Source organism: Parasteatoda tepidariorum, chromosome 4 (assembly GCF_043381705.1).
Source record: "Parasteatoda tepidariorum isolate YZ-2023 chromosome 4, CAS_Ptep_4.0, whole genome shotgun sequence".
Taxonomy (NCBI): domain Eukaryota; kingdom Metazoa; phylum Arthropoda; class Arachnida; order Araneae; family Theridiidae; genus Parasteatoda; species Parasteatoda tepidariorum.
Window position 1 is genome coordinate 59,653,435 of NC_092207.1, and position 72,089 is coordinate 59,725,523.

The window sequence follows — 72,089 nt, forward strand, 5'->3', positions numbered from 1 at the left end:
GTCTGAAGTAATACTATCCTTAAACATTTTAGAACTTATTTGAACAAAGGCAAATAAAAAATAAATAAAAATAATTACAAAAACGGACAACAGCTTTTAAAAAATTTGAGAACCATTTATTATATACGAAAAGTTGAACTTCCTTTTTAAAACTGGTAACATAGAAAAAGTTTATCGAGTAAATGACATTAATCAATTAATTTTAAAGAAACAATATTTAGCTTGACACTTCAAAATAAATAAAAAGAACGAATGGAATGTGATTAATCTTTTAAGCATAGATTTACAAAGCGTTAAAAACAACATAAATTTATTATTTATTCATACAATGTAAAGTATAGAAAATTCTGTTTGAAAAAATAACATATTTTGCAGCGAATCCAAAGTAAAGGAATATTGATAAAAAAGAATATTTTTTTCAGAATTTTTGAAGAAAACGCGAGCTCATTTTTCTGATTTAAAGAGTGCTCATCGGAGCATCATTTGTGCCTCTAATCTCTCTAATCAATTGAGAAAAAATTTATGACTTCATTTTAATAAACTAATCTTTGCTTCGTTAACATTAGATGTTTGAATTTTTTCAAGAATAAATGTTTAAAATATTTATTTTAAAACTCCATTAATAACTTTAAAAAGAAAAATGCGTCATGGTCATTTTTCTTAAGAACTGGAGAAAAAAAATTAAGAGATACTTTAAGAAGCTTAATAGTTCATAGTTTTCTGTGTTTTTGAAAACTAATTTTTCATCATGAATATAATAAAATATTTGAAAAATATCTTTAAACGGAAATTATAAAGTGTTTGTAATTAGAGTGTCTAAGTGTATCAAATACTATCGACATACATTTTAATTCATTCAGCATATAATAGAAAAATGATTATAATAAAGCGCAAAATAAGTAAAAAATATAATCGAATGAATCTAAATCCAAAACCTGTGTTATCATAATATAAGATAAGTAAACAAAAAGTTTAAACTGCAGTCTAGTTAAAGAGCAATACATTACTTTAAAATTTGTTCCTCGCTTAATTCTTTCTGACAATTCACTACTTCATGCAAATTTATTTTTTACACTCCTTTGTTTGAAGCTTTGTTCAGCTGAAGACTCATACCTAAATTTACAAGAACAAAGCAACGTACAAAAACCACCGATTTGTTAGCATCAGCAAAATTAAATTACAGTATCTCCGCTACAAAAGCGACACTTAATCAAACTGAATCCAAGGGGACCCGAGATTTGAGAATTCAACTTACGTATTTCCAATTTAATTTAACTACCTTTAAAAAACTAAAACTTTAATAAAACTGTTTAAGTGAAATATAACAAATATTTCCATTCTTTAACCAAATATTTCTATTCTTAAATATTTCTATAATTTCATTAAAACAACTACTTTTATATACTCACATTTAGTACAAAGACATTTCAGTCATAGATTTATCTTCGCAAAGAGCAATTGACAGAATAATTGACAGATTAATTATTTGCATTAAGCAGTAAGAAAAGTTCTGAAATTACTCAATACTCAATTTTATTTTGCGAATTGAAGTTTTATTTTTCAGTTTCTCAAATATATTTAAGATCAAAATTTATAAATTTTAAATTTATACACTGTAAAAAAATTATCCCGTAACCTTTCTGAATATATAGGGCTGCTACTGTACATGTAGTTTTCAAAAACGTTTCTTAATATTTCAGAAATCTTTTGCAGGGCTAGGCTACTATGCCTACCGTCATCTATCAAACGGTACATCATCTAGAATCGAATTATCATGTCACATATACTAATGAATAAGAATTTATCAGTTGCAGTGGTAGCTAATAGCTACATAACTCCGCCACAAGAATTTTACCTAGATAGAAATCAATAAATGGATACCTCTAGTTGATTCACTGCTGTTTTGCGAGATGCCCCCAAGAGCTGTCGTTAGAGCTCTTTTAAGGCCACAGTTTTGGGTGTGGTCACTTTTGTGTTGCAATTATCAATCGAATGTGTATAGATCCCCGTTGTGTGTGATCGAGACTGAGTAGCAAAAGCGTGAGCAATGTCTCAGTCACAAATGTTAAGTTAACTGTTTACTGTGAACCATCCATTGAACTATATGTGTTCAAATCGAAGTGTGTGTTTCAGTTGAGGTAGGGGTGTTGGTCGAGGCAGGCGTGTTCAAATCACGTCCGCGAGTCAACCATGCAGAGCTAGGCCATCAACAATGTTAACCACCATCTATCAAAAGGTACCTCATGATAGAATCGAAATAACGCGTCTTATATACTAGTGGATCGGGATTGAATAGTTATAACGGTAGTTAAACTACATTACCCCCTCCCCACCTCCAATAGAGAAGAGTTAACATGTCTTACATACTAGTAAATTGGAAATTAATAGCAGTGGTAGCTAGGCTATACTTTGTAACAGAATCAGTGTCGATGCAGTGTCCATTTCTATTTTTTAAAATGAAATAAATATTTCTCAATTGATCGGAAATATGTTATTAAATGAAATTCTCTGAGAGTTTTGGAAACATTTTTGTCGAGTCAAAATTAGTTTTAGAAAATTTTCACAGTGCAATAAATAAGTGAAGAAATATTTCAATCGTAATGAGAAATATTTTCAAATGTTCTATTGACCCCTTCACAAAAACAAATATCAAATAAACTAAAAAATAATAACAAATTTTCAAAGTAAAACTTAACTAAAACTTGAGATCGCAACAGTACCTTCTCTGCTTTTAAACATTGTGTTCGATAGAATATATAGTTCTAGCTTTTTAGTTTCAAGCTAAAAATTGAAACTTTTTATACGTTCCTAATATTTATTATTACTATTTTTCTAGTTCGAAAAAGATAAGAATCGAGAAATATGTATGCTGGTAAGAAACGTTTTCAAAAACACGAAATACAATACAATCTTGTTATTTGAATGGAAAGTTTTCTTTTTCAGACCTTAAATAAGAAATAGAATTATTTTTTTACCTTTCAGCCTAATAGCAAGGAATTTAGAAATGTACGTATAGCATCTTAAATAAAATTTTCCAAAAAAGGGATTTATCGAAATCCGTTCTGGGAGATTTATTAGGAGTTTCACAAAATAACCCGCTTTGAGAAATCGATATCCTCTCAAGCGTCAAATATAACTCAGCATAAATTTTAAATTTACGACAGCTGGAAGATAATACAAAAAAATTTTGCCTCTTAAAATTTATGCTGCTCAAAATTATATGCTATCAAATAAAAAATTTATTATTACTATATTATTCAATTTTGCTATAGGATTCAATATGCTGCACCCAGTGTAACACCTTTTATATTTTGAGCAAAAGTTATTTTTACAGAGGCTATATTTATGGATTTGGTGAGAGGTAAAAAAAAATTTACTAGAACATGGTAAAGCTTTAATGTTAGTACATACTTTAATTGTCTCCTTAAGGAGAAGTACACCTAATGGTAACGAAACATGCTAAACTTTTATGATGAATTTTTATTACCTTTCTATGTGAAATGCCAAATTTAAAGCAAAGAAATTACTACACTGAATTCGGATGATTCGTAAAATAGTAATAACAAAAAAAATCCAATTACTATACAATTATGACTATAAATGGGAGAATAGTTTTTATTACTATTCTCATGCTCCTTACGAATGTAATAATTAAATTTTTTAAACGAATTTTAGGAAATGAAAGGGAAATTTTTCTCATCAGACGCAGTTCAAATTTCCGGATGCTGGTACAAGTGAGTTCTTGAGTTATAAAATAGACTCACTAACAAGAAATTCCATTATTTTCGAATTCAAAAATTATAGATCATTAAACGATATTATCATTAAGCGATATCATCAAGAAATAATTTCTGATTTGATTGAAGGAGTTGATGTACTGGCCATAAGTTGAAGACTGCGTTGATTTTGAGTTGTCCATATATTATTCCTGTGTGACGCAGATTTAAATGTAATGCAGATTTTAAACAATAGGAACTGTTTTAATGAAGAATGAAATTGGGAAGCAACAAAAATATTTTATATTTAAGTATTAAATAACAATTATTTCGTTTATAAATGTTAGAAAATATGTTGTGCATATTTCAGTATGATAGACATAAATATCACTAAAAAATACATTATAAAAACTACATATCGAATAAAGATGATTTTCTTATTCTATGATTTTCTTGACAGTTCTCAAAACAAAATCTCGTCTTTCTTTTTAAACAAATTGGTTGAAATAGTAGACAAGGGCAGTTAAATATTCCTTTATTCAAAACTATGCATCGCTGTACCGGAAGTCAAATTATGCATGTCGGATATATACATACAGCTCCAGACTGTTTTTTCGTTTTAATGTTGTATCTTGTAATAGTCAGCCTACAGTCTGATAAATCTAGCCCGTAAGAAAATAAAACGTAAGACATACAAAAGAAGAAAAGGCATTAGAGTGCTGTTCGAATAAAATCTTATTTGAGCGACTTCATAAATATTTTTTGTATAAACACAAATCCACTCTCCGAAGTGAAAATAGCACTCTACCCGATAAGATTTATATTGCGATAAAAGTGTTTACTCGGAAGCGTCGTCTGACTTAAACGAGAACTTTAAAGTTCTATTTTTCGAAACTCTAAAGATGAAATTGGATAGTCTTTGAATTTTTCCAAAAGATTAGTGTTCACTGATTCGGAGGTTAAAAATATTGCTTACTTTCTTTTAAAAAGAATAAGCAGAAGTTAAATCTCTTGTTGCTTTTCTTTCAGAATTCTTTGTTGAATCAACAAAGAGGGTAAAGTAAAGCATTCGGAAAGTGCATTATCGAAATATGAATAATTTTAGCGTATTTAAAATTAAAAAAATAATAGGGAGAATATAAAATTTACTTCTTAAAGTTACGGATTAAAATTGTTCAGAAGAAAACAGACTAAATAAGAATTACTGAAATTTGCCTGAAAATTTAATGAATGAAAAATATATTTAAAATCTTAGTTGTAACATTCTGAGACACTTTTGAGTTTTAAATATTTCATAAAAACGGTAATTCTAGAAAACCATACGTACCATGCGCAAAGTAGAAAAAAGTGTACCTTTTGATAATGTTTACTATAATGTTATGTTTTGATAACGTTATGTTAACTATAGAAGTTTTTTGATCAAAAAACTTAAGTACTGTGAAGTAAACTTCCCAAGTAGCACAATTCACAAAACCGATATCGTAAAAATTAGCTTTGAGCATTGTACAATATCGTAGCGAAACATTGTACTGTATAAAAATGGTCCTCTTTTATAACGTATATTCAATATCGCTAAACAATATTGTTCGATATTGTAAAAACGTTGGGGAACGTCGATCGATATCTCTCAGCATTTCGAATATCTCTAAATTTATATTTTAAATTTATTTTTTGGAATTATAACAATTTGACGTGATTTTTTGTCTTTTAAATAATTAATTTTGATTTAAGAACACAATAAAGATTGAAATGAAAAGTTTTACAAACAGACTTTTAATGTGAAATCGACGGCAATCGTACAATGTCGTACACACAATGCCGATTTTCGCCAATATTGACAATGTCGGTCGCTATAGACTAAAGCTGTTATAATATCCCTGTACTACTTGGGTTCGATGGTTCAACCTAAATAGCCTATTAAAAGTTTGAAGTTGCTATTTTGGCTATTTGTTCTATTAGTGAAATCAGACACAAATAATGTACTTTCGATAAATAAGCATATATTTTATTCGCAGAATCTTAACCCTCCACGCATGGGAGGCAGTCTTCATCTGGGAAATAAAATCTAAACTGTTTAGTCAGGCCAGCGTTCAAACTTTTGTTTTCTTAATCTTAATTTATGTTTCTGCACATCTATCTCAGAAACTAGTTAAGCAAATCAAATTAATATTGAAAAAAATTATGAAATTCCTTTTTCCAAGCGTAATTTTAATTGATTATTTAATTTTTTTAATAGAATTGTATAGGTAGAGGTTTAAAAAAAACTAAATATCCCCTTTTTTCAAGTTTTAATTTTTTTGAAAGATTTAATAGCCAATTAAAATTCTTGATTTTTCATCACTGGTAAACATGGCGAAATATTCGTGTTTACGATAAATTAAAATATTGTCTATAATAATAAAATGAAGAGTTTCTGCGTGCATGCGTGTGTTTTTTGTAACTCCAGAGAAAAAAATTTCTATCATCCTGAAATAGGGACTGCGGCTACAAGAAGCAAATTACCCCCATTCGGTAAGTCTGTATGAAAAATGGAATTTTTTCGTTGGCATAAAACTCGCCGTTAATAAAAATGAGACTGCAGATGATTTACTTTCCTTCAACTATTTTAAATATTATTTGAGTTATATTAGCTTGCTTATAGCTCTTATTAAAAAGTATTTTCCCGTTTTTTAATTGTATTTTTTTCGTTATGTCTGATAAACTGATATTTTTTGCGTGAACGTGATGACATCATCAAATGGTCATACTATTATTGACATCAATGTTGCTTAATTAATTTTGATACGAAGTACAACTGGTATTGTGGTAAATGGTGCTGTTTTAATAGGTACCAATTGGACAAATATACGTACAATGTGTAATATTAATATGTTTCATACCTATTAAAACTGCATAAATACTGGGAAACTTTAATTAGACGCAGTGAAATGAGTATTTTTATGGTTCTTCTGAAAGTATAAGTACCGGAAAAATCACTTGATTTTAGTAGATTTTAACTATCTTGAGTTTGCTTTAAGCGAAAGCATCATGTCAAATGATTCTGTATACATTTGTACATCCAAATAATTGAATACAGCTATTTTGATGGTATGCACTATTAAAAACGTGTTCTTATCTAATAGTGCGAACTCATTGGAATGTAAAATATCTAAATTTTAAAATAGAATGCTTACTTTTTTACAGTCCGTACGAAGAACGGATATTCAGCTAGCTTATTATAATACGAATTAAAAACATGAGGCTGTAAATACTGTGATAAAAAGAGTAAGAACTAGAGTGGTATATCGAAATAGGTGAATTAAATTAGATAACGGGACCAAATCGTGAAGGGGACGAAACGGTACTGTAGCCATGGGACCGAAATGTCATGAACTGACTCTGTATATATATAAATATATAATAATAATAATAATTATAACAGTACTACATTTAGGTACATCTAAAAAAAACTACTACAGAAGTACCTTATTCAGAAGAGGGTAAAATGAATCTGCCCTATAGTAATCTACCATCAAAAAATAAATAAGTAAAAATAAATTCTTTTAAAAGTCAAAAGACATTATACGATGGTTACATTTTCATTCAATACGTGGAGCAATAAGGGTATCAAAAACAAAAAAAAGAGGGTTTTGCTTTTTTAAAGGAGAAATGGAAGTCACAAGAACACTCTTCTGAGTAAAAGAAAATTGTTTACGATGCATAACAAACATCAAAAGAATAAAACAGCGAGGTTTTGGTTTCTTGGGTTTTCTGTGTGCTTCTTAATGAATCTGAAAGTCTAAAATATTACAAAACAAATGAAAAAAGAAAAGAATACAATATGAAGCATACTTCTACACCGAAAAAAGAAGGTACATTCGAAATTTTTATTTCCTGAATCAAAGAAAGTAAGTATTCTTCATATTTTAAGAATGGTAGGAAATATTTCAATGCTTTTACCTTTAATTTTTTGTTGATTTGATGAATATAAGCCTGTTTTGAAAACTGCAATCTGAATTCAAAAAAAATTTTTTTTTAGTAGTATTGTTATAGTTTTGTCTGTGTCATGGCATGGGGAAAATTAGTGAAACGATACGTACATACATATTAGTGAACGTATTAGTATACGTATTAGTGAAAAGATACGGTATTAATATTAATGTAATTTAAGGAAAATGTCAACCTTGCGTGTCAATTAAAGATTTTTCGGTCTATTTTAATATAAAGCATTTTAAGATTCAAATTTTTTTATTTCAAGAAATTATTTTTTTTTTCTTAAAATATATGTTTATTCAGAAATTCTGCTTGATAGCTTAGTACACAATAATTGATCATTTTTTTCAACAATATATTTTATTTTTAAAAGGAATGGTTGGTGTATTTTGTTATATGCATTACAAGTTCTATACAGGAAGATTACATAACGTAATTTCTGTGAACAAATTTTAATGTTTCGGTGAAGGATACAACATAATGTCAGCCAGCCACTGAGCCTGTTACTAAATTACAAATTTGTTGAAATTACTTCCACTTCCTATTCTTGAAGTATTTTGGATTTAAAGATTGATTGGTGCTATGGACGCAAGATCCAGTTTTAGCACTATCACACCTTCAACTAGGTAAATGCTATTAAACTAGGTTAACGATTTTTTTTTAGGTTCAAAAACTAGATTGATGTATAAGAACTAATGCCTTTAAGGTGTTAAAAAATGTTACATAGAGGATTATCTCCAATTGAAAAAATTAAAGATGGATTGGAACTTCCAAAATGTCAACCTAATTGTAACCTGTCTTGAATTATAGCACTGTCTTTTGGAAGATACTATTAATGACATACACTATTAATTGTAAAGCGAAATCCAATGTAACTTTAATTTAAATTTATGTTAATTTCAAACGAGTCGCTTATTGAATCAGTTTTACTTTTTCTGCAACTTTCATTGAAATTACAAACATTTTAAATATGTTACAACAGATGCTATCAAATTTTTTATGTATTTCTTTTTCTTTATTTGTCTAAGTTTTCTAGAAATTTAATTTGTATTTTAATTGAACATATATATCATTGAACATACATATCAAATGACATTACTACCTTCAAAAATTAGATATCCATTTATTTACTTAAGTGCAAACAGGGAAAATAAATTGTTTTTCATACTTTATCTGCAAAAATATATGAAATAAAAGATCATCCAATTTACAAAAAAATGCTAATTTGACGATCTAATTATATAGGGTGTTTAAGTCAAACTGGCTTTAAAAATTTTAGTCTATAACATGACAATTTTGAAGTCTCTATTATATTAAATTATGCTAAATTATGTTACTTCGATTTGCATAAGTCTAACTTCTGTAGGTCTCAATTTATTTTCATTATAAAATTTTATGAAACCAAAATTCAGTCATACCTTAAATTTTGCAGTGATATTTATTCTACAATTAATAAACCACTAAAATTAAATTAATAGTACTGTAAAATTTACGATATAAAATATTACGGTAAAAATAGATTTTTCTGTAAAGTGGATTTAATGGATACTGCACCCAGTTTGGTAGCATTTTTTACCGTAGTTCAATATGTAATTGTTCGCAGTGCATTGTTTAAAGTAGGTATTAGGTAAGTTTCTGATGTAAGTAGGTTTCCGATGTGCGTTTTTCCCATTATTCTATGAAAATAAGTCTCAGGTCGATTGAACTAATAAGTTTGAAATTATTAAGCTTTGAGTTATAAAAAACAAGTTTTATACTTATATAAATTTATGCATCTGATTTATCTGTTTTGAAAATATTTTTCCCCATGTATTTTTTGCACTGAATTAAGCAAAATTAAACACGAATCATCAAAATTAATAGTTTAGAATTATAAAGGATTTAATATAAGAAAAGTACGTAGCTTTAAATGATTTTCTAATCTATGTTAAATGTTTAATGTTAGAAAAACTTAATACGTAGTTTTCAGACTACATCACAGTCTGAAAACTTTTACTAAACAATCTCGCATGCTTCCATTCCTGAATTTCGATGAATTTATTACGAAAGTATGTTCACATCATAATCACTAAATGTTTGACATGAATGTTATAGATTTTTTTAAATGTTATAGATTTTTTCGGTTTGAAAACTTTTGCTGAACAATCTCGCAAGCTTCCAAATTCCTGAATTTCAATGAATTTATTACGAAAGTATGTTCACATCATAATCACTAAATGTTTGATATGAATGTTATAGAATTTTTCTAAGCAAGACGATAGTGACAAGCAAATTCATTTATTATCACTCAAAGTGTTGCAACAATCAGAAAAAAAGGATTGTTTTTATAATTTAGAAAATTTCTTTTCTAGGAAAAAATCTGCTCAAGCATTTGTTTTAAATTCATTTTTAAAGATATCTACAATTAAACATTAGCTTTTAGTTTTAGAATTCACTCAATACCATAATTGACTTCAAATGAAAAGATTGTGTTATTATGTATTTATTGGACAGAAAACTAACACAGTGAATAAGAAAATTTTTCTTCAAAGGTTAAAACTCCGCTCACCATGCATCACTATTAAATAAGCTTCAATGGACTCGCTGAACATTCTCAGTGCTAGGCTCGCTTGCACTGAGATCAGAACCGCAGCCTCGAGATTGTGAGGGAGCTGCACTCATGCCATACGAAACACTATAAGAGAAACAATAATTATTATAAGGATACAGTTCTGGAGACGTTGACATATTTCACCGTGTCTCAGAGACAACAGATTTCTATTCTATCAAAATTTCAAGACAAAATTATTTTAATTAATTTTCCACTACATTCGTAAACTCAAAGATGGCGAATCTATGGTACCTGACAAGCATTTCGGTTGTGAGCAAAAAGAACCCATTAATTTACTTTTGGTCACTATAATATTCTTTTAAAACATTAAAAGAAACACACATCCATAATGCAAGTGGCCATGAGAGGAGGATTCAGGAAAAAAATAGGATTTTGTATGCCATTTAATCTTCTTTCATAAGTCTTTGGTCCCGCAGTGGACTGATCGTTAAGACACGGTTCCCAGCAGATCACCGAAGTCAAGCATCACTGGCTGCGGTCAGTAACCGGATGGGCGACCACTTTGGTCAGCCTGCGTAGGGATCTTGGGTGTGCGGTATCGATCCTCGTTAAGCCGTTCTTCCGTAAATTGCTCGACTTCACTCGCAGGTCGTCGGACTACCAAGGCAGGGGAGCCATCCTCGCTGCAGAGGATCAAAATTGCGATGGCATGTATTCAGATCATCCTCAGGGATGTTTCCCAGACCATCGCAAATAGCCCATTGTGCAGCTCTAGTAGGACGTAAATAAAGTACCAACCTATATTCATTGATTATACTGTGATAAGCACACACAATAAAAAAAATATGAAACGAAGCGAAAACAGCATGAAAGAACGTTAATATAATTATTTAAAAAATATTGTAGATATTGTAAAAATAAATAAAAAAATATTTAATTAGCTGAAATTTTTAATTACTTTAATTTGATAATTGAGTTTTCAACAAAATAAGTTTGTTATCAACTCCAATATTTCCGAACATTTTACTTTCAAGAAAAAAATTAAAACACTAAATTACTTTAAAATGTTTTCATCAGCAATAGCTATGCAAATCGTACAGAAAAAAATACCAAGCAAAACAATAGTTCGAAATCTTTATCAACATGTTCTTCACTGTTATATTAGTTAATTATTAATTCACGAAAGCAAAGTTTTAAAATTCTTCACTCTTTTGTATCTGCTTCATTAAACANAAACTAATAACTACTATTTATTATGTAAGAATTTATTACATAAATGTTTGTTATAAATTCATAATTATCTCTCTCTAGCATCCATTTTTAAATCTAGCTGCCTTCAACAAAGATTCTTTTTTTGTCTTCATTCCTCACTTAACATACAAATAAGAGGATATTAGTACACAGAATTGTAGAGCGTAATCTGATTGAAATTTTCAATTACAATCAATAAGTATACGAAAATACTCGGAGAAAGTATTGTATAAAAAACTAGCTTTTTCTTCAAAAAAAAAAAAAAGTATGTGTGTATATATATATATATATATATATATTTGTATATCGCTATCTAGCTATGGACATGCACACGTTTGAATGGAGCCTTACTGTTTTACAGAGCTGTGCTATCAAAACTAACAGAAGATTTCAATTTTTGTCATTTTTCTGCCCTGAAAATCTTCGTAAAACACCAGCACTCCAATATTTTTCTTTACTGAATCTTAAAGTTTACTATCAGGAAAAAACTCTGTGGCCCAACACTTTCCTTTGTTATTAACGATTTTAGTAGATACAGCTATAGTTAATGTGAAATCCAAATAAATGTGAAATTAAAGCTTAACCCCGTCCCGCACCCGACAGGGGGCATCCGGAGAAAAATAAATGTGATATCCAAAATTTCAAAAAATGCAGATTTTTCATTTAGTCCTTAACAGCATCGTCGCGTAAAATATCTATCGAATAACTCATGTAAAAGAAAATCAATGGGTTCTTGTTACTTTTTAGGAAAAAAAATTACTTAAACTTGCGTACTTTGTTAGAAATTACATCCTTTCTCCTTTTTGAGACAGTAATAATGGATCTTCCCCAACAAAATAAACTATAATTAAGAGATGTTTTAAGAATTCGGTGAGAAATTATAACTTGTAATTATGAAAGAAAAATACGCAGTTAGTTTATGGCACAAAAAACGGAAAAACACGGTTTTCTTAGTTATATATTTATATTAAGTACTGTAAAAATTAACAATAAAGCAAAAAGCAATAAAAATTATCGTTTATTATTCGTTCGTTCAATAGTGTAATTTTGGTTACGCTTTGAAGTCTAGTTCAGCGGCATTTAATGAAGTAAGGATATTTTTTTCTCACAATATTTTTTATGAGGTGCCAATAAATGAACTTCTGCTAGTATTTAAATCTCTTTGCTTCGTTTTTTTAAGTACACTTGTCACTGTCTTTGATGTCAGTAGTATCTCTCGTGTCTCTTCGCCTAGGAATGAAATATTTGTCACGCCTTACCATGAGAATCTAAAAACGTTGTATAAACATTTTTTGGATTGCACAACGTTTATGAACAGTGGTAAAGGATATAAACTTCTGTTAAGTAAATTTCAAGCGTGCAAGCTCTTACTAATGCATGTAATCATCTGAAAAATGTAATGAACAAATATTATACTAATAGTATCAAAGGGTTAAACTTTTCTCGCAAAAAATATTATTAGACTTACAAAGCAACAAAAAGATATTTACTTTCTACAGCAGGACAGAATCAAGAATAAGTTCTGCGTGTTATTAGAGTGGATATACGAGACGAGTTAAAAAATTTGTGTTTTAACGATCAAGAAATAAAATTCAGTAGGTATTATTTGTTAGAATTGAAAAGGGGAAAGAAAGATGCTTCAACTGGAATAAATACGAAAATGCAACAAAAAAACACTAATTTTAATAATGAACGAAGAAACAGAAATAAATGTTCAACAAGTTATGAGATCCATATTCAGCAATATAACAACAATATATTCAATTTCACAAAACCCGACTGTCATTTCATTTGCTAACAAGAGATATCCGGTAGAAATAGTTGATTTCTTCTGCGATTTGAAGGTAAAGTGTTTTAGATTGGAACAAAAGGCAAATTAATACTGATAGAAAGTAATTACTGGAGAAGAGTGAAGAAGTTTCACGTGAAAAAAAAGCTCCAATAAATACCAGATTATTTTGTCTCGTTAAATTAGACATTAAAAGTACAGTCAAATTACTATTTTATGCCTTATTATTCAATTTTTGCTATACTTTATGTAAATACATTACGTTAAATGCATTAAGAAAACATGCTTTTACTTTTAGGCTTTTATTAAATAGCATAACGCCTTAATGTTTTTTCATCCAAAATTATATCTTTTAATTGCACAGGAATTCTCGTTATTTTAATTTATTTTGAAATGAAAATTCATCATTTCTGTTTCTTTATAAAGGAAGGATAATTGTCTGCAATGTTAGAAATGTTTCGAGAAAAATGGTTAAATAACAATTTATTTAGTATTTGTTCTACCATATTCAAATGAAGCAGTCAAATAGTCATAAATAGGATGGTAATCAAACTGTTTTATTAACCATTTATTAACTGCTTTCACTTAATTTGGTTAAACATGTGTTTTAAGTGAGTAATTTTAACTTTTGTAGAAAATTGTTTTATGCTAAGATACTTGTTCTATGCCAAGAAATAACAATTATTGCGAAGAGTTTGGTGAATGTGCAAGAGTACGGGCCTTAACCCCCTAATATTTCCCTATTTTCTCTGTCCGCTTTTCAATATTAAATGCTAAATTAACTGCTACAATCAACCTTTATTATGAACACTTTTAACTTGTAAATACATTATTAGCTGAATACTCGTTTTTAGTAAGCGAGTCATCAACAAATCGGCATTAACCAATTCCACAAAATTGTGCACAAAACTGAACGGTTTAAAATTTTTAAATAACTTCAATTTTTTATTTTTTTATTATTTTTGGCGCTTCTACAATCCCTTGCCAAATTATTAAATTATTAGGCGCACTGTAAGATTCCGCCGCATCTTTTCTGGGCAATTCCATATGTGACGGAATGACATTTTGACTTGCAAAATAACAATTAATTGAAGTTTCTATGTATCTAATTTCAAATTAAAAAAAAATTTTCTCATGCATATCATTATTATTGGCGTAATGCGCTTCATAAACTAAAAAAGCAGGATTTTCTATCTTTTTTACTTTTAATTTTACGAACTTTTTATTTGCGTGACGGAATGACATTTTGGCAACCAAGCTTTTGGCATGCCGCTTAGAACTGGTAGTTTCTGCGAATTTTGCAGCTATTATTTTTCTGAACTATTTTATACTTTTAGTATAATGTGTAAGCAATGTAAAATGTGAATTTGGAAAATTAACCTCAGGTTGGCTAGCAGTTATTAACATCTATTTGCTGTGACGGAATGACCGTGACGGAATGACAAAAAGTTTAGTAGAAGAAAGCCTTCATTTAAAAAATGTTTTATTAATATGTAAATGATAAACAGAATGTAACAGATAAACAGGATTAATATTTATGTAAGAATTAGTAAAAATTTCAACAGTTTGAAAATTAGGTTGTCTCTGAAGAGGTTTTATATCTAACTTGCCAATGTCACATCTTATCTTCGTTCTCAGGAAATTTATGCATTATTAAGACATGTGACGGAATGACGTAAAAGAAGTTACTTTTATTTTATATATTAAACTTAAAATGTTTAAATTTTGTTCTATATGCATATTTTTATCAAAATATTGCAAAAGGAAGATACATTTCTTTTATTTTAAAAGTATTTTTCAAGAAAACAATTTGAGCAGAAATGTGAACAATTCACTTGTCAGCCATGTGATTACTTTAGAATGCTGCCAGATTCAAAAAATTTAAAATTATCAAAAATGAAACGGCGATATGTAGACTTTGGATATTTTTGAATATATTTTTAAAATTAAAATATGCAATTCATAAAATAAAAAATTCACTTAAAAGTTGACACTTCCGTGGAATTGCCCTTCTTTCGTTTTGGGTCTCGTTTCGATTCATCCCCTGACTCAATTTTTTCCTTTATGCATCGTACGCTAGTTTCAGAAACCTTTAATCTTCATGATATTTTGGGGTTTGAAAATATTTTATCATCCACGAGGGCCTTTAATTAGAGCTTTCTTACATTGCGAAAAATCAACTTTTTTACGTATTAGGAGAAGTTTCCAATTAATTATTCAAACACTGCTCACAAAATAAACAAATAACTGCGTTGCATAAAACTGCGAAACAAATAAACACATCGCATAAAGCCACAGAAACACGTCCGCATCTGACGCACGCGAGAACGCTACTGAAACCGGTTTGCACTTGTTTAAGTTCTTGTATCAATTAGTTAACATTGTAATGCAATACGTTAATAATAAATCTTAAATATATAAACAGTAATGAGTATGTAATAAATTATAAGTATATAAAAATTCTCCTGAATAAAAACCCATTACATGTAAACTGCTGTTTGTAGAAAATGCAACACCATGAAGGAATCATCAGAATCAAATGAAATTCGCAGCAAATGTCAATTATAGGATATTATGCAAATTAATAAAGTTTNCAGTTTATGTTTAAATATAAAAGTATTATATATAAACTCGTACAAAGCATGTAATTATTAAAAAAAACTACAGCGCGTCGAGTAATTTAGCCATTGACTATATAATAAAAAATAGCCCTTAAATAGCTTCCAAAAATAATTTAGTTGTTCCTGGTTCGCAATACTTTGTGTTTCAGACACACTGCCCTGTTTATGAGATTTTTTTCTCTGAGAAAAGACTAGCTGAAAATAAATATTATTTTTTGTTTATGCAAATTTTTCATTATATAATCATTGTTACTAGCTGAATACTCCTTCTTCGTAGGGGTTAAAAAAACTAAATAATCAATAAATTGGTAAAGATCAACACTTCGAAATCATGCACAAAACTATCGAAATGTACTGACACAATTAAGTTTAAGCGATTTCATTTTTTATTCGTTATTTGTTATTCTTCCTGATGGTTTTACGTTACTTCATTATTTATAAAACGCATTTAGAAACTGATCTCATTAAAATAAATAATAACAGTATTTAGCATCCTTTGCTGTTGCTCGAGGTAATTCATGACAGCTAAAATACACCTGAATCCTAAGGGGTCGAAAACTAAACCTTGACTATAAAATAAACCAAAGAAAAACGTTATTCAGCTCTAGAAGAATAAAATTTATGCAATTTCATTACCAATTAATTGTTGATATGAAAGTTTGGTGACGTAACAGTAAAAAAAAATCGATAACGAACTACTAAAAAGAATTACATTGTAACTTAAACCGGATAAGAATTATCTAGTTGAATAAATAAATTTTATCAAATTTTTGTCCCCGTGTTTCATGTAGGGTTGTTGAAAAAGCTTCTTTAATTGGAAATTTGTTAATCTTAAACTTGAATAGCATATTAAATGTTTTCTTTCCACACTTTGTAACTTTTTCTCTACTTTACTTTAAGAAAAGGGGAAAAAATGAATATTTACCCCGTTTTTCACTGCCATCTTAGGAAAGAAATGTTTTCAGTTTTATAGCCACATACAAGCTTAGCGTTTTATACAAGTTAGATGCATTTTTTTATTACATTATAGCATATCCTCCAACTGCTACGGGATTTCCTTCCCTTCAGAAAATATTTTTCTTTCTACAATCAAATGTAATAATGCTGTAATATATTAACGGAATTTTCTCCGCCATTAAATGATGCAGATATATGAAAAGTCAGAGCCCAACAGCCATAAGTTCTGATCAAAATTTTAGAAGAACTCTATTTGTTCTTTTAAAATTTCTGCTTAGTCCACTATCACAGGAAAAAATATTTCAGAGAAACATTCAAATGTTGGAGGGTATGTTTTATTGATGTGTTAGATCTTTAAAAAAAACAAATATCCGTAATTTTTGACGCACGTAATACATGTTTTACAAATTACTACACAATTTCTGCAACAGTGCTTGCATATTTATTTAGGTGCGTTTGCTTGTATACCTCAAATGAATGAATTTAGTCTTGACAATATTTAATGTTAACAAGAAATCCATTAAATGTATGAGTTCACGTTTCGTGAAAAGGAAATTCTTTTCCATCCAAGAGACCGTCTCTAATGGTTTTAATGGTTGTGAAGTAGATCTCTATCTATAATGCCTCCTTTAATGCTGTTTCTTGTGGGGTCCTTCTTCTCAAATGCACGGATTCGCTTTTGTTACTCAAAAGACCAACAGATTCCTCAAATTTTAATGGGGAATTCTATTCTATGCAGCTGGCATTGACTGAGTCATTCAGCATCCCTCTTCGTTCCATTGAAATTGTTTGGAATGGCACATCATTCAGGTAACTAATGGAAGTTACGGACCTTATTATGCTATTTCCTTTCTTCATTGGCAAGATTTACATTGGATGCCTTTTGTGTCCCTGAATAGGGATTGCTACCATTCTGAATGCGGTAAGTGCTTCTAAATAACGATGTTCTACTTCCTTCTGCTCAGAATGAAAGAATGAGGGCATCAAATAGTGCCATCTAGGATTAGAATTATTTAAATAAATCTCTACATATTATAGAATTATTTGAACCCTCTCAGTTAAGCGAATAAAGGGTTTTAGATTTGTATTTCAACAACTACCCAGTAACCTAGCGTCTTCTTAAAGACCTTACGAGCAATTTAAATGAGCTGTCTTCGAAATATTACTAAAATGGTGTTGCTTATTACAATTTAATAAGTACCTATCGAAAGATTGCCAGTATGGTTTTGAAACACGCATAATTTATGTTTATAGTTAGAAATGGTTTACCTATTAAAATATAATAAAAGTTATTTTCATTCTCTTTTAAAAATTGAGATTTTATGTCTCTTAATTAGTCATGAATTATTCACAGACTACCACTTGGTCAATTATGTCAACTACGACCATATCCAGACATAACTAAACCATCTACTCCATTTGTGACTGCCTTTGCTCTGATGATAATCTGACCAGCGTCCTGCCAAAATTGAAAATGAAAACTGGTAGTAAAATTTAATTTACTACCAGTAAAACAATATTTGTAAAAACAATACAGTAAAAACAATATTTGTAAAATTATATATAAAATCTCTGAGAGGAATTTCTGTTCCTAAAAAATTAAATTGGAAAGGTAAAACAGTGAGTTTTTAACTATCCGTTTACTAATTTTAGCATCAGATTTTCTTACGAATAAGAAATCATACGCTGTTGGATAAATTGCGAATTCCAATGAAGCCCAGTTTTAAATATCATTAAGAAACATTTTTATTCACAAATTTAATTCTCGAGAGGTTTTCTCGAGAATTAAGGATATTTTCTGATAGTCACCCCAAAACTAGCAAAACATTAAAGAAAAGCTCTTAATTTCCCCAGTACTTCAAATTTAATATTTTGTCATGATAGGTAATAATACTTTGAGAGAAGTTTATCAGGGGATATATTTAAAGGGAAAGAAATATTCTTCTTTATTATAACGCAGCTCAAATAAATTTTTCAATCAAAATGGTAAGTTTTTACAAACGCTTCAAAAGTTTTAAAAATGCGTGAAAAACATTATGAGAAAAAGTTCAATCTGAAGTTAAAGATAAGTGAAAGAAGTTGAAGAAATTAAGTATTGTTTACTTTGTTTAAAAAAAAATAAGACAGGGATTGGCTTTCTGAAGTTTAGGGTTTCAGCTTATTTAGGGGCATTTTTTTTTCTGGATAAGAGGCTGTTATCACCAAAAGGAGGAAAACAGTGCCATATTTCAGCAATTTTGTGCTGGAAAATCCTGATTTTAAACATAAGATATGTATTAAAAAAATTATATGTTTGTGGTGGTGAGCCCAAACAGAGAGAAGGAAAAATAAACGTCACATCTCATCCTTTTGTCAGATTGGCTGAACTCGCAGAAATTTAAATGGTTGGATCTTCCCGAAAAAAGAGGCAGTATACTTATCCAAATCATGTGATGAAAGATTTAGTTGGTTAAATTTAAAACCAATAAGAAAAAGCCTTTAAACCATTATATTTTATACAAATATATACATTAAAGGTAAAATAAGTTTTAAATTAATTATATTTATATTTTTAAACCACATTAGTATTTAATTCTTTCATTTATTTTCTACTCATGAGATAATTTTAATTTGTTAGGTGGGTTATAATTTCGCAATAATTTCCTTGTAATTTTGAATGGAAGATAAGAGAACTCCTGGATCAAGTACTGGGAGAAATTTGCCTTCGTGGAGGAATTTCGATGGAACTAACCCGCATTTGCTCTATATGGAGAGGAAAACAGAGAAAACCTCCCATGGTTAGCCGGACCGTAAGGGGACTCTCACCCATGATCCGTCTACCAATGATTATATTTACGTTAGCATTGTGGTCGGTGCGAGCCGGTTTCGGGATTCAGATCTCGACCAGCCATTGCTGGGATAAGAACCCAACTTACCTCTTTAGAAGGCGATTGCTCTATCCCCTGACCACGGCTTGTTTATAAAATGTTGGCCCCAATGATAAGAATTGGTGATAACTTGCTTATCACGATTCTTTCAAGGCTTAGTGGGTAACTCTTGGACAAAATAAGTATGTTGTATAATTATATTAAATTTGTCACTTTCCTTATGAAATTTACTTCTATTTTGGGTATGTGCACCAGATAATTAAAAGTTTGAAATTAAAAAAGGTTGAATTGTGAATACAAAATTTTGGTACGATTATTTTTAGAGCTATTGTTAAAATTTATTGAAAAATATTAATTGAAAATTGGGGGAGGTTGTTGGTTAATTATAAATTTTTGTTGCCATAGATTTCCCCGAATTGAATTTCCACATGGTAAAACAATCGAAACAGATAACAGAAAAGATTTCTGTGTAAATATATTCAGTTATTAATTTTAACACACAAATTTACTCAAAGATTACGCATGGAATTTAATTACATTTGTTGTACTTAATTTTTTAATCAAATTTTGAAAGAGTAAGTAAATTTTTTTTGATAAATAAATGTAACTACAAATTATTTTAATTCTATTTATTTGATAAAAAATAGTATTTAAATAAATTATTTTTGAAATATTGAATTTCTATGTAATTATTAAATTTATATTAAAATTATTCCTTTTATCTTATATGTCACCAACATATATTCTTTTTTTTTAATGCTTAAATCCAAAAAAAGTAAACTTAGTATTATCACCATGATTACAATACAATATTAATTTCTCGGGGAAAGTTTTATTTATCAAGATTTTATAATTTTGAAAATTATTGTAGTTAAATCATAAACCCAGATAGCATTGTAAGCAGCAGTCTTCGTCAAAAAACTATAAGAAAGTTTTAATCAACTATAGTTAAATTTAACATTGGAACAAGTTAAATTTAACTTGAAACAATGTTAAATTTAACTATGTTAGCTTACGGCAAGCTTGTATAACCATCCCTTTTATATCAAACTCTGCATATCACCATTAAAAAAAAGTTGAGTTTTAAAACCTTGACAAACAAAGAAAAAGTTCAAAAACAAGGTTTTAATTAAAAAGAAGAAATTATATTTTTTATAAACTTTATGCGTGCCTTCTTTTGAACTCTAAAAAACTAACATTTGAGCATTAAAACATTTCTTCTTCGTAATGAATAATAATTAACTGGTCAACCATATTAGGTAAATCAAAAGAAGCCGCAAGTACAACAGTGCTCGCTATCTGGAAATAAATCTAAAAACAAATTTGATGTTCAAAATATAGTTTTTTCACAATAATTTAAAAGTATTTTAGCATTATTTAGAATGTAATTTTATTCACAATAATGTAAAATAATTTAGCACTATTTAGCATATAATTTTAAAGAATGAATGAACAATTAGATCCATTCTATCTAATTGAATGAAAAATGTTTTCCATTCTAAAGATAATTAATAAAGAGAAAAAGTATCGAATTCCCCAGTAATCGAATTAGTAATTAAAAACATTTTTCTAATTGTAGTAATAACTCAAGAGAAAATTTTTTAGTTTAGAAAGTGGAATGCTATAAAGATGATCTTAGAAATCAAAAGGCGCAATAGATTTCATTTTGTTTGACTTTATGAAATCTAAAATAGGTTGTTTAATCAATGAAAAATCTTATTTTGCTACTTATTTTATTAAAGTAGTTAGAATTCTTTCATTCTTTATTAAGATTCGAAACATAGCACCCCAAATCAGTTTACAATTGAGTGAAGATTTTAATGAACTAATATCCAAAAAAAGGATTGTCAACAGTTGCCACGAAAATGACATGATTTAAATCGTTACAGGTCACAAACATTTGGTATTTGTGAATTCTGTCTTTTTATTTTCGCTTTCAAACTGGCTGCTCATATTTTCATGAGAGGTGGGAAATGTTAAAAATAAATTCGAATCATTCCTTATCTTTTCAATAAAATGATTTTCTGATGCGTGAAATTTATTGAGAGCGAAATGATTGAGCTTTCAACGATGAAAGATGTGGAAGTGTGAAAAGGGAAACAAATAGTGGGATGCAAGTGATTTTTCTATTTTTTATTTTTTCAGGAGATATGGGAAAGATATTGGAAAGTGTTAAAATAGCAAAACCGTGCAACAGAGGAAGAATATGGATATTAACCTTTTTATTGATATAATAATTTCCCTAATATCGGAAACGGTCTAGGTATTATCATATTTAATAATTGAGTTCATTAAAAATGACTACGATGTAGTCGTATTGGATAAAGCTGTACATATACATGGCCAATGATCAGTAATCACAGCTATGTTATTACAGCCATGTACATATAGTTGATACAGCTACGTATCAGTATCCATAGCCAAAGATCTGTACTAAACTCGTGTAGAACGATGCACCTACTTGTTCATGAATTTGGATTCATGGTCTCTATTACCATTAAATATCAATGCTTTATATTTATTTGCAAAGTATACGCAATTACAGCATACAATATTTAGCATAAAATTATATTGTAAGCTGTTTCTTAATAAACCTGGCCGTAAACTTGAAAATTCTACCTCTATATTTATATTTTGGCCGTTTATATGAAACTATTTTCTTTACAAAAGATTCTTCTGGTTAATTGACAGATCTTTTGATACTTAATAAGCATTTGTATACCTTCGTTTTACATACGTTGTTGTATTATATTATTATAAATCTTTTTATTGTACATCTTTGTTAAATAAGCATTTTAATCTTCAAGTTATCCGAATAAGATTCTTTTGTATTTTTAAATACAATTTTTAAACATTTCGTCAGCTACTGATTTGTTGCGAGAAAGTAGCATTTGGTCAGCTAAAAAGTCTGCATTATATTTTTGAAAAACACCATGTTTCTGTAAGATAATTAACAATATCTCAATATAATATACGCAGTTTATAAAACTTTTGTACAAACAATAATTTTATAGTTAAAAAATATTGTTAGCAGATTTGTATTACTTTTTTAAAACATAAAGTTTGTTATTTCTCATAAACATTATCAGTTATTTTTAATTACTTATAAAAATTATTCATATCAGGCACATGTGATTTATGATGACGTTAAAATAAATCATTCCCCACAATCCATACAATGTCACTTAAAAGTATTTTCTTTTAATATTGTCTGCGAATAAATGCATGCATCCCAGCGACCATAAAAATATGGTTAAAGTTTTTTTTTCTCCGTATTTTAATACCTTTGTTTTTCTTTTATACTCTTTTTTTAGAAGAAAATTCCCTACACCTTGAAATATGTCAAAACCAGCGCCGATGGACGTATGAGATTAATTGTTGTTCTAGGATTTAATGTAGCAGTTAATATATTTTTAATGAGGAAATAACTTCATTTTTTTATTGTCTCAAGAGACTGAAGATAAAAATGGCAACTTTTCTAGAGTTAAATATGTTCTCGTAAATCCCTTAAACATTAAAAGTCTATAGAATTAAAGAACTATAAAAAGTAAGGATTATTTGACAAATTAGCTTTCTTAAATCTTGTCTCTTTGAAATAATGATCAATGTATTTTTGTACCCGGAGACTCGATGCCCCATGATTATATTGCAAATAAATTTTAGGATTGTTTTTGGAAAAAATTATAGTATTGAATTTTATTTTAATTTTATTTGCAAGAATTAATTTATCCTGCTTTTAAAAGTTTTAAGCAATCATTTTGGAATATTCAAAAATGCAAAAAGCTTTATGAAAAACAAATGAGTTGATCTCCTCGTTAAAAAATGTAAAACAAAAAAATATTACTGGAATAATAACTTCTAAAAAACCAAATTGCAAAATAGTAGTTTTTGGAGCAAAATATATCGAACAGTTATTTCATAAATTGCAAGAAGGATTGCACCCTTTCTCTGGCTTCCAAAAGTATCGATGATATGCAATAGAGTAATGAAAGTGGTTTAGATGATGATAAAACATTTAAATTTTAAAGAAATAATATACTGAATAATTTCAAGAATAAATAATTTCTAATCAGTAAAATCTTGAAGTATAATGGTGGCTTTTGATATGAGAATGATAACGCAATGCGAATTTATTTCGGGAGCGTTTTAAGTGATGAGTTCTGATACAAAGTATATAGACACACCATTCACTGGAATATGTTTTAAAATAAACTGTGACAACCCAGGTTATGCAGAACCTTAAGTAAATTTAATTTATGACTGCAGGTTTGTATTAAATATTTAATATGAGGCAAGAAATTTAACTTAAAATCTAGAATCAACCTGAGCAAATTTATTGCTGTAACATCTAGAATACGAAAATTATCAAGAGAAATTTCGTGATCTGGATGAAGGTCCCTTTTTTGGCAATTACACAATGTTTAAAACATTCAGATATATCTTAAAAAAATACTTGAAATTTATGAAAGGGTAAAGTGAAATATTTATCTAACTATATATATTTATATTAGTAGACGTAGTTGAATAATTGTAGGTGACACATAGTTGTAAGTAAATAATTGTTGTAGTATTGAATTTAAATAAATGTAGGGCTTAATGGCACAAAGTCCAAAAAATGCTGTGACAAACAAACGGTTCCTAAAACAGATGAAAAAAATAATACATATAGTGCCAATTAATCTTATTAAAATATATTATATTGATAAAACGGTACAAAACACACTAATGCTTTCAAAGTTCATAAACTCAGATAAAAGTAAAAACGTTAAAATTGAGCAAAGTTGGGGAAGATGGTACGTAGGTAATAAAATACAAAGTGAATAAATTATCCAAAAACAGTTATATACAGTATAAAATACCAATAACATGTAAAAATGCAGAGATGTTGGGATGATGGGCTTTGAACTAACAAATCTGATGGGATAACTAATCTTGTACGCATAAAACAAAGAAACAACCAAAGTAAAAAGATACCGGTTAAAACAAGTACAAATTATTAAAATCTGATGAAACGTGAGTAAAACATTACATGTACTGCATTAAGGTAGAGGCTCTCTGAACATCAGATAAAAATGCATTTGTGTGACCGATTCTGAGGCGAGTGAATTTGACGTCTTAACTGCAGAAACGAAACACAGGCATTGTTCCAAAGTTATATCGGCGTGCAATTTATTGTTGTGTTGAAGATCCTACTGCTGTTTCAATAAAGAGCTAAGAGGGTATTGGAAGATCTAGCGACTGCATCTGCCAAATCATTGCCCGGAATTCCAAAATGACTTGGAATCCAACAAAACGAAATATCGAACTCATTCTTATGAAAATTAAATAATATATGCAGTATAAATCATAAAATGCTCCAGTTACTGAAATGCTCCAATAAAGGCAAAATATGGAAATGCTCCAGTTGAGCTAAAGAGCTCATACTGTCTGCATAGATGCAGTATTCTCGGATCAAACCAGCTGAAATAAGTCATAATGCGAATAGAATTGCAACGGCTTCAGCTGGGAACAGATGTTTTTTATAGTTTTGTGTGACATTAACAGTAATGATACCACAGCCTACATCATAGCCTGGAGATGTTGAGCCATTTGTAAAGATCGGAACATATTGACAATATTGGAGACAATGAGCATCGTAAAGTTGCTGAAATATGGTATGTTCTACATGAGATTTGCTATGTGGATCAAACGATGAAGGAAAATTGCATGGTGAAACAGTCCAGGGTGAAATAAGTAAGTGATCAATTGATTGTGTTGGTGAATTGTAAGTATTAAAGGAGTGAGTAATTTCATGCAAACATTAAAAGGGCGAGTGCGAGAGGGCCAAGCTTCGTACAAACACAACAAGCTTGATGAAGTTGAATCGCGTTTATAGGGTGTTAGGTGGAGGACAGGGACACGGATGTATCCACGCGACAAACAGCGGTCTCTTCCCTTCCAAGTGGTAACACCGAGGAACCCATCTAAGACTAACACAGGCGAAAAACCCTCATCAGCTAATCTTTGATCACTTAAAATCACTTAATCCACTAATTTTGGCAACCACGTGGTAGAGAGAAAGAGGTAAGAAAGTGAAAAGTGAGAGGAAAAGAAAATTAAGAAAGATCATTAGAGCACTCCTGTTAAACACTAATGATTTCTAGTGTTAAACTTAAAAACGTAAACCCCCGGAAGAGTGAATTGAATTGAATATGAGCTAAAATGGCACAAGGTTCAAGCAGGACATGACGATCATATAGTAAACCAGACGATCATATAGTAAAAAAAAAGGCACGAATTAGATAAATGTTTCGATTTTTTTTGAAAACGAGAACAAAATCGAATTAAAAAAATTCAATTAAATGCAAGCTGCACCGAAATAGTTAAAATCTAACAACTTCCAGCATCAGCAATCAATCCACATTCTATTGATGATTTTGATTTGTCTATTTAATGAAGCAGTGGTTAATTTTTTATATTACTTTTGTAAGATCAAATAGTAAAAAGTAGTTTACAACTAGTAGCAGAGAAGCGTTTAAAAACCATTGGTAAATAAATACAGTAATAATATGAATTAAATTGTGGATTACTTACTTAATGCTTGCTTTTAAGGAACTTTAGAAAAATGTATCTCTTACCGTCTTAAGACAGGCAATAACTGATCTTTCCTTGTATACAGGTGAAGAGCTAAATGAGCCCAGTCGTAAAACTTGCAGGTGAAAAAATACAAAATGTAGCTGATTAAAGGCATAAGCACCCAGAAGCTTAATACAAGCGAAAATATCTACGAAACAAAAGAATTTACATACATCAGTCACGTATTTTAAAATAGGGAGATACAAAAAATCCTATTCACATTTTCAATTATCCATAGAAACTGTATTTCTCATTCTGAAAATCTAAATCTTGAAATCTAATATGAAAACTAAAATATAAATGAGCTTTTTGATGAAAGTTTTACTAACATTCCATCTGAACGAGGAACATTTTTATCATAATTCAAAGTTTGGATACGTTTTTAAACAGTACTCTTTATAACGCTTAATAATACACAGAAAATAAGGGAAGACATCAAAAAAAAATAATCAAAAGTAAGAATTTAAAAAAAATAAGGAAATATTAATTTATAAAAATTATCAAGTTTTTCAAAAAATCAATGAAAATCGAATTAATTATGAAAAGATTTAGCTTCTTTTTTAAGCTCTCACAGTAATCCGCAAAGGTGCTTTCTGAAATTGTAACAATATGACCAAAGTAAAAATAAAATAATGGAAGTACCTTTCTTTTTTTTTTATCTCCAATCAATTTGTTATATTTTATAATCAATTTGAAAAAATTCCGTCTTTTATTTTCATTTTATTAATTTATTTACTTGCTGTTACCTTCACACAATTATATTAATAAATTTTCGCCTTGTTGATATTGATACAATTTTAAAAAGCACCTTTGCAAGTATATTTGTGGAGCAGTCGTTTTTATACAATAATATTTTTTTTCTTTTTAACTCTTATTTTTAATAAATATTTTTTAACTCTTTTTTTTTATAATGAGGGTTGAATGTACTTTTCAGTTTGATGCACAATTTATAAAACTTCAATTGGACTACTTTAAAATTTATTTTAAATTCACGAATTTTTCCCCTCTATGGTATAAGATTGTTATTTCAAACGCTTATCAAAGTTTCGCACTGATTCAAGCACACGTCGGCATGATGGCATAGGCTTAGGGACACCTATTTTACTGGATGCACCATCAAGCTCTATGAAAGAAAATATATTTAAAAGTAAAAATAAATAAAATAGGCACAAAAAATTTAAAAAACAAACTAATAAAAAATAAGTTTGTTTCGAAATAAATAACTATGTAAATATTTAAATCAGTTTAAAAATAGAGAATAGAAATGGCAAGCTCAAAGATGATTGCTGTATTGACTATTGCTTGTTGCATCTAGTATAAAAACTTACTGTGACACTAAAATGCCACATTCTACTAGTACGTGACTATGGCAACATTCTCCTATATCCATGGTTAACTATTCAAGTGCAAATCTAACTTTTAGGCGTTAACAAAGCTGTGACATATTGTTTACACCATTTTTCTAAAGCTTTCCCCGAATAAAATTTTGATGGCTGTATATAGAGACTTTTTAAAAGGAAAAATAATTCGTGTTGAATATACCTGAATGCAATAAAAACTTTTATTAAACAATAGTCGATATTCACTTCTTAAAATTATTCTAATAGACTAAAAGCTGCACAATAGATGAATGAGGTGATATCTTATTGGAACTACAATTACATTCTTTAGAACAACAAATAAAAATAAAAAGTACGTAGCAAAGTGATTTAAGTATCTAAAAAATGCTAAAACTGAAATTGGTTAAAAAAAATAGCTTACAATAAAATTTTAAATCGATAAAAAGTAATTCAAAAATATTCACACAATCACTCAAATACTATATCACCTCGCCAATACTGAAAAATAATAATAAAAATCATTTTTCTTTCATCCTCTATGCGTAATTGTAATAGTGAGGTATAGGTCATAGTTACAGTAATTTTAATTCCATGGTAGCTGCGTTAGTTATAAGTTTTCTACTAAGATAATTATTTTATTTTTATTAAATTCTAAGCTAATTAATCTCAAGATCTCAAACTCTTTCATGTATATACTGCTCTATTGCGCGCAATGCGTAAGAAAATATTATGTATACGAGATGTTTTGGGAAGAAAAAAAGGAGTTTAAATTTGCTCAAAAAAATAATAAATTAGTAATGAGTGAAGTATTAATCTATGAGGAAATTTTTCTAGTTTTCAAATATAAACCTTTTGGGAAAAATAGGAAATGTGGACTGGACTAATAAAAGATGGTAAATAAATGAAAAAAGGTTACTTCAATAAAGTCCGGAACTTACACATTGCAATAAGTGAGTCAACTTGCTTATTCCTTTTTTTTTTACTTTTAATTTATTTTCGTAACAGTAAATTAGTATTTTGTACTTTGTGATTAATTTCTGTACAAGTATTACTATTTTAATCTGTATTTGTTTCATTTCTTCTTTTTAAACAAAATAAACAATATTAATGCTAGCTGTTTTATAGCGGTAGAATATTACTTATGAGAGTCTTAACAATGCTATAAGATTTATGTTTGCCCAGCGCATAGATAAAACGTCTTGTCTACAATTTCCTGATATTGAAAATATAACATCTCAAGTGTATTTCTCCTCAGTAATCATGAATTAATTAAAACTGCAAATACTTGAATCTCACCATAGCCGTTAATCTCACGAAGAAATACAGGATTCTTACTCTTGTGGTGTAAGCTGGTGCACGAGTCAGAAAAAGTTTTGTTTCTAACAATCTAATTAATTTTTCATAAACAAATGTTATCATCAAAAAAAGATTAATGAAATTAATTTGCCACATCTTTTTCTTACGCTTTGTTTTGTTTTCAACTGACACAAGAAATCGGAAATATAAACATTTTTTTTTTCTGAAAGGGAAAAACATTTCATGTTTTTGTTGACCGCTTTCAAACAGTTTTTTATTTTTATTAGCAGACAATCAGAGTTGAATTTCCTCTCAAATAATTCATGCATATGTAATTAAAATTACAAAAACTCCTATCTGACTAAAAACTAAACTATATACATTTTTTATATTCTGTTTACTTTTTTTGTGATTTATAGTTCGATAGATAAGTTTTTTTTTCTTAATTTAAATAAAAGTTTATAAAGATAGGATTACATAAATTTATGTTGATTTGATATTTTTAATAATGTGCATTTGTGTAGAAACATAAATTTTTCTAATCAATATCAAATCTTTATTTTTAGAATTTAGTTTTATTATTCGTAAAAAGTGTTTCAGTTTTATTTTGTTTACTTGCACCTGTGTATATTTCATTCTGTTATAAGATAAATTCTACTATAAACAAAGAAAAAATCTTCAACAACGCTTATCCGTTATTCTTCTATTTGTTTAAAGAGATAATGATGCGCATCAGAGAAATAAATATTTATTTTATTCAACATGGAAGTAAGTTTTAAAAAAAAAAACTAGAAAAATATTAACTAGTAAAAATATTTGAAATGAATCGTAATTTTTTTTGCAAAATGTACTTCTGTCTTTATACACTCAACATTCTTAAAGAATCAACAATTAAGCTTCTAATCGAACTGAAATGACAAAATTGACTAAATGACAGAAATAACTTTATAATTTCAATTAAAAATAATAAAAGAAAGCGACGAACTCATCAATATAACTAGTAGTCAAGCTTTTTACTGTAACGTCGCGCAAAAACCATTTAAAGGAAAATGTTACCAATTTACTGCGATTGAATGAAAACCGCGACTCTTTTTTAAATACTCTAGCATTAGATTATAATCCCTTTTTATATTTCGTTTCAGTTCTGTGCTCTGTGCTTTTCATTCTGNCACACCCGAACAAATATGAGGATATCTTAGCTGTCACCTTTATTTTGCTAATATTTACAACACATTCAATTTCTTAGACTTTCAATTTTTGTCTAATGTTTCAGCTTTTCTCAAACCACGCAAGGAAAGAATTTCTACTCAGAAATTTGCAAACATGCACGTTTAAGTGCTTATGCTTACATTAATAGGAAGATTTCGCAAATTTACGTTCCCGTACGCTCCCGAACGTAAGATTTTGAGATATTGCGCATGCGCACTCTTAGTGCGCATGCGTCCATTCTGGCTAAATTCGCATGCCCCCGTGAAAAGAATATCAAACTTACTTAACTAAAAAAAAAAGAGAGATTTCGCAAAAATCTGTAAGTTAAAAACCCTAACGTAGTGGAATATCGTTTTAACTTAGACCAAAAAGTCAAAAAAATCATTTACAATGGATTTGTACTAACACACGATTCACTTCTAAATATCATCAATACATTTCTTCAAAGTCGCATTCCATTTCTATGGTTTAACTTCGAAGGGAGACTTAAGCAGAAAACAACATTTAACAACTATAAATAGCATGCTTGTAGCTTTGTCTTTTTAGCGTCAATTACGTCAACATGACGTAAGGATACATAGCCTCTAAAATAAATGTGAGCATGCGCAGATACTTCAAATCTTACTCATAGGAGCGTCGTAAAAGTGTGAAATCTGCATAATTTGCTTAGGTTAATAAAATTAAGAGGAAATGTGATGGGCGTTCTGAAACGGAGAGTTACACGGTACATGAACAGTACTAAATCATTACGTGTGATAAAATATAATTTTAAGGAATAGTTCTAAGGAAATATGCTGTAACTATATTTAATTTAAGATCAAATGCGGGTATTGCATCCAAAACTGTTAAAAAATCACATAAAAGTTTTTAAATACACTACAAAATAAGGATTAAAAATACCCCAGTGAGAAACGAAAAATTTTTAAATGGTGGATGTCGTTCAACAAATCTGATTAAAAAAAATCAAAAAAAGTTACAGAAAATGAGGTTATGTCCTTTAAGAAATGGATTTACTTCTAATATGAGCTGAGTTGTAAAAGTGGCATTATAAATACTGAAATGGGAATTGAATTAAATGGGACCAAAGGGGTTAAATGGTTTGGGACAAAACTGCGCCACCCAAAATTAGTATTGCGATGGTGTACAAAGAAGTGAATGAACTACTCTACAGGATTCATTCTCTTGAGTTCAACTTCAGCACTACGTAAGAGCAAAACCGGAACCTGGTGTTAATTTAATAGTTTTATATAAGGAAAAAAAGATATATGTATTTTTTCAAATTATTTCTTAAGGTTGAAAATATGGAAATACTCAAAGAAAGAGAATAAAAGGACTTAAAAAGTTATCAACAAATGTCATTTATCTTTTCATGTAGGAAGTCTGAAAATGAGAAAAATAGCTTTTCTAGAACAAACAAAATGGCAATGCGCCATCACTTTTCTTTTTAGTAAAGAAGAAAAAAAAAATATAGGTTCGTAATCATTCCAAATAAATATGAATGGGAAAAAACAGTAAGCCTTAGAATACAAAAAAGTCTTGGAGTTTCGTGAATAGATTCCACAACAGAAATATTTAAAAAAAATTTCTCTTTTTTAGACATTTAGGGAATTTACTTTATCAAAACAATTCACTTCAGAAAAAGTAGAAAAAAGATTCTCTTCCAAAACAATGAGCATGAAAAGTATTTCTAACATTATCCTTAAAAAGGTAAAAAGTCATTTAAATTAACTTTTCGAATTATTTGAATAGGAAATTATTTTATATATTTTTTTAAATTATTTGTAAAGCTTTTTAACTTCTCATGACTATTAATGATTGGAATTAATCATAAAAAACTACTGTAAAGAGAAAAAATTTAAAAAAAAAATATTTAAACATAATACTGCAGATTCAGATGAATTATGCTAATGATAGAGATTCATAATACATTGTATTACCAAAAACAATACAATGTCTACCGATAGTGTTTTAAACTGCAAAAAATTCTTTTATAATGCTAAATAAGAGGGTTATTCCTTGCAAAATTTCTATATAGAATGCCGTTTTTGAAAAAATGGAATCATAAGCGGGAAAAAGGGCTACAAATAATTACTACAAAAAGAAAAGAAACATGCAGCAGAATGATGTTGCTCGAGTCTACTCATGATAATGATATTTACTACAACCAAAACCACTTTACCCAGATCTTCGAAGTGTCGCAAAAATTCTCCTTCCTCAGTATGTATCAGAAAAATGGTGCAGCTATAATGGGCGTCAAATTTTTTCAAATATTTCGTACCTACAGGGGTTGAACAAAATAATGGAAACACTTTACTTTTTTTCCAACACAATTTTTGATATTTATCAAAAATTACTAAGAAAATCAGATTGTAAATTTAAAAGTGTTTAGATCGTGCAGTTTCTTATAGTTGAAGTTTAATGCCTTTTTGAGGTTTGAGAGAGCAATAAATTACAAATGGAATAAATGTTTTTGAATACCCTATGCCAAAAAAATGCAGTAATACATTTGTACCTTTTAATTATTATTTCTGTCATTATATACAATATCTGTAAAAACTTTTGTAAATCTAGCTTAAATATTTATGGAAATATGGACATTTTTATAAAATAAAAGAAAACGAATTTTTTGTCTTGCAGATTTTTGCTATAACTTTTATTCATTAAAATTAATAAATTATCAATAAAATTTAACAAAGCTTGTGTATGAATTTAAAAATCACAGAATTATTACTCTAAAATTTGAGAAAAATTTGTTAAAAACTGCTCAAGATATGAGTAATTAAATTAGTTTTTTATACTGTGCATGAGCGGAAAAAATTAAAAACTTTTTTTCTTAATTTTGTAGCTAATCGTATTTGGAAACTAATAAGAAAAGTCCGATTTGAATGTCTCAAAAATTAAATAAGTTTTAAGTATGTAGTTTTCTTACATTTTAAAAGAAACCACAAAATTATGAGGGATTTTCCACAAATTTTCTTTTGTAATATTAAACAAGATTTATTAAAAATGACGCAGTCATTCTTGGGGATCATCCCTCATAAAAGTTTCCTTTCGTTCGCATGTCTTACTTCCTAATACCATCACGTTTTGTTGTACAGACCATCATTAGAAGGGTATAACCACTTCTTAATAAATCTTGTTTAATAGTACAAAATGAAATTAAATTTGTGGAAAACCCATTATGATTTTGAACTTTTTTTCCAAAAGTAAGAAAACCACTTAGAAAATTACTTGAAACTTTTTAAATTTTTGAGACATTCAAATCGAACTTTTTATTAGTTGCTACTACAAAATTAAGAAATAAAGTTTTCAATTCTCTTCCGCTCATGCGCAGTTTAAAAAATATGCTTTAATTACTCATATCTTGCGCAGTTTTTATAATTTTTTTTAAATTTTGAAGCAACAATTTTGTGATTAATTTTAAATTGATTCAAAAGTTTCGATAAATTTTATTGAATATTTTCAAAGTTATAGCAAAAAAAACGTAGGACAAAAAAATTCGTTTTTTTATAAAAATGTCCATATCTCTATAAATATTTAAGCTAGGTCTGCGACATTTAGTGCAATTATTGCATATAATTACCAAAACAATAGTTATGAGTTACAAATTTATGACTAAATGCTTTGGCATAGGGTGTTCAAAAACATTTTTCTCCGTTTGTAATCTATTGATGGTCCTTCAAACGTCAAAAAGCTTTAAATTTCATTGATATCTATGAGAAATCGTTGATATGTATGTATTCTAAATTTATAAACTGATTTTCTAAGTAATTTTTGTGAAATATCAAAAAAGTGTTAGTATCGAAGAGTTTCCCTTATTTTGTTCAACTCTTGTATTTGGTATATTGTATTGTGTATATTAAAACTACACCAATTACCATAATGCCTGTGACCAAAATGAAGCATTATTTTGTGTCAATAATAGCACAGCAACTTTTTACGATTCCTCAGAACGAATAAGTACATTTTCTACATTAATTTCGCTTTTCATTGCATAACTTATTTTTTATTTCAGTTAGTACCTGTTATCAAAGTTAACTAAGCATCATTGACATCAATAATAGTTTGCCGATTTTGAAAAAAGTAATAACATTTCTCCATTAAATTTATAATTTGGAATATAGCTTTTGCTTCAACTAGTTACGATTACCGAAATTGATTACAATTGGTGTCAATAATAATATTTTGTAATATTGGCTTTTTTTTTTCAAGTTTCTCCTCAACGAATTCGAACCATTTTGCTTTTTATTACGAAACTTTTTCTTAGTTCAATTGCCATGGATTTAAAATTATTTAGTTTTATAGTAACACGTTTTAAAAGCATAACAATAAACGAAACAAACAAGTTGTTTCAGATAACTTTAGAAATACTGATTCGGTGACATAGTCCACCATTGCTACCACGATCAAATCCATTATTCAGATAATCTGGCATAACACATTAAAAAATGAAGTATTACAGGACGCCCAATAAGCAACTTTTTTATTAGGACCATAAGCTAAAATCCATCACTGATATTATTTTTAAAATATTTGACAAAACGGAATCGTCCATAGTTTAATTTAAAATAATGGCTTCAGCTAAACTAATGGAAAAGCTCCATTTTTTTAATGACTCTAAATTAAAAAATCAAATGAAAAATCAACGGTTAATGAAAAAAAATCAAAAACCGGGCTTTGCGACTTGTTTAAAATTGTACCCATTTAGTTATGTGGTGAATGTCGTATTTTTGTGCACGACAGAACGCCCAATAAGCAGCCCGCAACTACCGGATTGCGGGTATATCTACATCCGGTATACATACATAAGCACATGCAAATTTTTTATTCAATCATATGCATAGATTAACAATGTGATATGTTACTAATGCAAAGTTTTAATGCAGATAATTTTCGGCTGTGTTCATATTTTTGAATCAACGATCATACAATTTGAATCAAGCATTTTAAAGCAAATTAATAGATCTTCAAGGTGGAAATTAAAATTAAATTAGCAATATACATGCTGTTAAACTTAATCAAATTAATTTTTACCAACTAAATAAAATTATAATTCTGAGAAGAAGAAAAACAAATAGTTTATTTCAAAGATGTATGTAAACGTTTAGAATTTTGTAAAACTTCTAAAACAATTGTATTATTCTTACATTATTTTTGCAACAGAGTTACTGCTAGAGTTATGTCTACGTGTATTTCAGTCAGAAATCTATCGATTTCTTTATAAGAATCAAATCAAACGCTTGGATTTTTTTCTACCTACACTAAGGAGAGATCATTAGCAAAGAAGGCAACTGTGCTTCCGGAAAATCATTTTTTTCTGTCACCATAAACTATCCTGATTTTTTTTTTCTATTAATGGTCTGTGGAAGCAAAAGGTAAGAGTGAGAGGCGTTCAACATCAAAAGAAAGTGCCAGGTTTACCCGAAATCCAACACTGGTTCCTCCATGCACCAAAACTATTAGAGAGAGAGAGCAGCTGAAGCTGACGTCCAATCGATGGGACAACAGTCAGTTGGTTCATGCCTCTTTCGTGTTTCTCACTTTGAATAGTCAACTCTTTTCATCGAACCCTTATCTCGAAATATTTTTGCTCATCCAAGTCAACAAAGCCAAAAGAAAAATTCATTTTCTCAATAAATATTGAATTTATTATTACTTATTAGTAATCCAATAAAAACTGCATTTTCATTGCAATTTTTATCTATTTGAAAACAAAATGCGAATGCGTTTCGAATTTTTAATGATGTTATTTCATAGTTCTCATTACATTATAAACTATTTCAAAAAACTGTTTCAATTATAAGCAATTATTTAAATTGTGAAACATTATTTTGAAGAAGTTGATTTCTTGAAATTACTTTCCACGGTTTAACTTATTTCAAAGTTTCTATCTAACTGCCCTTGATGCCTTCAACTGGAACTGCTTTCATTTCGGATTCCTTCACAGTTTGAGTTAACTTCTAATGCATAACTATCTGCACGTGACGAAAGGTTCAAAAATCTAATTTGTAGAACTCTTTCAATACAGAAATTTTAGCTGTTTTCCCAAGTGATTTTTTTTTCCCAAAATATTTTGTGGTTTTTTGAACAGCGTGAAAGTTTTCATTTAGCTGAAATAATTCAACGTATCTCCCTATTTGCAACAAAAAATATTGTTTTACTACGAATATATTTGATTATATTTGCAAGCACTTTTTGAGATAGAACGAAAGAATTAAGTAATGATTGGTTCGGCTATGAATCCAACCAACAACCGATACGGTGTCATTGCTCCTGACTGTCACTTTGCATATACGATGGTCAAACGTATCTAATCAAGTTGTTTTTTCTGGTACGGTATTGTGTTCTAAGCAGTTCACAGAGTTAATTACGTATGCGGAGAGCTGGAATTCTTCTCCTTTCTATATATTCTTTTGTTTAATGGTACAAAGTTCATACGTCAAAAACATTGAGTCAAATCGCATGATAAACAGACAGCATAATACTGCAAAAGCAGGAATACTCTTTACTGCTCTAAACGTAAGAATTATGATACTGTTAGAACAGCTTATCATAGTACTTATATTAATAGTAAGAAGCTAATAAAAATGGATGGAAGGGATACTTTATGGACATTGCTGTCTAAACATGGCAAATTACTTTCTAAATTTTTAATAGGCGGAAAAATTTTAATATTAAACTTAGAATGTAATCGTATTTTTAATAGAATATTATACGCTCAAGATCGTTTATCCAATTCCCATCACATTTTTGATATTGATTTAACATCTGACATTTGATTTAACTTGTAAAATATTGCCCACTGTGAATATCAATTCTGGACATTCTATTGCTTTATCATATCTATGAACCGAGAATAAGAAATGGGTCACATTTATAATCGCTCTTCTCTTTCTTCTCTGATTAATGTCTACATCTCTTCCTTAAAGGCCTGAAAGAAATCTTTTATCATCAGCTGAAAGAACCCCCATTCTTTCTAATCATTTCTAGAATGGGTAACCTGTTTTAAAAGACCGAAATATTCCTTTTCAGAAAGTTTAAAATATTTGTTTGACAATCAAGAAGCGAAATAAATTGCGCAGAATATTAAAATTTTGTAGTGTTCGAGAGAGATTTACACAGTAAAAAAAAACTTCATCTTCTGCATTTTATTGTTTAATCTAACATACCTGCGACGACAAATTGAACGTAGGTTTTAAATGATCGAAAGAGGACTTGGTTAGACAAAGCACTGATGTGGTTTGTGATAGGGTAATTTTTTAAACCACCTATTTTTCTTCTATTTTAAGAACTTTTATTTTCGTAAACACTTTGGAGATAATATAAAATAAGTTATTTTCACGTTTTTTTGTAATCCTTTTATCCTCTTTGGCGTTTTAGAAGATTTAGTGCTTCATTAAAGACCCAATTTACGAAGTTTGTCACCAGTGACACATTGCAAGGCCACAAATTATTACAGTTAATACCGGTTAAAATAGTTCAAAGGATTACTTTGTGGCATAGCATAGGAGTTTCAATGTATACGTATTAAAAGCTTTGATCACCAGGAATTATGCTTTGCCGAAGTCATTTTTTTACTTCCTGTTTTATGTTAACGCTTCGATGACGTTACTACGTGATGTATTGAAATAAATGTATGGTTTAATAGCTCAAAGTACACGAAATGACCACGCTGCAACAAACAAACGGTTTTAAAAGCAAATTCAAGGCCAAATGTATGCTACAAATTTCTCTTACTTAAACACATGACATTTATAAAGCAGAAAATGAAAAAAAAAATTCATTCAAAAGTTAATAGAATCAATTAAATTTTTATATATAATAGTAAATAACACGCAATAACTAGAAAAATTTTGGGATGATGTGTTGTGGAGAGATAAAAAAAGAACTATCAAAAAAAGTTAGTTAAGGCATGGGTAATTGATTAAAATATAATGAATTGTGAATGACATTTGCTGCATAGGGAAGAGAAAATGAACATGAAGCAATCGAGTGTGGTCAATTCATTAATGGATGAACTTTACATCTGTACGCCTTCGACGCAATACAGGTAAAGGGTTCAAATCTGATATAGCTGAAATGAATTGAATTGAATGTAGTGTTTAATGATATAAGGTTCAAAAAAGGACATGCTGCACCAACACTACGCTACTTGCAGGCATCCCATTGATTCTTCTGCGTCATTGAGGAAATCAGACTCTGATACTACACCTCGAGAAGTATTGAAAGTCTCATGAGGCGATGCAGTAATAACGGCAGTCATTGGTACAACTAGGCGAAATTGTGGCTTGTTTTGACCTCAATTAAAAGGTCATCTAAACGTAACTTTTTCACAGAGGCTACTTCTCCCAGTACACAGAGGAGAGCCTTGTGAATCAAAAATAATGAAACGATGGTAAATGATGCTCTAGGTATTTTCATCAGGCTCATTAGCGTAATGATGTAGAATCAAGCGTAATTAAACGGTGATGGGGTTGTTCCACTGTTTTTGATTTGGTGTGCAGAATTGAAGACCTTGCCAATTTCGAGCACGGACATGAGGGGGGGGGTCAAAAAAATTTGCCTTTTTAAGAAAACTTTTCTGATGGTCGATTTCTAAAAGCAATATATTATCTGTAGTAAAACTTCCTTTTCTAAATCAGCTTTATTTGAGATAAGATATTTTTTTCTTCAAGTAAATGCATTTGTCTAACATCGATAACCCTTCCAATACAATTTGCAGAGACTTGTTAAAGCTAAGGATTTATAGTTTGAACGATTTGTGAATCTTTTAAAGGTCTTGGTACAGCAATTGCATATTTTCTCTAATTTACAGAAAATTCTATCCCTGTCAAGTTTTATCAAGCAGATTTAAAACAGTTTCAAGGTGACAGTCAATTAAATATCAAAGCGCACAATTTTTAGTGTTATTAGGGCCTGGCGTAGTGTTAGGGCAATTTTTAATTCATGATTTCAGCTCAGTTAGGGTAATTGTTGAGTTGTAATAATCTGCTTGTACCAACGGACTTATTAAAGGAATTTATTTCATTGTGTTTTTGAAATAGAATGAATCAGATAATTAGTCAGACCGTAGATTTTGGAAAAGCTTTCAGCAAAGCTGTTTACTACTTCGTTTAAATCGGAATTTTCTAGGTGTGTTACAGAGGGAGTATTAGAATTTCTAGATTTGTTAAAAATTTTGGCATGCTTCTTTTGGTGATATATTTGCTTTTAATTTGGAAACGTACTGAATGCAGGTTTATTTCTAATTATGTCGACGTCTTTTTTGAGCTTTCTTAAACGTAGTTAAATTTTCGAGTGTTGGAGGGATTTCTAATGGGTTTTTTTTTTTTTTAGTTCTATAGGTCTATTCAGTTGTCCACTAGGATTTTGGCTATTTTGGGAGTTCACTTGAGAAATAGACAGTTCCACAGCTGATATGATGACAAAAAATGATTTAATTTTTGTGCAAAAAATGTTTCGTTAGTACCCTTAAATAAATTATTGAAATTATTTAGAAATGCACGCATTTAGTAGACAAAAATATTGCTTGTGAAAATTAAATAAATTTATTTATTTTCATTGATGGATTTATTTTCATTAGCGATAACGAGCATTTTTTCCCAGATGTAAATTATCATTACTGCTGCATATTCCTGATGAACAAAATTTTATTTTATAATGATTTTGTTGATCTGGTAAGTCAAAAAAAATGTACGTTCTTTTTACTTCAAAAAATATACTAAAAGTACATAAATCACACCTTTTTTAAGAACTACACTCTCGGTATACATGGCAGTAATTGTTCCATCAATTGTTCTTCTAGTGTCTAATTACATAGTTAATAATTTGTCACAATTTCTTGAAATCTGTAGAATTTGATTAAAATTTTAAAATATTAGTTTACTTTAAATATTTTAGAATTTCAGGAGGCAAACCACTTTTTTTATTAATAAAACAAAAATGTTCACTCACTTGCACTTTGTCTGTGACTCGTATAACAATCATTTTAAAACGTTTGTGTTTTAACCCTCAACACACGGAGGTCAGAATGGCAAGCGAGCATTAATGGTTTTGTTTTAGCCAACAGATAATCTATGCAAACTAGAAGTGAAATATTAAAGCAGCATTCATTTTGTGACTTGTCATCTTCAATGACGATCATAAACCCTTTAAACATCAGACTAATATTTATTAGTTCTTAAAAATAAAACTTCTCCAGCTTAAAGTCCAAAAGCAAATTAAATCTCGATAATTTTAAAGATTATGGTTATTTTAATTATATTAAGCAAATTTGAAATTAGGAGGAACAGAAAATTTTTAATTTTTTTCTTGACCCGTAGCTTTGACCTTGACCATCCATTAAAAAAATCAATCCTTAAAATTTAAAAATCGAGTGATATTGTCCTTAGTAAGTTCTATCAAAACCTCTTTAATTATAAAAGTTAATTAAATAATTCAACTATTCAGCTTTCGTAGATCACACAATATTAAATTATTAATACATGCATGAATTATTGCATTTGACTTTTAAGAAAAAGTAAATAAATATTTTCTTAACTTACTTGAAAAGAGACTAGATGGCTGGAGGGAAAGTATTTTTTAGTGATAAACAAAACTCTTAAGGCAGAATGACCAAAATATCTGGTCCTCCTGGTAATCTCATCTGAAGTCCTAAGTTGTGCTTCGCTATGGTTTCTCATTAACAATATTTTTTTTTTTAAAAAAACCCTACCCAAAAATTTTGCATAGGAAGAAATTTAAGTCTGAAACTCTGACAAAGAAGCATGTAAGCCACCCCGGGCCATGGAAGATGAAGTTAGAAGCTCAGAAAGGAGTCCGAGGACACTTTTTTTTCCCTGCAGCAATAAAGATAAAGATCGGGTGACATTTGAATTGTAAAAGTATTTTTCCATCGGTCAGCTAAGGGACATTTAGCAGGGATTGAGAAGGGGATCATTTGGTATCAGTTTCCACTAAAGCTCTCTTAAAATTAATACTTTTTATATATTTTTTTAAACAGGAGCAGAAATTTTTTTGGTTCCATCAGAACATTTTGTTTCCGATTGAAACAAAATTGATCAAACAGGTGGGGTGTTGGCTATTAGGGAAGAGTAGACGATGTGAAGGTGAAGAATAGTAAAAAAATATATTACAATAAATATAAAAAAATATATTTCCTTCCCTGAAAAATAAAAATTCGAAGCAAAATTAACACCAATTTCTTTTTATTTGTTTACTAGAGGGCTCCGCCCCCTGCTCGCTACCGCTCGCCAACACTCGATAATTGCTACGCAATTACATTTTTGTTCACTTCGCCAACAAAATTAAAGTCGTTTTCCTGGAGATTATCTGGCAATTTTTCTGCGCCAACATCGAATATGATAGGATTGTAAAATGCCAGAGGTCCTTATTATTAGCATTATAAACTTATATAAAGCAATTTTAATACAAACAATATTATAAACTTATATAAAGCGTGGAAGCAATATTATTTAACACATTACTACAGGACATTAGCCGGAGATTAATCTCCGTATCCGAAGCACGCATGGCAGAGTTGTGATCGCCAAGCTGGGCGATGTTGAAACCTAATCGTGATTCTGATTTAGATTTTAGCATTATTTTTAAATGTTCAACGGTATATGTAATTTCAGAAGTCCGTTAGTTCTACGTTGGATACCGGCTGGTAAAGTTACTTTTGCTTCTGGTCAATAAGATCGAAGATATGCGGACTGTCATAAAAAGGGACTTTAGAAAAAAATGTCATCGTCAGTCCAGTACCACAGACGCCATTTTCGATTCGTATTTCGCCGAATTTATGTGGCGAAGGACATACACAGATTCTATTTATGATAAATTTAGACAGTATCTAACTGCTATTATAGAATTCGGTGGACCTAAATCTGAGAATATTCAAGCTTAACGAAGAAGTGAATTGTTTTTTTAATTTTCTTTCTGTGCTTACTCCATTAATTTTTGTTTCGATTCAAAATGCATTTTATTGGGTTTATTAAATTTGCTCACATCGGGTTCATTGCAATTTTATAAAGTTTTGGCCGATGTTTTGTTGAAATTTTCCTATGTTTTATTGAAATAACATTATATTTTGGCAGCTGTTCCTGTTAGCACTTTGTTCCAAGCAAACAGGAATGGCGCCAAACATAAGTCGCCAATTTCGCCAAGGGGCATCCTCAAGTATATTTTTGCCCCTAACTCAAATCATTGTTGATCTTATAGGATGCCGGACTCTCCCTATATGGTGCTTCATCCCCCCCCCCCCCAGTAATTTGAATTTTAAATTGAAAACAATTAAAACCTAGTGAAAAAAACTTTAAAATATGGCGAATTAAAACATGTAATATTAATAAGTTGATGCTGAGTAATATTTCAAAAGCAAAAATTGCCCAATTAACTTCAATACTGTCAACTGACAAAATATTTCAGTTTCGATCAAACAAAAAGCAAGTTATATAATAAAAACATATGTAACTGAAATTCGACAAATTAAATTAAGCAATTTAATTTTTCTATCATATTTAATACTAATGAAAAAGCAAATGTAAAATGAAATAATTATGTTATCAATGATCAATAAACATTTTTGTCCGAATTGTTATTAAAAAATAAGAGAAAACAATAAAATTAAAAATTATTTACAATAGGTCGCTGAATATTCACAAAACCTAGCTATGTGCATTTTTCATTGATTTTTCTTTTCACATCATTTTGTGTACCAATGATTTGCACTTTTATGCATTATTTAAGAAATATCTCAAGCAAATATGAACTGATAATAAATATTTCCGGCTGAACGAGTAAGTAAAAAACATTTAAAGGTAAGGAAAAACAATGATAAATTAAAACCTCCTTATATACAACATTTTTTTATCAATTTCTTTTCCATAATATTCGTTTTCATTTAAACGTCTTAACTCTTCAACGTTTCTTCGCCGCGCATTCCGCTGTCGCGTATTGATAGCACTACGATTATTTTCCCGGTAATTTTGTGCTGCTAAATTATGTTCAGCCCTATGTCGCTGTTGATATAGCCTAAGATATTCACGGTGATCCATTTTTTATAAGAGATATAAGTATTTTAAAGTAAACTCTGTTCAATATATTTCATACATTCAATACAAAATAAAAATCGCAACAAGGTTTAGCTGGTAAGTTTAGTTGTAACATTTCTGCAGATAGCATTATTAAAAATTATTATCCCATCACACGCATGCGTTCTCAATTTTGATTGGCTGTTTTGTGCGTTACTAACCAGAAGTCTTCTGTGATTGGCTATGTGTTATCATTCCACTCTCTTCTTATATATAAAGATTTATTTATTTATTATTTTTTTCAAACAGAACGTAACGAAGTCTGAGAGCGCAATTTCAAAAGGTGCACCGGGATAAGCCCCGTTGTCCAAGTCCATCCTCGTGACTACTGATTCTTAGAAGATAGATAAGGTTTGTCATTCGATGACTTTGCCAAAAAAGTTATTGAGTTTTTGAAAGAGCCACTCTCTCGCTTTCAGAAAGTTTCAAACTTTAAAGGTTTTTGGAAAAAGAAGTTATCTGTCAAAGAATATATTATTATTTTTATAAATTTGAAGAAAAAAAAATAATTTAAAAAATTTCTTTCGTGGAACGTTTTTTAAAAATTTTTGAAAAAGGTAACGTTTTTCTTCAACTGTCACGTTACAAATAATTGCACTTTAACGAAAAAACAAGTAAAAGTACTGAACTTAAAAAAGTAACGAAGTACAAGTTTTCTTTACAAGAAACGAAAGTAAAAGTGCTGACAGATATAGTCAGCGAGTTAACGTTTTTAAAAAATTTCTGAAAAAGGTAACGTTTTTTTTCAACTATCAAGTTACAAAGAATTGTACTTTAACGAAAAAACAAGTAAAAGTACTGAACTTAAAGAAGTAACGAAGTACAAGTTTTCCTTACCAGAAACGAAAGTAAAAGTGCTGCCAGATATGGTCAGCGAGTTAATTGAAAAATGAAGAATTATAGGAAAATGGCCACTATGGTAAAGGTTCACAGAAATTTGTAGAAACTGATATATGTGAAGTGAACAGATGGCAAGATCTATGTCATAAAATGTTTTGGATGTAAAATAAAAATTCATTTTTCCGTCTTTGTTCCATAAACAAAGTTGATGATCATCTATCAAATTTCTAACTTGATCACAGGCATTTGATGTCGGTCTACCCTAGATAATATTTTCCATTGAAATCACCTTTGAAGATAAAAGCTGCTAGGGGTTGAGTAATTAAATCATAAGCTTGTGAAATCATTCGATTGGTCGGAAAATACAAATAACGGATCCTCAGAAGTGAATTGAAGGAGACATGAGCTGCTACGTTAATGGAGTCGAATCAATGACTGGGGAAAGTTTTGTGATATGAGTCGTGGCACTTTCTCTTTGTCACCATCAGTATATAATCATTTCTGACATTTTATGCGTATAGATTCAGGTGGTTGTGGTTAAAGCAAAGTTTCCTGCAACGCTAAACATATGGCATGACTCGTTTCAATTTCATTTTTAATATCTGGTAATTCGTGACTGTACCATGATAATATTTTGCTGGCCTTCATTTTTTTTAACTTTAATTTCTTAAGACAAGTGTTGGTTTTCATTTCTCAATAAACATTTGTGGACAGGAGGTATTTAGGTGTCTACAAATCTTAGTGCAACATTTAATTTCATATAACCTCCAAAGAATAACTTTCTGAATAAATATTTAATCGATTCCATTTCTATTAAAAAACTCTTTAAGCCTCTGCTAGCACTTTTTAAAACTTGCTTTTGTCGAAATTATTGTCCTCTTTTCTTATTATTTTTGTCAAATTTTTCGAAACTGAAGCAAAAATACCGGAGAGTTTTTTTTTTCTTCTTTTTTTTTTCAAAAAAAAATTTTCAAACATTTTCTTTGAGATATGGATATTTATGGCAAAATATTTTTTATAGATATTTTTTCAATATTGAAAGACGAGGGAAAAAAGTGTTTATTATTACGATGGGAAAATGAAATCTTGCATCAACCTTTCTGTTTTTTATAAAAGCACAAATTTCTTTCTCTGCTTCATTATTTTTTGGGGGAAAGGATATTTTTTATTTTCTTCTTAATGCACTTAAGTATTTATTTCTAACTAAAACCATTTTACAATACGTGAACATTTCATTCGGTTTTTTACCCATTTAACAGACTTGTGAGTTATTAAAAATAAATTATAAATCTGATGAATTCAACTATAGTTCTTGCGCTTACACAGCAAGTGCGACGAAAAAAAATATTGTTTGCTGATAAATAAAAAAAAATGTCTTTGCAGAAATAAAAAATCAACTTACATGATTTTTAGAAAATACTCATTTAGAAAAATGAGTGCTTTGCTTTCCTACAAACGTTAAATTAAGTCCTTTAGGAATGCTATTAGAACAACTGCATTTTCTAGTACAGCTAAATACTCAGGAGTGTTTAGAAGAAAAAAAATTTCTAATAGTATCAATCTTAATATTCGAAAGTTTATCTCTTATGTTTATATTAACGCTAGTTTTAATCAGAATTTACTCCATGGTTTTATCACCACATAATCGGTATTTAACGGTCATTAAGAATACTCCTTTTACTCCATTCTTCCCACATCAATCAGGATGAATGGGTTAAGTGTCCTCAGATGTCAATTGAGCTCAGAACTCTAGAGCATTTAAGATGTTGACAATATTAATCGAAATATGGAAAGTCTTAGGTTTTTTTTTACCTTGTAAAATATTTTTTTGAAAAACTCCTGAACACTGAGGGAAAGTAATCAGAGTGAATATACACAGGATATTTTATAATATCTTTTCATGACAAATTAACGGACGAAACTTTATTTATACAAATAAATTGCGCAAATAAATCTGCTTGAAAATATTATAAAATTTTTCAAAAACGAGTTAAAAATAAAAAAGGAATACCTGAAAGTTCTCAAAGCATATATTTAAAAAAAAAAGTTTAAAAAAAGCATGTTTGATTGAGTTTTTAAATGAGTCAGCTTTTTGAGATGACATTTTACACTAGATTGCCCAAGGAAGTCACTTTGGCTGCTTTTTAATTTCATTTAGAAGAACAATGATGTATATAATGACGCAATTTCTTAGAATTTTGTGACTTTTTGTACAACATATAATTTTTTTATTGTTAATATTTACTAATAATTTGTTACATAACCGTAAATAATATTAGAAAATATTATTAATTTTAAACAAATTTCTTTACACATTAGTTATTCTTTCACAATTCAGTCATTTTTACTGTTTTAGGGCAATACAGATATATACTAAATTTCATTCTTTCTAGTGTTAAAGAGACGCAAAAGATGATATTAATTGATATTAAAATCATAATCAACGAGAAATTACAAAATGGGTATTACAGTATTTTATTTTCATCGTTAAAATGCATTTCTGTAAGACAAACAAATTTAATTACGTAACTGCTTTGATAACAAAAATTATATATTGAGTTTAATATATAAATTATTCTTCGATACCAAACCTAAGAAATATGTGAATTTGCATCTATATTATGCTAACAATGCTCTAAAAATCTATTTGTTTAATTGAGAGACATGTGAGAAATTCGGATTTTGAATTAAATTATACCACTAAGCTTTGCTTCAGATTTCGTTGTAGACAAGTCTAATATATCAATTATTTAAGAAACATTATTGGTGTTTATTAATTTTCAACTCTTTCTAATAAGAGACGAGTATCACTGGGAATCTATAATACTTTCTTCAATAATTATTTAATTTGAACTCATTATGTTTGGTAAACTCAAGTAAACTGAACGCGAAGTGACGCCAGCGAATTAGCTTGCAAACTATTAGAAAACAAGTTTTACCCTATATTTCTCGTGTCCATGATATTACTGGGCTTGAGTGTTCAAAAGTATTGCTGCCCCAAAAATTATAACAATCTATTTCAAATGCCTAAAATCATGTTTATTTCTCGACTGTTCGGTACTGCCGTCTGGTTCTATACACCAGATGGCAATACCGAACTATTCGCACTATGTTTAGTGATGGCCTATTTTGAACTAGATGCCAGCACTCATCAAACATGGAAGTTAAAAATTAACCCAAAAATTAAAATTAAGTACATACATTATACACTCACTTAGATTTATATAATTTTCATAAATAAGGGAATAAGCTCTTTTATAACCAATTTCTGCAAAATTATGTAACTATTAAGGGATTAAAAACCTCAACGACCGACGCGAAAAGGAGACATTAAACCACATTAAGTCAATTTTGCATTTTTGCAACTGTTGGAAGATATAGAGTCAAACATTTATTTGTAAAACTAACGCCCTTTGTTAGATATGTTTTTTTTTTATTTTAAATATGTTTCATTCAATCCTCACATGTTATGAATATAATTTTATATGCAAGTACTGCTATCGTTTTTTACCCCTTTTATTAACACTCGTCTATATGAGATGAATGCAGCCCACAGCATTTAATTTATCAAACGAAATGGAAGTTTGCTGACATCTGATCTAAAGGGAGGTACTAACAGAATTCGCCTTTTAGAATCCTGAATATGAGTTTCTGTCAATCAGTTCATATCTTATTTTGTTGAGTCATACTTATTTATGCATTTTCAATTATTTTTTACAGATAGAAAATAGCACAGGCGGAAGAAACGTATAATTCTACAAAAAGATACTGCTTCAACTGATCTACGCCATACCTAAAGGACATTATTCACTACATAATTAGCCCAAACTTGTTACAATCCTCCTTTCTAGTCTAAAAAAGAAAAACATTGGGTAAAAGTAGAAAGATGACTGAAATACCCCCCGATTCGAGAGTACCGTGTTTACCAAAATAAACTCGTACTCAAGGTGGAATTTAAACACTCACCATGGGTTAACTTTATCTTTAACTAACTGCCCACTAGTCCATCAGTTAAGCTTTTCTCTCTCAAAAAAGCTATTAGATTAAGAACCAATGATGTAAGCTATTTTAGTCATGCTTTCAGATAAAATGTTTTAAACATTTATTTATTTTTTAAATATAACGCAATGGAAAGAAATACCCATTAACAAATCAATCCCATTTGAAAAAACATTGAAACTCATTATGGAAACAACACTGATCACCTTTTTCAGGAAAATGAGTCGATATTCGTGTAACAACTACTAGTTAGAAGTTCTATCGTGAGATCATCAATATAGGGTAGAGGCCACCCACACTTTACCGCCAAAGGAGAGCTCTGAAGCATTCATTTTCTCAGCCGCCGTTTCAATTGATGATAGAGAAAAGATATGTTTTTGTTTTATGTCCCTCTGGGCGCTGTTTCCCTCGCTCTTTCAGATAATAAACACCTAACCTAGTTTCTTAAAGATTAATAAAAGTCTGGGAGGAAAGAAAGCGTGAAAAATAAATCGAAAATGTTTCTCTATTTTTCGGGAGAAGAGAGAATGAAAAGTCTAATAAAAGTACTTTTGTTTCGTACCAGATGTTCAGAGAATAAAGCGAAACGCAATTGAACTCAGCATTTCACGCCATAAAGGTGTTTTATTTTTATAATTTTACAATCGGTTTTCCATACATTGTTGATGTATTCAAAGCCTTCTAAAGACTAAAACTCGCTTTTTTTTCTTTCTATTTTACTTAAAGTTTAATATCTGTATTTTTGAGAACTTTATTAAATTCTTTACGGGTACAGCGGAACATCAATCGATATTCACTACCAATAGTCAGGAAAAGCTCTGCAGTTTACACCACAGTGGAAGAAAATTTTCTTGACTCCAACTTCTGGTATTGAAAATTGAAAAAAATATCTTCTGATCTTGCGAAAATTAGCGAGACAACTATTAAAAATTTCGTAAACAAAAATATGACTCGAATGACAATTATTTAAATTATTATTTATCACAAACCTAAACTTGACTGAACCAACAACAAAGTACATAAGAAGCTATTGAAACTATTGAAAAAATAATTATTATGTTATCTATTAAAGTTTTAAAGTTCGATATCAAATTTATTTAGTTAAGCCTCTAAGTTAGTTAAAAACTATACGAATAAATTTAATGTATTATTTGTAATTATTTACTAATTCATAAATATAGTCTCTATAAAATTTGTCATAAAGATATTTATATATGTGTCTAGTATGTGTGTGAAATATGACATTGATATCTAGCTCTTTTCCTAGAATTGACCAATATTTTGATCTAACGTAACCTTTAAAAAATTTTCCTTTGACTGTTATATTATAACATTTTAAATAAAGTTACTTTTTACTTCAATCACAACACAGTTTGAAGTTAACATTTACTTAGCAATACTTTCCTGAGGTTCCGTGGAGACATTAATTTAGTCAAATCTTGATTCGTAATCGAGCACTCAGAGAAGTCCGGAATCGGAGTCAAGCATTTCACTACTTTGGTTTACATGGCTAAGTTAGACTTTACATAAGTTAGTATTGATTAAATGGACAGTTTATTGGACAATTCTAAGATTTTTTTTCTTATGTGGCAATAAAATAATTGAATATATTCGTAAAAAAAAATTGTTTTTTTTTTTAAATATTATGTGTATTTGCCTATAATATTTCAGTACTAAATCTTAATAAAAAATATTAATTTTATTTTTATTCATAAAAAATCCTAAGTATAATTAATCTCACACTAAAATCATCCTATTAATCACGTCATATTATCTATAATTGTAATTTAATACGCTTTGAGTTGCAGTATGGAACACAGTGTTAAAAACAAGAGTATATTTACATTGTATACGAAATAAACAATGTCTATTACTTATCACATCTATATTATTCTGAATTAAAAACTAAAGCTAGTCGTTTTAATCAATAAATTGATTATGATTTCGGAGTTAGTTAAAAAAATTTAATATAAAATTTCGATACTTAATGCATTTTTAAACTTAAGTCATTAATCTCTTAGAAAAAGTTCAGGATATTTTGTTATAAAACTCATGAAAAAAGGATAAAAAAAAACATAAAAAAGCTCATTAAAATAAATTTAGCTCTTTTCAACTACAGCTAGCAACAAAACTATATTTTTCAATAGAAACTTTATTACTGTTGCTGTTTTGTTGTTTTGTCTCCTACGTGACATATGAACTAATAATTTATATTTTCAAGAAAACGCAAATGTTTCAGGAATGTAATTATGAATGACTATCCGTTCCCGAAAGACCTTTGTATCATAAGGGGATAGATATATCTAGAATATTCCATACTTTGTTCACTTGAAGTCCTGGATACTTAGATAAATACTCTTTTCTTTGCGACCTTTGTGCTGCTTTCGATTTTAATTGACTGCCGCTGATCACATGATTAAATGCAGACATTTTGTTGACTGGCTAGCACGGCGAAGTATGATTGCGACCAATCTGTTATTTTCGCTTTTATTTTGACTTTTATTCTTTCATACTTTTAATACAATAATGACAGGTTGTTGAGCATGTGAGGATCCTATTAAGTCAAAATTAGGCTTTAATTTATATCGCTTACCTGTTGGAAATCGCAATAAAGGACGACGGAGAGTATGGCTGCTTAGAATATTCAGAGATAAATGGACTGCAAACGATACAAAGTACGAAAAACTTTTATATTACAAAAATGCAAAACAAAATAATTGCTATATTATATTTTAAATTGCTAATTATTTTGTTTGCTTCTGGGGAATTTTTCCTTTTAAATTTTAAAGAAACGTCTCCAGATTTGCCTGGATAAAAAATTTAAATCGCTTTGTCTTATTTTACGAAGAAAAATGTGTTTATTTCGATAAACTAACAGTTATGGCAAAACAGTTATTTTCCTATATAAAGATATGTTATTAACGTTACTACTTATTAATAAAACATAAAATTATTAAAATATCAAATTGAATACAGTTTAAAAACTTTATTGCCAATTCAGTAAAATATATATTTTAGACATCACAGTTTAATTGTAACTTTATAAAATGATAAAATTATTTTTTTTAAAATATCGAAAGTTATTTATTAAAATAAAATAATTGCCTTACAATATTATAAATACTCCAATAATATATCTCAATCACAGTGAATCTATATAATTATCTTATCTAAATTAAATTATCTACATCAATCTATATATTTTCGAAATACCTATAAAATGATTAGATAGTACAATTAAAAAAAAAGATTGTGTTTTGAAAAAATGAAGTTTTTCAGAAACTTTTGATGCTGTCCAAGGGAATTTATTGGTTTAATATTTATAATATGTTTTATACTTTAATTGACAAATACATTTTTATTTAATTTAGTATTTTAAAAATTAAACAGAAAATTTAAAATATTTTTAGATTTTGTTGTTATTATTTGCATCTAAAATTTTAATTAAGATTTCATTTTAACTTTTCATTTCAGATTTCATTTTCACATAAGCAAACTTTGCAGCTCTGGATCATCAGTTTGAGATTCGGCAATAATTTCCTAATATATTGCAGATATTTCCCCAAATCTCGATAATGTATCCGCAACGATATTATTTTTACCTTTAACATGTAGAATAGATGTGGAAAATTAAGAAACATATTGTAAACATCTAAGTTGTCTGGGAGAAGCTTTTTCATTCTTTTTTTCGTTTGAATGCAAATATTAAAGGGTCCTAAAAAGTGCCTGCAAAAATATATTAAACTTCCTTCCTTCTAGCAAATACTTGAAGTATTTATTTCATAAATAAATTCTAAGTAACTCTCGATCATAAGTACTATAATTTCTTTCGGTAGTATTTAATTTTCCAGAATGAAAACCTATTTGTTTCCAACTGTCGTTTTCATATTGTTGGAGAATTGCACCTATCAGCAAATCTGAAGCATCTGGATACTAAGACAGAGGTAATTCAGGATTTGGGTGAGATAGTAAAGCAACATTTGCTAGATCTTGCTTGCATTTTTTAAACTTTTGAATAGCTTCTTCCGACCAATTGATTTTCCTTCTATCTTTCTTTACTGATCCCTTAAGATATTCGTGTAGAATGGCTTGTGTCTTAGCAGCATCTTTCAAAAATCTTCAGTAAAAATTAACCATTCCAAGAAACTTACGTAATTCATAAATTTGCAATCTAAAACAGCTTTGACATTCTCAGGAAGTGGTTGAGATCTATCTCTGGTTATCAAGTAACCTAAAAATTTTAACTCTTGAACACCAAAAGTTGATTTAGACATGTTAAGTCTCAATACATATTTTTCTAATCTGTCAAAAACTTCGTTTAAGTGCTAACCATTTTTGTCTTTAGATTTGGAAGCTTTTAAGATATCGTTTAAGTCAGGAAAAACAAGGTTGAGTCCTCTCAAAACTTCGTCATTAAATCGTTGAAAAGCAGAAGGTGCATTATGAAGTCCGAAACTCATTACATAGAATTTATATAAGCCAAAAGGCATAATTATTGCTGTTTTTGGTTTATCAATTTCTGCGATTGGAATTTGATAATATGCCTTAAATAAATCTATCTTCGAAAATATTACTGTACTGTTAATAATGTGGTTAAAATCTTCTATTCTTGGAATTGGATAACGATGGGGAATTGTTTGTGCATTCAGTTATCTGTAATCAACACATGGTCGAAAAGTACCATCCTTTTTAGACACTATATGTAGGTAACTTACCCATTGAAAACTTGAATAATGTTGTTATTTAACATATATTGAAATTATTGTTGAGCTATACGCAACCTTTCAGAATCTAAAACTCGAGAACGGACATAAACTGGTTGTCCTTGATGTTCCACCCAATGATTAATTTTAGAAGCAGATGAATTAGGTTTAGTGATATTTGGATAGTGAGATTATAATCGGACATATTTAGAATTTTTGTCTACTGTACAGACATCATGTGCAGACATTGTTATTTCACTCTGTATTGAAAGTGTAGTAATAGTATCAATTAGACTCTTGCTGTGTATATCGATCAGTAGATTGAATTTATTCAGAAAATTTGCTCTAAAATAGCTTGATCTACTTCCGCAATAATAAAAGGAAATGGAAAAGTTCTATACACAGCTAGATCTAGAATTAAAATTTTAATTCCGCATGTTAGAATTTCGGAATTATTAGTAGCTTATAACTTGAAATTATCTTTAGATAACTTTTCCTTAGTAACTGGAATGACGCTCACGTCTGCTCCTGAACTGAGCCCACTAAAAACCGCATTCCTGTGTTTTTGTCTTGTACAAGTAAATGAAATTTGCGCCGAGATATTTCTCTTTCACCAGCAGAGTTTACTGCTAGTTCTACTGCTCTTTGGAGTTTTCCGTATTTAAAGTAGTTACTTCTACCTTTCACTTCACATCTTCTTTTTTACTTTTCACTTCTGTCCAACTTATAGCTCAGTTTGCTTCAGCTTTTTTTCGCCTATGCTGAAAATAAACTTTCATTCAGTACATTCATTTCCGATCATACCTATAACTGCTCAACTACCTGGTTTTTCAGTTTTCCTTTCTTTGTTGCCAACGAAAAAATATACCATCGGATTGGTGACAATTTTTCTATCCATCTACATTCATAGATTATTGCATATAATGTAAATATTTTTACGCATCTTATCTATAAAAATCTTATCTTTACAAATCTTTAAAAATCTAATAACTATCATAAAAAAGTTAATTTCTGATTGCCATTAACATCTAACTGCCCAGTGTCCTCATGGTAAACTATAAGTAGTAGTAGTAAGCTTTGGATATTTTCTAAAATTTAAAAATGCTGGCTCAAAAATCAGTTAACGCGTTAACATAGCACTCAAAATTTTATTTGCTGTTATTTTTTTCACTTTAAAGCTAATAATTTAAGTTCAATTCTAAAGGGAAAGATAACGTTTCGAAATAAAGGCTTTCTGAAATCTAGGAGATGATTAAAAGCAATTTTATTCTTCAAATTTTAAGACTTATCTCAATTAAAATCGATATTATATAAATTCAACTTAAAATAGAGTCAGAATCATTTTTCTGTAATCATTAGTAGATTCACTATTGAAACAATGGAAATCTAGATAAGTCTATTTCCCCCATCCCAATTAAATATTAATTTCTCTAAAACCAATCAACTCGTTTATTTTATGATGTTTCGACTGTGGAGCGTCAAACAAGAACTTCGGTTCATATAAATCTTGGCGAATGGGTGATTCGTGCTCGCTATCAGAGAACCAAAGATTTTAAACTATTCTTTCGAACCATTTCTCATTGGTTTATAAGGGCGATAGGGCGCAAATTACGAACATAAATCTTACAGATTATCATCAAATGGTTAGAGTCAATACTGCCAGATATTCTCTGATAAGTTTAGATCTTTTATCAACCACAGAGTTTCAATTTATCTGTCAGCATTCACATCGTAAATCAAAGCTTCTGTTGCTACTTTTTTCTCATATAATAGAAACTTTTTTACAAAAGAAAATGTTAAGATGAAGAATTGTTTTCATTTATATTTCAGAACTGCTTTCTACAATTGCGAATGGCGCGCTTCTACAGATTAAATGTATCTATATTTATTATAATAGCGTCCCATGCGATTATCTATTTATATATTTTTTTGTGTGACCCTCAATTTTATAATGTTTAATAAGTTTTTCTCACATCCCTCTAACTTATTAAGAAAAAATCTCTGTGTGAAATTTTATCACAGTTGTTCAAATTTTAAACGTTTCTAATCAATTTTAAACTTTCGATAAATTTCAGAGATTTCTTTTCTTAAATATGTTACTTTTTTCAGTCAGGTTTGTCCTATTACTGATAAAATGTCGCATTTTTCCGACACAATATGCATTTTCGCTTAATATCAGCAGCAACTAGCATGGCCTCATTAACAATTCCAGAAATTCGAGGTACATAGCAATTTTTTCCTCGCCTCATGTTTCAAGTTTTTGATGGGTGCAAAATCACTGAATACATTTTTATACTATAAATTTATAATTATAGAGAATCGTGTTTCTGATATCCTTAAGAACTAATATTTTAAACATATTGGCATTAAAAGGTAGAAAATATAGTTGATACAAAATATATTCTTTCATTTACCTTGAATACATTCTGTTATGTTAACACCCCGAATAAATCTTGAAAATTGGAAATTAGAGATTTGTGACGGAATTAAAATTTTAATAAAAATTCAATTTTTAACGGGAAAAGTTTTAAACGTATAAAAATTCTAACATTCCGCACAAAAAAAAAGTTCAGTTATTCATCTCGAGAACAAAGCCTATAAATATAATACGTTGATAGTCATGTGCGTCACAGGGGTTCAACTTTTGAGGGGGGCGAAATTAAAATACACAAGCACAATAGTTCTCTAAATTTGCTCACATAAGAAAAAAAATTCTTGTGCGTGCCAGATATTTGCAAAAAGATTATTTTAATCTCTTTCTGGCTTCTAACTTTAAAAAATTTGATGATTCATAAAAAATTTTATTGTTTGTCTGAAATATTAAGGGTCACTTTTAGAGATTTCTAGTTATTGAGGAGGACATAAACCCAGCGTTCCTCCATCAACAACGCCCACTCTGATGCTCCGAAAGTAAATTAAAAATTATGTAAATCACAACATTATGTTTTGTTTTAATTAAATTTTCTTTAAATTTATTCTATATATGTTCTATTTCTAACCGACACAATGTTTAAGAAAGTTTAAGCAGAAACATTCAAGTTCCTTTTTTTAAATTAAAATCGCATAAAAATCTTTTATTTTCTTACAGGGTAAATTTTCTTACAAATTAGCATTTCGTCGTCTATTTATTGAGCTTACATTGTATAAACGTTAGATTTGCATACGCTCTATTTTCCCCTTTCTAAAGAAGAAAACAATATTTTTATACGCGCCATTTTTTCTATCTAAATTTAAAATCATTAAAAAAAAGTTTTTGAAGGTCATATTTAAAATTCATTCCTTCGCATAAGAGAAAATAAGGGAAAAAGTAAATTGATGGTCTGGAATCTCTGAGGACTAGATGCGTCAAAAGTTGACTTACCATGTAATTCAAATCGATTACTGTTATCCTTACAATTTTTGGAAATGTAATATGTAAATGTAAAAAAACATTAAGATTCAACTGTTATTTAGAATTTATCAACTATCTAGAATCCCTTTAAGTTTCATCGAAAATAGTTGATACATAAATTAAAAAAATTATTTGCGTTATGTTACCAAAGTATCTAGACATCCAGTGGTACGGATTCGGGGAACCTTGAGGTATATATTAATAAAATTTCAATCCCCCTTTGCATTCTTAACAGCCAGTAAACGTTTTCAGAGATTGATTACCAGCTGTAAATCACAACTGAAAGGAGTGCTGGCTGTGAGGATGGTTTATTTAGTTACCTCAGTTTTAATTCGTCTCTGTAGGAAATTCAGATAGGAGCTTTGAAGAGATCTGCCTGGTTTTTGAACACCCATAGCGTCGAACAATAGAAGTACGAGTCCTAATGTGTGAATGAAACATTTATCCTACTTCAAATGTAATAGATCTTCTTCAAATTATTGCTGGGGAGATGGTAACAGCCTTTTTTAACCTTCGTTGAACAGGCAGCCCAATTTTGAGTTTACGACTACCAATGCTCAACTCCGTAGCCTTGTAATTTTGAACCCATTCCAGAAAACAAAGAAATTCCTGGATTAAGTATTGGGATAAATTTTGCCTTCAAGAAGGAATTTGTGATGGAACTAATCCACATTTACCTTACATGGAGAGGAAAACCACGAAAACCTTCCATGGGTAGTCTGATGGCAAGGGGACTATATCCCATGATCCATCTACCACTGAGAATATTTTTCGTCAACACTCTGATAGGTGCGAGTGACTTCGGAATTCGCATCGACCAGCCATCGCTGAGATTCGAACCCGATTCACCTAATTGGGAGGCGATCGCTCTAACCCCTGAGCCAACACTGCCTTTAGGAGTAGCATTGCCCAGAATGTCCATATTCATCTTGGAGAAAAAGTTTCCTATCACGGGAATCTAGGGACCCCGGACAAACTATGAAAAATACCCGCACTCCCTGATGCTTACCACTTCTTTAGATAGGTGTCCTGATACTTTTAACCAGAATGAGTTTTTTAAAAACAAAAAAAAACAAATATAGATTACTAGCTGAATACATGTTCTTCGTGAGAGGAATAAAAAAAGAATTTATTAAACAGTACTGAGCAACACTAAGACCATCTTACTCAAAACTGAATTCATATATCTTCAAAATTGAAGAGCTTAGTGGAAGAAACAGGTAAGTGACATTTTTTGGGAATTGTGGGATCCTTGTTTACCATAAAAGGAAAATATCCTGAAGAAAAAAATAAAAGAAGTAACTTAGGATTGAAAAATCTGTATTTATCGTGAAGCAATCTCTCCGAGGTCATGTGCTGAATAACTTTATTTTAAAAATAAAGATTAAGTATTGATGCGAAATTGGTGCATGTACTATACATCCCAAATACGTGAATAATTTATTTTCAACAAAATTAAAAGTTTCTTCTTTTGTGTCATGCGTGAAACACAAAAACAACGAATTAGGCTTGTATAACATTTAAAAATTACCACCGCGCCGTATTCACCAGCACAGTTTGGTAGAAATTAATTCGGAAATTAAACAATTATTTTCCACTAAAATTTGAGTGGTTTCCAAGGATTCTAGGGTTGACTCTGACATGGAAAGTAAACCTCCACTTTTGAGAAGTTATCAGTGAGTTACAAATCCATCAAGCATCAGGGGGGGGGGATTGACGCGGCATTTAAGTTTGAAGATCTTAAAAAAGGAAGAAAAGAAAAAGGGTAAATCATGATTCGACTGTAAGACATATTACTGTGGAGTTTGTTTTTCTTTATTCATTTTTGGTACCACTATATCTTAATTTTAGAAAAAATCAGATATGGTTGCTGGTATTGACACTGCATATGAAATTAAATAAACATAAATAAGTGCTTTAGGTTCAGTTGAAAAAGTACTATTTCTATATCTGGCAAAACTTCGACTGTAAATTCTTAGTAGCGTTTCGTGTCTTTAAAACTACCTAAAATCACATGAAAATTTTTGTTTAGTATAGAGTATTCATTAATGACGTAAAATTCAATAAATAATTTTAAGATAAAAAAGTACTTTTTTATACAAATATTTGTGTTATTTAGGAGTTGACTTTCCAAATAAAAAAAAATGTTGCTCATTAGTTCCGAAATTCCTATTGATATTGTTGAAAACTCAATATACTTCATAATAAATTTAAATCAAAAATTAATTTTTAAAAAAACAATCAAGATAATAAACATTTCTAATGATCAGCTATCTACTCAAAATTCCTTCATTTCTTTTAGCATATTATACCATTTCCCAATTCATTAATATTTCTTAATGTCATGCTCATATTTGTATCTTAATTGCGTGGGAAAAAAAGATTCTCATTAGCAGTTATTGACTGCAATATAATGACTTCTGATATTTAATAACTTCGGAACTGCTAATGAATATTTGTGTTATATTTCTTTAAATATAATTAAGTTGCATTTTGAAGATGGATCCTTATGCAGTTTATTCTATTCCGCAAATAAAAAAATTCCCTCATTTAAAAAATAGCATTCAGTGTTGAAATTCCAATGCACATAATTTGTATCGAATTTCTTTATATTGTGCTTAACTGAATTCCGACAAAAGGCGGTGTTAGATAATATTTTTAACGGGTGGTGAAAGAGGAAAGAGAAGCAAATGTTAAGAAGAGTGATGCTGTATATTATAAGTTTATGTTATGCTTGTGTGTTATATCATGCCTCATTAGATTTGTCACACTATTTTCCTTCTCCTAGCCACACTTTAATTAACAATAGACTGATTAAAATTTTGCTACAGCAAAATGAAAAGTCGAGTTGCATATACATATAGGTGCCTCCTCTATAATCACATTAAGAAACTGAAAATTTAATATAGAGAAGCCACCAGAAAAATAATTGATATTCCCTGGGTGCGAAATAAATAGAGATGCCAAGACTTTAAGGGAAACGTTTTTCGATTAATAGCCAGAGAGATGGGTCTGGAACTCACCGGTTCGACGTTTCGGTGCTATATAACGTTTTGGTACTGCTTTAGAGAAAGCGGACCGTGGTTCATGTAAGTAGATGAATTTGTAACTAATTTTAATTAGTACGTAGGAAGTACAGTTTAGAAAGGTTAAAACTAGGTGAAAGGGTGGTTCCGCTTTTGTTTTGGTTTGGGGAACTGTTTATTTTCAGCCACAAGAAAATAAACCAGTTTACGCTACCATCTGCACCATGGAGTTCAAAGAGTGCAAGTAACAGATAGGAATTAGTTCCTTAATCACCGATGGTGTTCAATAACTATACACCTATAAATCACCCCTGAAGCAACCTCCTGAAGCACCCTTAAGGAGGTCCCCAGTGAGTGACTCCGGGCTTGATCCTAGTCAACGGATGACATTCGTAACTAGCCGATTGATGCATTCTGGCCAATATGCATCTCCCATTTACCGGAAGCACTTTCCAGAGCTGAGTGCTGGATTACCAGAATGCCCTTCTACGACCAGGACCTCCTTTAGAATGACACGGGTCTACACGCATGGCGAACACGCGGATGGTTTCTTCACATTAGGGTCGGTACAACACCCCACTGAGAAAGACACTTTCCAGTTAATTTGGCAACCACAACAAGTTAGGAAATTTGCCACAGCAAATAAAAATGTGCAACAAAATTAATAAATTAGAAATATAATCAAAATATAATATAATCTATATAATATAATATAATATAATCAAAAATCTTAAAACCCATAGTCTGTAAATGATAACCAGAGTTTCTAAGTAAATGAAGCTCAAAGTAACTAATAAGTTCAAGTTGGAAGCTCGCAAGAGAGAAACAAGTAAATGCTCAGGTCTGGCTCGGGCCCCAGATGCGCCATATCTGTCACACAAGAGTGTGCCTCCGGGTAGGAGGGGTGGGGGTAATGAAATTGGATGGAAGTATACTTCCCACAGCCTAATAAAGTGCTAAACTACATAAATGAATAAATATGGTTGTTTAAAGTAATAAAATATTAGTTAACCATTCACGACGATAAATTACAAGACCAATTGCAAGGTGAGTGCCTTGAAGTTATTCAAAAAGAAATCTATTAAAATGAAATCCTTATCTTTAAGATAGTTCAAAGAAACTTATAAGGTAGGTAAGAGAAATAATAGTTTTAATCTTACACTACTTAGGGAAATCAAAAAAACTTTACATTCATTGTCATATTTACTAAAATAAATACAAATACAAATAAAAATAAGAAGGATTTTAAATGTTTATTCCGCAAAAGCATTACTCCTAACTTACCCTTTTCACATTATGTACTGCCTAGTTTTATAATTTTGGATTTTATTAATTCCTGCTTAATGTGAACAATGCCGCTTTTACAGTAATTTACGAACATCAGAGTATTTTTAAAATCAAATTTTAGTTTTTAAATTAAAAATAAAAATATTTAAATACTTCGAATGAATTTTTAATTTGTATTAAATATTACACAATTCATAAGAATTTTTCATAATATTAACTGTATTAATCAAATTAAATAATTAAGTTATCGATTTATACGGTACTTCAATTATTCGACTGCTTATTAAATGTATGATTAAATCATATTTATTGAAAAAGAATGGTCTCTTCATAAGATTAAAAAGGGAAACTTCTGAACAATTATAACTTTATTTTTGAAATGAGATTTTGAATAAATGCTGTTAAAAAAAACCGAAATGTCAAAAGAACGTTGAAAAGTGCATTAATTCCCACTTAAAAATTGATTTACTCGGGTGGAACTTAAATCGATTAATGCAAATTCGAAACTTTTATGCAATGAAGTTTCTTCTTTTTTTGAGAGGGAAATGCTTCTGAAGAGTATTACTTTTTTTTAAATCACAAAGCGTAAAAACGTCATTATTAAAATGTGCATGATAAATGCGCATTTTAATTGTTATATATATGTAACATAAAAAGCTTCTATTAATCTTTTTACGTTAGTTTCTTTNTGCGGTAAGCAAATTATATATATAAAAGACAGAGATATTAAAGAGATTTATACGTGCACAAAAGATCTCAAAAATTAACCTAACTCAAAAAGCAACGAATAGAATTTATTGCAACTGGCACACATTATAGTGTAAAAAATATATAAAACAACATAGAAAGTATTGGCCAGAATTAGGATATTTATGAAATAAACAAATCAGATGTGTCAGTTTACAATTGAAAAAGTAGAAAACGATTTTATTCCTTCGTGCATGCGTAGCGTATCTACCACTACAAAATTACAACTACAATTCACTAGTATATAAGACATGTTAACTCGATTTTATGGTGGGGTACCTTTTCATAGATGACGGTTGACATGATCTGTAACTTCCCACCCCACACATGTAACGATGAATCATCAACGCTCATCGTAACATTTGGCCGTCTTTGGCTGAACCTTTTGGGTGCCAAACCTGTGGTTAGAAATAGTTACCAAAGCCTATGAACAGATGAAGTACTCTCATTTAGATTATGATCTTTTCAACCTGCCTTTGTCCTGCCTCTAGATTTCCAGTAGATCTCCATTGCAGTTCTTCGGACAAATGACGACTAAAGATCATAGTTACAAATAGTTTATCTCAAATTACTAATTTTGGAAGCATAGCAAAATTCGCAGGCTTACGATCGAACATACAACTTTATGTGCATTGCAGATTACGTTATTCCAATCTACTAATTTGCATGCTTCAGTTTTACTTGGCAACTCTTATTTGACAACATATTAAAATTTCCTTGGGACTATCTACTTTTTGCTAGAGTTATTGCTACTTTTGAAATTTTCTTTCTTAATTTATGATCACCAGTATTGTATGGATTATTAAAAATATTACACAAGGTTTCTACAAAAAAGAATCAACAGCAATACCGATGTTAGACATGACCAAAGCTTTAGAATGGGTCTGCCTTCAAGACCCAGTTTATAAACTGGAACTGTTTGGAAATAAATATTTGCCGATCTAATTCTATTTTTAGATTACTACTTCACAGGCAGAATTCTTATTAAAATTAATAGTGACAAATTCACAAACACGAATATAAAAGTTGGAATAAAGTAGAGATCCATTTTGGGACAATCGTATTCCTGATCAACAAGTTAAACTTTCCAAAATTCACGAACATCAATAACATTGCCTCTTTGAGTTCTATGCTGATGATAAAGCTTTTCGAAACAAGTTCTACACACAAACATCGATATTATCAAAATAAAGAATGGCATTTCCTCTATAGAAGAATGTTGTGCTAACTTGAAGCTCTCCATTAATGCCTCAAAATCACCCTTAATCATTAGAAAATCCTATAGAAGGTGAAAAAAAAGGAGCTCAACGTTACTCTTTTTAGGGTAACGCTCAGTTGATAAGACAAAATACCTGAGAATCAACTCTCATCAACTGGAAAGCCCATATCTCAAAAGTGACGACTGAGATAGCTTTCTAAGCTTAAAACCAATCCTCAGATATCATTTAAAACTAGTTCTGAGAACGGAGATAACCAGAGGCCGATTATAAGCTTTGTGGCACCCACCTGGAGCACCATCACACAAAAGAGGAAGACGGGAAATCACAGAAAATAAAATATTAAGGAAAATTACTAGGGCATCCCAGTTCATCACGATGAAAAACCTACAAAACGATTATTCAAATGAGTATATCGCCAACCTCATTCTTTAAAGACGCAATCGCTACAGAAATGTCTGATTAAAGACAATATTAATTATAACCCGGAGAAAGAAGTTTTGCAATTACTAATTAAATAGTTGTAAATATAATTTGTTATTCTGTATATAGTTATTTCCAATTTATTTACTCCTTAGCAGCAAATAGACAGAAAGTTGCTGAGATGCGGGTATCCAGGCCTCTGTTGTTAATTATTTCTCTTAAATTTGCCATTCGTTTTAATCATTCCTAACCCCGTCCTAATTAAATAAATCAACTAATTACTTTTTATTTCATTTTTAAAAAAACGAATATAAATATTTATATTCTTTTCTTTTAACAATAATGTAACGTCCAACTTTTCCTTCAATACAAATGCATAACTAATTATAGTTTGTCAAGACTAAACCCACAATCGACTATGCCAACCTTCATGTATCAAAAGGTACCTCGTGATTGAATCAAGTTAGCATGTCTTATATACCAGTGAATTGATGCTTAATTTTCGTAGTGATTATTACGCCACAATACTCCCCCACCAGAATTTTATCTGGGATGGAATTCGATGAACAGATACCACTAGTTGCTGTACTTGTGAAAGACCGGTAGAGCTGGAATCACCGGCTTTTTGAGTGCTGAATGTGAGAGGTGTATTAACTTCACGGTCATAGTAGCTCCTGTGTTGCCATTAGCGGTCGAGTGTATGCAGGCAACCGTTGTGTTTAATCGAGACGAGACTGAGTACCAACAGTGTGAGGAGGTGGATAATGTCGCAGTCACAAGTAGCAAGTCAACTGTTCAATGTGGACCATCCAACGAAGTAGGCGTTACCAGATTGCAGTGGGCGTTATTGCCTGTTCAAATCACGTCCGGGTCACCAATGTGGGGGCGGGGTTACCGACTATACCAACCTTCATCTATCAAATGGTACCTTGTGATTGAATCAAGTTAGCATGTCTTATATACCGGTGAATTGATTTTTAATTTTCGTAGTGGTAGTTACGCCACATAATATCAATTTTTAATCTTACCTTCCCTAAAACAGCTTTATTCATTTCACCACTTGAATATTTCGGTTCCAGGGTAATATTAAATTCTGACGGTATTTTTGGAGATATAATTTATTATTCAGTTTATTTATGTTTAATGTTAATAACACGAATTTAGATTTATTGTTGGCTGAGTTTGAAGTACTAGATTTTATTTATTTGTTATTTGAATATGCGTAAGCTGTAAGTTAGAGCTTGTATCATCGGTTGCTATGGTGTTATTATAGAACAAAATTTTTTTGTTAAAATAAAGTGTTATGTTTTCTTGTTTTTTTTTGTAAAAATAGAATCAAAATAATTTTATCTTAGTTAAGTAGTAGCTTTTAGTTGAGAGCAACAAAATATTACACTCTCTGCAGTCTCTAAACATTTGAGGTGAACAAGGAAGTGATTTTAAGAAGAATTAATAATATAAATGCTGGAATTCAGAAACAACGGAAGATCGTTCAAAGCTCATTTACTTGATTAAGTAACCAGATTTTAGCGGACATAAAATCAAGAGAAACCGAAAAATTGGTAGGCATTGAAGCTGAATTTAAAACATTGAAAATAAAGAAAAAAGAACTTCAAAAGTTGTACATCGAATTATTAGAAATTATGTTGCAGACCGATAATATTTCCGAAGAAAAAATTGAAAATGAAAGTAAGTCAATTGATAATTATTGTAAAAATTATTAGGAAATTGAAACAATTTTTGATGAGTATTTTAAAGTCTTTAGGGAAAAAAATTCATCGATAAACATAGAACAGTTGAATCATAAATTCAAATTTCCTAAAATTGAGCTAGCTAAATATGACGGTAGTACAAAAGGCTGGGTATCATTTTGGTCAATGTTTAAGAAAATACATGACGATCAACTTTAGATCTTGGCAACAAATTTCAATATTTTATAGAGTGTACAACTGACAATTCTCGTGCAAAAGAGAACTTGTTTTAAGCTATCCGGCTACAGCCGAAAATTACCCGAAAATAATTGAAAGTTTTAAGTGTAGATTCCGTAAGAATAGTGTTTTAGTTGAATTTTAAATTCGAAAACTCTTGTCTTTAAGGATACGAAACTCTAAATCTCAAATGTCTATTTCACTTTCTCCTCTGTATGACCTTTAGAAATACACATACATTTGGGATTTGAAGACTGCGATATTAGGATTCAGGAATTTTAGCATCCTATGGCCCCTCAGTCCAACCATTCGAAATGTTGAAAATTTGACGAAAAAAATAAAATTTCTCTTAACTATTTTACTCTAAAACGGTACTACTGCTAAAAAATTGGAGATGCCTATGCTCAAGTTATAAAATTTGAACTCGTAATGCTTTGGTAATTAGGAAAGTGTTTTGACGTCATGATTATTAGACGATTTCCTTTTTAATCAATTTTAGTAAATGAAAGATGTCGATAACTTTACTGCTCGTTTTAATGAAAATAAAGCTTGTTCATTCCATTATCAACATAGCACAGTGGTTAGCCCAAGACAAGCATCACAAATCGATTGATGTCTGAGAGATTACAAAACAGGACTAGTCCATTCTGTCTCCTCATGAACGTTGACGCATATTTAGAAAGTGCCTAACGATGATGTTTTTTTAATGCAAAATGTTATATTAAGTGCCAATGCCAAGATTCCTGATTTTTTTTAAGTCGTAAAGACTATTGCCCAGTTGCTCTTACACTGGCATTTTTTTTATTCCAATATAAATTGTTTGAAATTCATAGCCACATCTAGGGAAAAAAATCAACTACTGTAGAAAGAACCGTGGTGGCTCTGGAGATAAAAGTCGTGCTTCTCAATGAGGTGGCCCGAGTTTGAATTTCAGTGAAGTCTGGTAGATGCAAAATCTGTTCCCAGGTCATGGGTTAGACTCTCCTTGACGTCTGTGTTAAACAGTTAGAAATTTTCGTGATTTTTCTCATCATGTAACGCAAGTGCGGTTTAGTTCCCTCAAAATGTCCTCTACGAAGGCTAGTTTGTTCCATATTTAATCTAGAAGTTATCTTTTTTTTCGATTGGGCTTAAAATTGCAAGACTACAGAGTTGAACATAGATAGTAGTAAACGTAAATTGAGTCTGTTATTCAATGCTGGTTATTTAGTTAAAAAAAACTACTGTAACAAAATAAATGGACATAATAATATAAAAGAAAAAAATGATACAAAGCGATACAAACTACAATCATCGGAATGCATTTATATGCATTTAGTTATTAGAAAGGTAATACATTTATTTTTTTATTTCCAAATTCTGATATTGAAAACAAATTTAGTCTCCACTGTATTTGCTTAAGCAGAAAAGTTTCCACATGCATCTCTTACCTTCTCCACCTGCGAAAAGATATGGGTCATTCTCACGAAAACTGTCATTTTTCAGTTCATAAAATCCCAAAAAAGTAAAGTGAATAAAAAGCTCTGAAACTTTTTATATTAATAGAAATATGTAATGGCATTATAAAGAAAATATGTATCCTATAAATTATACTTAAAATTTAAATAAATTAATTTTTTAAACAATTAATTTATAATTAATTTATTTATAATAATTAATTATTAATTTAATAAATAAATTAATTAATTTAATAAATTAATTGATTAATTTTTTAATNTGTATTTGCTTAAGCAGAAAAGTCGCCACATGCATCTCTTACCTTCTCCACCTGCGAAAAGATATAAAGATTCAAAAACGGAAGAAGATTTTTTGTTTTGCAATCTTGCATCCCTATACCGAAGGTTCAAGCTGCTAACTGCTTTTTTCAATCGGTATAATTTTGACAAATTATACGTCCCTAATTCGGGTATTTAACGAAATAGTTGATCACGCGTTCTATTGAAACATGCAGGCTTCCATGAAAACTGTTTGGACAGCAAGTGTCATCGTTGAAATATATTTCAGACGAATGCATGCTTCCATGAATAATCCAAGAACAATATACACATAAAGTTACGAAAATATATAATTTTACATCAATATGTAAAATAAATTTCTGAAGTTGATTCAATTGCAATTATCTGTATGCATCAAATATCATTATTAGTATTATTAGTATGAATCAAACTCTCTGACAATCGCCAGTATTTATTTTTCGAAAAAATACTTTTATCGATTAAAGAATTTTAACTTTTAATCGACTTCAATAGCTTCATTCATTAGTATGGCAATAAATTTATATAAATTTATGAAGTTATCATTCTTTGAAAATCAAGCTATGCATTGAAAGAAAGGGAATTTACATAAATCTCTTTTGTATTACATTTATATGTTTTCCAAGTTTCTGCTCCATTTATTCCAAAACCGAAGAGTAGCTGACGATTCCTTTAGACTCGGGAAGAAACTACTTGAAATGAATTACGAATGTTGGAATGTATGGTTCTACTCCTTTCATAGCGTGATATAAGGAAGGGTTTTCGTTCGAAAGATGTAAACATCAATAATGGATGATCTTTGAAAAGAAAGAATTATAGATACGATACATCTTTTAGTTCCTTTAACGAAAGAACGAGGGCCACAATAAATAGTTCCTATGTAATCATTACGTTTAAAAATAATGAATGCTCTCTTGTCAATTTACAGAGATTGTTTTTTTTCTACTGAATAAGAAACATAAAATATTTAAATACTATTCAAATGAGTTCTGTTTGGAATAAAAGAACTTAATAAATAAAATAAGCTTGCCTTGATTGCTCCATCATTACTGTCATGCCTTATAAAACGATATTTCTTCTTCTTTTAAGGAATTTTTAATATTTTCTTGGGCTTAGAATGTATACTCTATTTATCTATTCCATAGGTGTTTTTATTTTAGAGAATAGGTACTAAATGTTTATAAAACGTCCATTATAAATGAATTTGATATTCTCATAGGTAATATAAAAAATAGAGGTAATTTGTTTACTATTTTACAGACTGAAAAATCTGAATTGTTCTGAAAATTGAAAATTGTATTTCGTCACTTGATGTTGAGTTAAATGGCACAAAAGGAGTATGTAATTCCAAACGCAAACAATATGAAGAATTAAATCAATACAAATAAACCATTAAGTTGATTCACAGTGTTACACACTAAGTCTGACTCAAGAAAGCGAATCGTAGAAAAGGAGTATAGATCACTGTGGGATTTTTCCTCTAATAGATGACTGAATGTGTGAGGTTTATTGAGATAAATTCAAGAGAAAAATGAACGGAGTTTACCTTATAAGGGCAATATTCTAAAAGGTAATAAATATTTTATTAAAAAAATAGCTAAAAGTAATAAAATGTGAGTTAACTAAATATCGTTATACAGGAAGCGATTTGTGACCAATGATACAATTAAGAGAAACAATAAATGATTACTTCTATCTTTCATACAGATTGATTCAAATAGGCAATTATCAAAAAAAGTAAGCCACTGTCAGCATATAACATATTAAAAGCTCAAAAAACCCATTCGACAAGAAAATATAAGTCATTCTCCAATATTGAATTAATATTGGAGAAATGTCGAATAAAATTATCCCAACTTACAATAATTATATTTCTCAAAAATTTGCCCACAAGCTCATATAAGTTACAGAAAAATTAGACAATAAGTAGAGCTTCAGTTTTTAATAGTTTATCCTACATTACATAAAGTACAAGATAAGATGGAGTTTCGTATTTTAAAAATAGAAGTTAAATATTTTATTCGGCCTATTCTTTTTTTAAAAAAATTTTACGATGAAATGATGGTAAATTAAGAAATACCTCAATCATGCTCTGTTCATTACATGAAACGTTTACACGTATGTTTGTAAATATGATCACGCAACCGAAGAAACTTCCTTTCCGGCATTGGCAACAAAAGCTAAAATTGAGCTATTAGTTGGGCAAAAATGAAAAATCAAAAACAATCTATTCGTGTTAGCAAAAATGGTTATTATTTTTACCACGTTTATATCAACTTGCCTTCGTGTATGTCTGTGTGGATGGAATTTTGTAATCGATTTTAAACTAACTTCCCGACTGGCTACAGACTTCAAATTTGGCACACAGTTCAGAATTGTATGACAATGCATGAAAATGAAGAGAAAGAAGACATACAAAGTAAAATAAAATTAAAATTAAAAAAAATTTATTTTCGAGATTGTCTTTTGTTGTCGATTCCATTATTTCAAATTAGTATTACATGTCAGGTGAAAAGATTTTTATTGTCGGAGTATTTTTATTGGCTGAAAAATCACGTGGTAGGATCCAGTTTTTCCTCATTCATTTCCAGATTGTTTTGGTTGTCATCAGCATAAAACTAATGAAAGTCGTAAAGGTATTGTTTTTCTATAAAGATTTTTGTATCCCTAATTTAAAATGAAAGTTCTATTATTTTAGTAGTGGTCTTGTAGTAGTCTTGACTACTCTTGACTAAGAAAAATAATCTAAATAAAAATATATATTTTTAAAAACCACGTTTTTTGTAGTGAAGAATAATAATTGAAAAGTAATAATTTTTAAAAAATATAAAATAAAAATTAAAAATTAAAAAAATTATAATTTAAAATAAAAAAATTCAAAATAAAAAATAATATTTTTAAAAACCACGTTTTTGTAGTGGAGAACAATAATTAAAAAACAAAAACTTGAAAAATGAAAAGCGTGGTGCGCATGAAATACATAACAGTACATATACACATGCTTATATACATTTTCTTACTCATACACATGCATAGCCACATACACCTCCACATATAAATCCTCATACACATGCATATACACAAACATATTCCACATACACACCCACATTCAGATACAATTACAATTGCAGATATACATGCATATAATCTCATGAGTAATACATGCATATAATCTCATGAGTAATACATGCATATAATCTCATGACACATACACACCCTAATATAACATTACTGTTATGCATTTCATGCGCCCCACGTTTTTCGTTTCTCAAATTATTTGATTTTCAATTATTATTCTTTACTACAAAAACGTGGTTTTTAAAAATATTACTTCTTATTTTGATTTATTTTTAGTCTTATGTATACTTGCTAATTTACGTAGCATGATAATTTAGGGCTTATTTAAGCCTTCAATGATTTATGCAAGAAACTTCCTGAACCAGAAATGCAGCCAAAAACAGTTCATTTAGGAGTAGTTTTTTTCTGAGAAGGTCACTGCTGTGTTTCCAAAAACCCCAATTGTGTAATTATGGAAGAATTTTCGGAATATTTCACTTCTATGCTACTTATGTTGAACGACATATTGCCCATCTCTCCTTTAAACGATCTTTTTTATGCGAAACTTGTTATATTCTCTTGGCTGCTTTGGAAGAAATGGTAGGTTGAGTTCCAACTAGTATTTAGTGTAAACCATTTAAACGGATTGCTTTCTACTCACATATAAACACACAATGCAAATTACGAATGTGACCAAATGGTCGACTGTTTTGATCAGCTGACCTAGCTGACCGCAATACAATAGCTTAAAATAACATTACTTATGCATCACCATATTCCTCCTTCTGAAACTGAAAAATAGAACGAAACGTGTTAATCAAATTACAAAACAAGTCTATCGGGAGGTTTCGTAATTCGCAGCTACGTTTTTGTTAACAATCAGCATTGGTTCTGAAGTTCGCATTGTCTGAGGTTAAATTATGCTAATCAGTAGATTATCTCTAAAGGGATATTGTCACAATGATCTTGGTAGAACGCAGAGGTAATTCAAGTTCTCCAGAATGTCACCACAGTTTTATCAGATGGAGGTTGGATATCGTGAGTGGGAGGGAGCCCATTTCACCTTCCACAAGGTGGGTGAGGACATTTTTCCCAGCCCTAAATTTGGAAAACCTGCCCTCCCCCCATTTCCCCAAATAACAAAAATAAGCAACAATTTGGTAATAAGTTTTCCTTTAAGCAACAATTTGATCGCTATATCTGATCTATCTCAGTTAGATTCCCGGTTTGAAATATTTTATATACCATTATTTTTAAAAGTCAAAATTAGCATTGCGAAAAAGAATGGTAAAAAACACTGAAAAATTAGATAACTGACATACAAAGTGGTGATGTGTTGTTAAAGGGGGAAGGAAGTTTTTGACACTTGTCTGTTTTCACCATGAATTTTACCACCTTGTCAAAAATCTCTTTGTCAAGAACGTCAAAACCTGACTTTGTATTTTTTCTTTATTTCAACTGATTAAAATAAAAAGTGCATCTTATAACAATAAATTATAAAAAAATTGGAGAAGATATTTGACAAAAGAATGACCTAAGATTATTGATAAAATATTATAATGTATTTTTAAAGCCACGTAACGAAAAGTGTGCAAAACTAATCACTTGATATCGCATGCTTTGACACCCAGAGTATTAAAAGTGCCATTTTTTTACACTTGTGGTTTGCATTAATGAGAATTTTCAATTAAATCTAAGTTTTAAAATGCCATTAAATAGCAGACGTCATCTAATTAGTTTATCTTTGGTTACAAACTTTGGATAAATATTTCAAGATTATATCCAGGTGTATTATTTTATAACCGTCATTGGGTTTATTGTTTTGGTTTTACGACTACTAATGTTGAACTCCGTAGGCTTGTAATTTTGAACCCAATTCAGAAGACAAAAGAACTCCTGAGTAAAGTATTGGGAGAAATTTGCTTTCGTGGAAGACTTTTCAATGGAACTAACTTCCATTTGCGTTACATGGAGGGGAAACCCATGAAAACCTCCCACGGCTAGCCTGATGGCAAGGGGACTCTAACCCAAGATCCATCTAACACTAAGGATATTTTACGTCAGCACTGTGGTCGGTACAAGCAAGATGCGGAATTCATATCGACCAGCCAACGCGGGGATTCGAACCTGTTTCACCTCATTGGAAGGCGACTGCTAATACAGGTGTATAGTAAAAAATATAGACGCTAAATGGATCTATGTGACAGATATGCAGAAAGCGCGAACGCTATTTGCGGAAAATTTATGTTGTTCTGCTGTTTGCGGAATACATTCGCTTAACAACTCGAGATCGGAAGACCAATTTGGATAGTTTTATTTTTTATTCAGTTTTCAAATTATCATTGGGTGTTTTCTAAGTAATCGCCACTTTCAGTCGTTATGTAGATAACTATATATCTGTATAATAATTTTATCTTTGATTATTTAATTATTCAACTCAAT

At 29.7% G+C, this 72,089-nt stretch overlaps 1 long non-coding RNA gene across 1 annotated transcript; it reads right to left on the reverse strand.

The window, feature by feature from the left end:
* Positions 1–10,178: 10,178 nt before the first annotated feature.
* Positions 10,179–29,267, reverse strand: LOC139425506 (uncharacterized). The gene is made up of 3 exons (XR_011636699.1): positions 28,976–29,267; positions 26,342–26,487; positions 10,179–10,362 (listed from the first exon to the last, which is right to left on the reverse strand). It is a non-coding gene; the product is annotated as an uncharacterized lncRNA (long non-coding RNA).
* Positions 29,268–72,089: the final 42,822 nt, after the last annotated feature.